We start from the raw sequence: 72,089 nt of genomic DNA on the forward strand, positions 1-72,089 counted from the left end.
CGAAGATCCACGGGCCTGTGAACATCTACCAGTTTGAGAGAGGCAGCCAGTCGAACAACCATCTCGTCCACCTCCTCCATACCATCAAAGTTAGGGTTTTTCAAAGTTAGGATTTTTTCTTCCCTCTCTCTTTCGCGTCAGCGGCGCTATTATAAATTATGCATAATCTATAGCAGTAGAATTGTTCCATAGTAAACTGGTATGTCATTGGCTGGAGCTGAATTATTGATCTATACAAATTTATAAATGCTTTTTATTATATAAAATTTCTTATGCCTAACAAAGAATACTTATTTGTTTTCTTCTTCTTCTTCTTTTATTAAAAGATGAATTTACTAGAATTGGAAAGAAAAACCCAGATGATTACAATTTACAAATACCTGACGACTCAGTGCTTGAATGTGGCCTCATATGAAGAAACTTTCAAACTTTGAGAAAGAATACTAAATACTCAGCATCTTTCTAATGAAATTGAAGGCTTGTTGTTCCAGCTCGTCTTTGAAGACAAAGGATCCCAGCCATTCATTGTTGCTCTCCTCCTTGCCACTGCAACGGTGAAGTGAGATTCAAAGCATGCTCTTCTGCATGGAGAGCCACACTATTGCCAATTCGAGCCCCCTCCCCCCCCCCCCCCCCCCCCCCCCCCACACACACACACACACACACATCAAAGTCGTTAATGATGACCAACTTGATTTCCTCCATACTTCAAGTCTTCCTCATTTGAATTCAAGGATTTGATAATACCCGACGGATCTCCCTCCACCTCTAGCTACCCGAGTGAACACCCAAAGCCTTGGAGAAATATAACCCAAATAATAAAGCTTGCGTTTCGACTGCTCGTGCCTCCAACCTACAGCCACAGATATCAAGTTATTAAAAAAGATTACGTCTTCAGCAATCAAAACAAATTAGTACAACTTTGAATACTTGTGAAAGAATTGGAGCTATATGATTTTTTTTTTTTTTGGGTGATAAAAGAGATAGAGTGATTCTAGTTTGACCTCCAAATTTAATATACGGACCTCGTTCAATTTTTGTACAAATTTAATCCTTGTTCTACCCCTCAAGCAAAAATGAAGAAAAAAAAATGATTATTGCAGCAAATGTCTGTGTTCCACCGGGACAAAAAAAAAGGCTTCTCTCATAGAACTTTGGACGTGGTTTCTCTCTCGAATGAAAGGCAATAGAATAGTTATCAAATAAATTTTTTGAATTAAAACTTAAAAGTAGTTATGAACAAAGGGGGTCTTCTTGGGTACCTTGATGTATGCCATACCCTTATTTTTTTTTTTTTTTTACTTTTAGTAAATTAATATAGTGGAAACCTACTGAACTGGTCAATAGGTTACCCAATTAAATATCGACATGTGTCATTTTAAAAAATAAAATTTACCATATTAACAACACACTCTTTCTTGATATGTAACATTGTTAAAAATCATGTAACAAGTATTATCAAAATAATAAATTACACATAGCTGAACTACAATTATGACTTATGACAACAGTTGTTGTGGTTCTTGTAATTGAGTGGTCAAAGATGTAAATATCATATTTGGACAACTTTTATCAAATTTAGAACCTTCATTATCAAGTGGAGAAGCTCCTTACAATACTGAGTTGTTACATATCTTTTGGTCTAATTTTAATTTTACCATGTTCATAATACAAATGTTGTCGGAATTGTAAAATGGTTGGTAATCTTGTAAATGGTATAGTTTTTGAAGTAATTACTACAATCAGAACCAAAGTTACCGCTTTTACACCAATAGTTGCGAGTTATGGTAAAATATGTAGTCATTGAGTAATTATTCCATTAATGATAAAAATATAACGATTTACCCCTTTGACAACAAATTTGTTGTTGCACTTGTTAAATTGTCCATAAATTAGGACATTAGTTTAGGTTGAGTAATTACTATAAATAGGACAAAAGTTACCGCTTTTACATCAATTGTTGTGATTGGGGTAAAATGTGTAGCCATTGTAGTAATCATTTCATTAATGATAAAAACATAAAGATTTACCACTCTGACAACAAATTTTTTGTCATACTTGTTAAATTGTCCATAAATTAGTACATTAGTTTAGGTGGAGTAATTACTATAATTAGAACAAAACTTTTCGTTTTTTCGTCAATTGTTGGAATTTGTGGTAAATTACGTCGATAAGAGTAATTACTAATTCGACGATGGACATTACATAATATATTACTTTCATTACGCAAGGGAGAACTTTATTACACAAATGAGGACTGGTAAAGCTATGGACATTAACATTTCTCATACATGTTTTATTTTATATAATATTTACCACTCTGAGGATTTATGTAACCACTTTGAGGACATATGTGGTAATTAGAAAAAAAAATCCTCATTAAAGTAAATAAGGTCTTCGGTAAAGTAAAGTAGGTTCTCATTTGAGTAATTAAGTTCTAAAAGTGGTAATTGTAATAGGTTCTCATTAGAGTAAAGTAGATTCTCATTTGAGTAAATAAGTCCTAAAGTAGGTTCTCATTTGACTACATTTAAAACAAATATTATTTATTTTTACACTAATTGTTGTGGCTGTCATAAAATGCATGTAAAAAGAATTATATTTGGTTAAGGAAACTACTAATGATATAATTAATTGGTAATAAAAACTACTTAACTAATACTAATTTTGCAAACTTAGGTTAGAAGGTTTTGTTTTTAATAAGGAAAAAACATAATTTTCAATTGTGTAATTGTCCATTAATAACAAGCATTAATCAAACATTAATTCACTAATAATAAAATTAAGAGTGCGGCTATTGCCACCCTACTATTTTCTTTGTTCACCTTACAAATATTTGAATTATTGAAAGACTATATTATCCAAATGCAAAATGACTCATATGTACACTAATTTTCTAAAATTTAAATCTTTAAGGAAAACTAAATACATAACTAATTAAATATAAAACTATTTAATTTCTCTTCTGATAACATTAATCTTCATCTTCTCCATCCAAATTTCAATTTATTACAATTTTCTTTTTTTCTTTTTGTTGCGTCCTCATCGTTAATTTGTTATTCAATTCACAAAACCATTAGTGTTAACTTCATCAAAATCTTTATAATACCTTTATAAACACTGAAAGTAAAAATTTTAAAAACGAAAAAAAATCAATCTTTTTCTCATTGCTCATAGTAGCACTCACTAATTTTTTAATATGGATTGAAATAAATGAACATTGAAACTGAATGGAAAAAATAAAAAAAATGGAAGTAAATCAAATTATGATTTTATTAGGAAACTTTAATATATTTTAGAACATCTTTTTAATTTATATAAATTAAATGAGAAATTTTCGTTAAACAAAATTTCTTTTTTAATTTGATATGTCATATGATAGAGGATATTTTTGGAAAGAGAAATGAGTTGGATAAGTAAATCTAATAATTGAAATTAAAATGTAGGGTGTAATGAGCAAGTAGGGTGAACAAAGAAAATTATAGGGTGACAATAGCCTCACCCTAAAATTAATTAGTAATATAGACTATTTAACTAATAGTAATTCGGTGAACTTAGGATAGAAGGTTCTTTTAATTTTTTTTGAAAAAGGAAAAATCATAATCGTCAATTGTCAATTGATAATTAAATATTAATTGGTTTTATTGTTTTCATTATCTTTATTGTTTTCAATTCAATTAGTAGTTTGTGTTAACATTTTTGCTTAGAGTTTTTCTATTGGAACCTCCAAATTTACTCACTTGACCTCTATGCTTTTTACACCTCTTATCAAATTTTCAAATATTAAATTTACTCACTAAACCTCACTAAATTTCCTCAAATAACCTCACTCATATAATTTGCAAACAAATTATTATCTTTAAAATAAAAAATTTAGTCATTTCAATGATTTAATCACTCTATAAATCTTAACTAAATATACATTTCTTAATCAAACTTGAGTTTCAAAAATTAATGTCTAATCAATAAGAAAATGCCATGAACTATTATGTTTTTTTCTTTCTATTTTAGCTGTGCAACAAAAAAATGAAAAAATTATTTGTTTTTATTCTAAAAAAAAATCATTTGTTTTTTATTTTTTTTTCTGTATTTTTGATTCCACATGATTAATTATTTAAATATTTTTAGTTTTTTTAATAGTTTTTGTTTTTTAATGGATTGATTTAGATTTAGGTCATAAATCATAAGAGGATTTTTTTTTTTTTCCCTCACCAATATGCGTTCAACATATATATCATACATTTTTATGTCTCATGATTTTAATCATATTTTTAATTCTTATTAAATATATATGAGTGAAATTGGAAAATGAAAATAGATAAGGAAAATACTAAGAAATACAATCTAATATTATTGAATTGGAAAGTCTGCATAAAATAATTATAATATTTTTTGGTATAATTATTGTCCTTAATAGTCATTTTATAGTAGGTTATATATGTCATTTAATAATTCATAATAGAGTGAGGTCAAGTGAGCAGATTTGGAGGTCCCAATAGAAACTCTCTTTTGCTTATTGGAAATGAGTAGCATAATTAGAAAGGCTAAGGGCTAAACAAGTTACCAATTTGTTAAATATTTTGAACTATTGGATATATTACTAATCCAATGGTCCAAAATATTTAACAACATGAGGGTATGGCAAACACCAAGATACCCAAAAATTCTCCATGAACAAAGTAATGAACACATCTCTGATAAAGTGAAACTTATGTATGAACAAAATCTGCAATGGGAGAGCGACATGGAGAAGATAAAATATATATATATACAGATCCTATCCAGAGCGGAGCTCCGCTTTGAAATTAATGTGTGAAGTTCGAGTTTTGAGTCACTTTTCGGTCGCATATCCACATCTCGACCGTTCAATTTTTAGGTACTAGTGTATAGATCATCTCTGCAAATTTTCAGCCAAATTGATGATTGTTAAGATATCTAACTCTCTTAAACCAATGGACGGACTGAATCTGTCAACCTGAACCGTACTAGCTTTAAGGCAGTAATCAATGCCTTAACGATCATCATTTTGGCTGAAAATTTGCAGAGATGATCTATACACTAGTACCTAAAAAATGAATGGTCGAGATGTGGATAAGCGACCTAAAAGTGACCCAAAACTCGAACTTCACACGTTAATTTTCAAAGCAGAGCTCCGCTCTAGATAGGATCTGTATATATATATATATATATATATATATATATATATATATGAGACTATCCATAATAGATCCCAAAGAAGATGACCTTGTATATTTTGATTATTGTAAATGTTTTATTTGGTTCTCTTGATCTTGATTATTGTAATTCATAAAAGTATCGTTTTAGATATGATCTTTGGTTTACTTTGATTTTGTTTTGACCTTTGAGGCTTTGATTCATGAGAATACTAAACCCCTCTCTCTTTCTCTGCAAACTCATTCTCCAATAACCTCACCTCCATTCCTTCATCCTTTCTGGAACCTTGCAGCTCAGATTGGATCTGGCCAACTGAAATTAGCAGTGTAGTGGCAACTAATTTGGGCAGCTTTCTTTTGACGTTTCTAATGTAGAGGGTCAAATAGGAAGTGTGATGGAATAAAATAAGACGGGAGGTCTAAAGAGTAAATTAAAAGATCTGAATAAAACTATTCAAAGAGATATTCATGAAATATGAACAAATTACAAGACTAAAGAGTAAAGAGTCATATCGTTGCTTTTTTTTTTTGGTCTTGAAACTGAATTTCATTAAAGCCACCAGGGCGAGAAAAGAAAACATCTGGAAAGGAAATACAAACTAAAGCAACTGGAAAAGGAAAAACAAACAACACGAAATAAACAGAACTAGTAACTATTTAGCAAAAGCTCAGGGAGGCCAGGGAGACCGTCATTCCTTAGGATTGAGATGAGGGAGGTTGGAGGCCAATATGTCCATTCCTAAGAGCACAACCTCACTTTGGCAAGCTTCGCCGCTGCATCCGCAACACGGTTAGCTTCACGCAAAATCCAATTCCAAATGATCCTTTCAAAGAGGGGTAACAAACATGTAATTTTGTTGAGCATCAAGGAAATCTTCCAATTCGGAGCAGTAGTGTACCATTTAGAGCCTTAATCACTTCATGACAGATGCTTTTACAAAGAAAAGTGCATCATCAGCAAAAAGCAGGTGAGAGAGACTCGGACAGTTGGTACTAAGTTTCAAATGTTGCAGCTGATTTGAAGAAATGGCAGTTGAAATATTCCTTGAGAGCACCTCCCCCACAATGAGGAAAAGATAAGGAGATAAGGGATCTCCCTGTCGGAGGCCCAGGTAGGAAGGAAGGGTTTTCCTTGCTTACCATTAATGAGGATAGCAAAGGAGACCGATGTAACCACCCTCATCACCAGAGCAACCCATCTTGGGCAGAAGCCAAATCTTAGAAGGGCCGCCTCCAAGAAATCACACTCAACTCTATCGTAAGCTTTATTCATATCCAACTTCAATTCAAGTTCATGATCATATTTGGATTTCTTTAGCTTCAGATAGTGGTAAGCTTCGTGGGCTAGTATGAGATTATCTTGAATCTGACGCCCTGGAATAGAAGCATTCTGGTGCTCCAAGATGATCAAAGGGAGAAGTGTTTTGAGTCTATTGGCTAGAAGCTTGGAGATGATTTTGATGGAGTTATTGTAGAGGCTTATGGGTCTGAATTGGCTAACTGTTTCTGGGTGGGGCACTTTTGGGATGAGAACAATGTTAGTTCTATTGAAAAGGTCAATTGAACACTCACCACTATAGAAACATGCCACTGCCTTGTTGATATTTTCATGCACAACAGCCCAGTAGTTCCTGTAGAAGGGCCCAGGGAACCCATCTGGCCCAGGGGCTTTGAAACTACTCAATTGCTTTGTGGCTTTAACAATTTCTTCCACGGTGAAGGGCTTAGTGAGAGACAGGTTTTGCTCCGTAAAAATTTGGCAGACGACATTGTCCAGAGTATGAGCCCACTATCTTGGACCAGATGAGGTGAATAAGGTGCCAAAAAAACTTGTGAAGGCATCCCGTATTTGGGTTTCCCCACTAATCCAAATATCCCTCCCCACACAGATGCTGCTTATTCGTTTTGTTGTCTGCGGTAAATGGTGGTGAGATGAAAGAATTTCATATTCCTCTCCCTCCAACAACCAGCTCACTCTTGAGCGTTGCTTCCAGTAAGACTTCCAGTTTCCAGACAATGTTGAGGTCATTGAGTAGCTCATGTTCCCTCCTCTTTGATTCAGCGGATAATGGGCCCTCTTGGATGACTCTAAGCTCCCCATTCAAGGCCTCAATCCTTGCTCTATTATTGGATATTTTGTCTTGCTCCAAGCTACTAGTCCCTTCCTGCAGGAGATAAGGTTCGATTCCCATAATTTGAACGGATCACAGTTGGGATCATTTTTTCAACAGGCAGCAATAACCTCTTCACAATCAGGATCACTTACCCAATGGGCATCAAATCGGAAGGCTCTGGGGCCCCTTGGAGCCCTAGGGTGAGAATGGATGATTAAAGGGCAGTGGTCGGAACCAACTCTTGGTTCGTGACGAACATGGGAGTTAGTACAAGCCTGAAACCATTCAGCATTACCCATAGCCCTATCCAGTCTCTCGCGTATCACTTCACCCACATCTTCTCTTCTGTTTTCCCAAGTAAACTTTGGGCCTGTGAAATGCAGATCAACAAGACCATTCTGGTCCACAGACTCTTTAAGAAACCTAGTTCCGTTCCAATGCCAAGGGATGCCACCCTCTTTCTCATCACTTGAGATTAGTTCATTGAAATCACCTACACAAACCCATGGCACACTAGAGGAAGGGGACAAGTTGACAATAGAGGACCAGAACATCTGCTTGTCCTCATGATACGGGGGACCGTAGAAGAAGGTGACTCTGATAGAGAAATTGAAGAGAAATTGATTACAGTATCAATTAAGTTATGACTTTTGGAGATTACCTCAACCTCAACATCAGGGTGCCACCACAGAGCAAGACCCCCAGCAGAAATACGAGAAGGATTGACAGATACCCCCTTGTAAAACTTCAATTGGCGCCTTAACCTGTTGACCCTGAAGCTTGATTGCTTCGTTTCACAAAGGAAAACCACGGACGGCGAGTGAGAGCGGATGAGCTCTCCTAGTTTCTGGATTTTCAGGACGCGTCCCAGACCCTGACAATTCCAGTATAGGATTTCACTCATGGTCTCCTTGTGGCTGTAGGCCAGCCACCACCGCCCTGAAGTGGGGAATGCCCTTCCAGCTCATCAACATATACTGCCTCATCAGTTTTGCTATTTGAGGGAGTGTTCAGGAATTCCACTCTGACCTCATGTAACTCCTCAAGAGGTCAAGGGATTGTTAGATGGGCTTTTTCCTTTTCTCAAGTCATATCGTTGCTTAGTTATAATCTTTTCTGCCAAAATATAGCTAATGTGACCCTCCTTAAACAAGGAAACGATACAAGGCTTTTACACTAAGCTACATCGATCAGTGCATACAGATCGAGTCTACTTGATCAATACATTTGCTGAGCCATTTCGAGCCATCTTCCATCCAAAATAGAGAGCCTATTTCCCAAAAAGTAGAGCGCACAAAAGTCGAAACATGATTGGATAGAGTATTTTCTGAACATAGGAAATTAGAAGTCAATATCTTTGTAGAAGACAATATTTGTATCATTTTCATGTCATCACCTTCATTAATCAATCAAATCGGCTTTTTTAATCAACATTTGAGTAATGTACGTCCTAATCCAGGTGCTTGAGATGGGATAAGATACTATTTATTTTCTAGCACGTCATTTGACATGTCACAAGTTTGATGAAGTAAGCTTTGTTGAAATATAATAACTCATCTTTTAAGTCTCAGATTGTAGAGAAATTATCACTAATGATCTCTGATGGATACTTGGAGATTTCTTTCTCCCTTAATTAAGTTATTAGATGAACATCAAACTGCTAATATCAATTGGAACGAGACAGTTCATGATTACATTGTGGACGATAATTATAGAGACAAATTACTTTCTTGTCTAAATGCTTTTACCACAATTTTTAGGTTCACCCCTAGGGTGAACAAGCATATTCACCCCCATTGTCGATTGACATATTTTTACTTAATAAATTTATAATCCAACGGTCTATATTTTAAATTATCCTTTAAAGATCATCTCTGTAAAAAATCAATCGAATCGTAGATCGTTTAATTATCTAATTGAATCAAACAAATGGATGGTTCTAACAACACTTACTGCTATTATGATGAACCGTCCATATATTTCATAGAAATAATAACTAAAAGGTCTTCAATTTGATTTATTTTTTACAGAGCTAATCTTTGTATTACATTATACAACATGAATGGTTGGATTAAAAATTTATAAAGTTATTATGCGTTAACCACAAAAGATGGTGAATATGCAAATTCACCCAAGAGGTGAACCTGAGAATTAGTTAACCAGATATGTGGTATCCTCATTCCTGTCAGTAACTGAAACAATGCTTTTATTTGGGGTCTAACCTCAGCTGGTCAGTCCTTTGTGAAAACAGATACTTTGCTTCAAAATCATACTATCAATAAACATGTTAAACTCCGCTCTTCTTAATAAAATGTGGAAGTTTTTATTATTTTTATTTAAGAAGAGAAACTTCATTTATAATGAACGATTATAATGAGTAGGGTGCAAAAGTTATTCTATCAACAGTTAACAAGAATGTGATAGAACCCAACTTTACCCATACTAGACTTCAAACAGATCGAAAGTCTATAATGAAGGTTTTTAGTTGGCTACTCCTTTGAGGTAGACTGAAAAGTGAAAACTAGAGATAGATTGTTGAGATTTGGTCTTATTAATGCAAATATGTATTCTCTTTGTGAGGCTGATGGACAGTCTATCAATCATCTTTTTTGTACTTGCCCCATAACTAAAAATGTTTGGAGCTTGGATAATTGTCAAGTTTTTAATTTTAATCATGCCTCTATTACTAAGCTTAATGATATGTTGGATAAGTTTCACACAAGTCAACACGAGCGAGATTTCCTCTCGAACCTAGCAACTTTCTCCCAAAACCCTAGCTCTCTAGTCAGCGACTTCTGCCGCCTTCGCTTCTCCTTCACTTCTCAATGGCTTCAATTGACACTGTCACTACCAGTCTTTCCGCCTCTCTGGCGCTCGCTGAAGGGGGTAAACCCCGATTTGGGAAAGATTGGAGGAGGTCTTGTTCGTCAATTTGCCCAATCTTTTCTTCTTAGAAAACCACTCACCCGTAAACCGGTTGACTTCAATGCTTTCAAATCTCAGTTCTTCCTAACTTGGATGGTGGAGAAGGATTTCCGGATTTAAGAAAAGGCTGACAATCGGTTCCTGTTCTCCTTTGACTTGGTCCGGTATCAGAACAAGGTGCTTAGGGGCGGGGTATGGTGCTTCTACTGGGCTTCGGTTTGTCTGGAGGAGTATGATGGAGTCATCCCCATTGCTGACGTCTCTATGAAGCATTTCAGGATGTGGGTTAGGGTTTCTGCCATCCCCCCTATCTACGAGAAATCTGATAATTTTATCCTCATTAGGAATCTTCTGGGCGGTTATCTGGACTACGATGAGAGAGAGTTTCGCAAGGGTACCGTCCATATATTTTTCTCTCATGACGTCTCCAAGACTGTTCTTCTAGAGCATAGGTTTTTCCTAGCCCCAGATGTAAAGCCTATACTACAGTTCCAGTTTGAACATCTCAAGGGTAGATGTCCTCAGTGATTACGCACTCTGGGGCGAAATGTGAGGAGGCCAATGTTGTTATCTCTGCTCCTAGGGTTTTGAAGTTTGGTGGAGGCCCCTCTACCTCTGGTGGTGCCTTTTCCTTCTCTGCCCAGACTACCCGAGATATACCTATGCCTTTTTCTTCCTTGCTAAAAGTAGGGGTGGGCATAAATGACCGAAAACCCGAGAAACCGGAAGGAACCGATCCGGACCGGCCGGTTTGAGTCGGGTTTTCGTCTGAAAATAAGGGCTTTCGGGATGGTTCGGTCCCTATAGTCAGTGTGTTGGTCCGGTCCCGGTTCTGAACTTTGAAATACATAAAACCCGTTGGGCTCGAATTATGCATCATTCTTTAACCTTTTTTATTTTTTTATCCATCATTCTCTCTCCTATGTCTCATTATTCCTCACGACTTCACTTTTCTTCTTTCTCTTTCATCTTCCTCTTCCATCAATCATTCTGTCTCCCATTTCATTTTGTCTCCTCTTTATCTTATTCTTCTCTTTTTCTTCTTTCTTTCTCATCTCCCTCTTCCCTCAGTTCGGCCGTTCCTCTCCCTCAATTCCTCTCCCTCGGTTCCTCCACACTTGGTTCATCTTCTCTGTTGGTGGAAGTGCAGTCTCCAAACCCAACCCGGATCTAAAACTAGTTGAGGTTTCGGATTTGAACGGTTAAGTCTCATCTCCTCTCAACTTCTCTTCATGTTCTTCCTTGTCCCTGTTCGTCAGTTCAGTTCTTCTTCTTATTCATCTCTTTTTCTTCTTCTTCTAGCTATGGTCTCTGTGGCCAAGCCTAGCTTTCAATTTGTCTCTTTATCGAGATCTCTTAAAGGCTCTGGCTAGAACCTGAAATTCGGAGCCTTCACATCTCAAAGTCTCTAGATCAAACCAAACCGACGACAACCATTGGCAACGTTCTGATCTTGATTAGTTGATTTTTAATTTTTAATTTTGTAGAAGTTAGATCTGTTGGTGATATTGTTCAGTTGATAACTATGTAAACATGGAACTTTTGGTGGTTTGATTGTTGTTTGCTGCATTTTTGCCCAAAAATGGAGCACTGCTGAAAAATCTGCCAGGAACCGAAAGCCTAGAGAAACCGGCCCGTTTGTCACGGTTCGGGTTGAAGCCGGTCTCTGTGTCCGTCATGTGCAAACCCGGCCCGAACTTAACTCTGCCGGTCCGGTCCCGATCCCTGTAAATGTGGTGCCGGTCTGGGACCTTGCCCAGCCCTAGTTGAAAGAGAAGAAGCCAGTCATTCGTCGTCTAGAGCATTCAACAATTGAACATACTGCTCCTAAGGATACTGTGCACACCACATCAGAGTTGGAAGGCATAGATCAAGAGGTCGTTTTGCAGGAAATGACCACTGAGTTGACCTCAGTGGAACCTTCTGAATCGGGGACAAAAGACCTAACCCAGGCCCCTGCCATGCAAGTTGTGTCGAAGCAAACCCTGACCTATAAGAAAAGAGGTCGACGAGAGGCGGCTGTTCCTTCCCTTACGAAATTCAAAACCATTCTAGGTGGCAAGCTTCTCACTCTGCATGCGGAAGCTCTTGGTTGACTGAAGCTGAGGATGATGTCGCGCTTGTGACAATGAAGAAGAAGTTGGGTAGATCGCTTGGAAGCAAGAACAAGGGCTCTCAATCTCATAAGATGGTTGGATTGACTCCTTTGTGACTCACCTATCCTTCTACGTACTACTACTACTCAGGAGGTTGGCCCTAAAACTAAGGGCAAGGGGAAACTCTAAGTTTCCTATTTATGTGCCTAGCATTTGTTTTAGAGTCTGGTGCTATGTAAGTTAGCTTCTCTAGTCATGCATACACCGATTGAGGTCTCTAGGTGAGTAGGGTTGCTATAGCAAGAACTTAAATAGTTTTGGGTTTTGATTATTTAGCTAGGCACTTTAATAAGTCGTATTTGTTTGCAATGAGGGTCACTTGTCATTTGTTTGGCGACTTATGCCATCTAGAACTGTTGGTATGAGACAGCTTGTGATGTATGTGCCTTCTGGCCATGGATAAGTTAATGAAGTTATATATTTCTCAAAAAGCTTAATGATATGTTCCTCAATGATCCGTTAATTAGATTAAGGTCTAAAAGCTAGACCCTATATTGATTAATTCTAATCCATATCAATTTTTCTTGTTAATTGCAGTCCAATGACTCAGCTGCCACCTCGAATTTATTTTCTTTTTCATCTTGCTGACTCAATCCTCATTAATTTTTCTTTTTTACATGACTTATATGCCCTTGTTGAATGTTTTTGAACATAAAAGGCGAGAATTAATAGAATTAAAATTAGCAATCTGATTAGTAATTTAATATCATATTTGATATATTTCTTTCTTAAATTATTCTTATTGATCCGGTATAAAATTATAGAATTGATATGACATTAAATAACATATTTAATGTAACTCATCCCTAAAATTATTCTAATTTAAAAGATGTCTTCTATAAGTTAAGAATCTTGCTAACACAATTTTTTAATATTGTTTTTCTTCAACACCAAAGCTTCTATGGTTATGGCTCTTGTATGTAATGTCAAGTTTTTTATGAATGTGGTTCTCCTTCTTTAACATTAAGCTTTCTATGGTCAAGGTATTTTCTTATCAGCCCAATACGATTGTGATCATTTTGTCATTCCATGGATGGTAGCTATTCTTCATCTTCTTCTACTTCATTTTTTTTTTTTTTAATTTCCTTCTTAACTTACCTTTAACCTAGAAAGGAACGTGTGTGTGTGTGTTGTTGGTTGACAAACCACTATTGTAACCTTAATCTAAGGTAAACATTACTCAATTTTTGTGGTAAATGTATTAAGAGCTAAAAAATTCAGCATTTCAGTATAACTCATATATAGGTAGATTTTCTCACCATATGCATCTCGATTGTTTATACCTACAATATAGAAGAAAACTAATCCGTAAACTTATATATCTTACTTAGGTACATATCTTAATTTATTTTTTATCAGTGAGCTGTGACCTGTTGGTAAATTATAATTTCAATATTATAAAGGTCATCGGCTTGATTTTTACTGACATATTTACGGGTGGGGTGGGCTAAATGTTTATTAAAAAATATATATATATTAATCTATAAACATATATCTCTTACTTAGGTACGTATCTTTTACTTATGGTATATCTACAATAGAAGAAAGTTAATCCGTATATCTCTCACCTTGTATGTATCTCGATTATTTATACCTACAATAGAAGAAATCTAATTTGTAAATTTATATCTCTTACTTAGGTACATATCTCGATTATAGTAATCAAAGAACATTAATCCGTAAAGGTATATCTCTTACTTAGGTATGTATCTCTTATTTATGGTATACCTACAATAGAGGAAATCCTTAAATCTATATCTCTTACTTAGGTTATACGTATCTTTTAGCTAGAAGGTTTTGATTAACTTTTTTTTTGTACCTTCCAATTAGGTTGATTCCCTATCTCTATTTGCTAATTAATACTAATTATATTTTGAATTATTGTAGGTTCATCATGGGTTCAAAATTCAAATTGAATAAATAAATAAATAAATGCTAAAAAGAAATTTATTTGTTTCTATATTTAACTCAAGGGCAAAATGGGCATAAAAATATAATGACAATAGTCAATAGACCTAGATTGATAATAAAATGCTACATCCATTATAATATAATGAAATGAAATTGGACTAATATTCAAAAACCTCTGCGATTTATTGGGAAAAAAAAAAAAAAAACAACAACAACAACAACAATAACAAAAACAACAATTTTCAATTCAAGTTATTTGCGAGATTACAATAAACGGTCTCTATACTAAATCAGCAAACAAATTTGATAACTACGTACCCATTTCATTTTGCTAAGCCAGTAGTCTTGTTCATGCATGACACACTGTTATCACTTTCTAAGGAATGCATTATGGCTATTGAGGAATTCAAAGTTTCAAACACATTCTAGAATAGTGAAGCACTTTCAAAGGCATACAAAATTGGACTCCCAGAAACCCATGGAGTTTAGGCACATTTCAAGTTTCAGCTACTCAGACTGATGATTGAACAAAACCCACCGGCAATCACCTAAGTTTAACAAGGACATGCCATGATACTGCCCTCGTAGCCACTTATCAGATGTAATCAAGGGTCCCTTGTAAGGAAAAAAAGATGGCACTATCTTTTAGATGCAAATTAAAGTTATTCCCACAAGAGAACATGAACTAGGGACCCAAGACAGTGGATTCTTTTTACTCCTTTTGAGGCCACAAATACTTCTCTATTGAATCCCTTGAAGAAATATGGAGAATGAGTTGTAATTAGTATTGCTATTCTTGGTGTGGGGTTAAAGGCTTTTTGATCTCCTGCGCTTAAATTTGTTAGGCTTTCTGGTGCAAGTCAACAGGAAAAGTTAGAAAGAGTACTGCTTTTCGATGAACATCTCTCTTATTATGTGGCTGATTAAGTAGCATAATGTATCCAAAAGATTCTGATAATTAAGAAACAGTGCTTCTAGCCAAATAACCAAGATAAAAGCGTTTGCTAGTCATGAGTCATTGGGTTCAAATTTGAAGACTTTTATCAAGATGGTGTAGGTTCCTCCTCTTTTCAGGCTGCGCTGCTGGCCTCCCTTCCTCTCTAGGTCTCTTCTCTGCAATTTCACTATTTGGGCCACCGAATAGCCACTGATCGTCTGCATGTTGTCGCTGCCCTTTCTCCTCTACAGGCCACCATTAGTCCATGCATGGGTTTATCTATACATGATTTTCTTTCAACATTTCTGATCAAATCTTGGACTAGAAGATCGACCGCCTATTCTAAATGTATTAGTCACAGAACAGTGCATCTAGATTCATTATATTTGTTAGGTGTTCATAGTCTTGTAATTGCTCAAGGTCTTTATATACTTCTTAACCTGTGGGTTTTAACTTCTAAAGTTGTATCTATCTAAACTCATTTCTAAGAGAGGAGTATACATACAGAAATCCTCCAATTTCTAGATTTGTTATCCAATATATTACTATGCTAAAATCATTCTAATGGCGCATCGTAGTAAACTTACTCTGTATGTTATGCTTCTAGATGTGCTCATAATTTCAAACGAATAATGTACACATTGCATGTTTGACCTATTAGAATAATATTCGGACGCAATATAGGATAACTAGCTAGTCAAATTCAGGACATCATCCAAGGACCATTATCCAATAATTTTCTTGTTCAACAAAGTTATAACAATGTGTGTTGTAAAGCAATTGGCTAAAACCCAAGCAAATACCAAGCCAAACAAAAGCCAAAAGAGTCAACAGAGCTAGCTAGCTTAGCTAGTTAGCAAGAAAGAAACTCAAGTTGGTTTGATAATTTCCCTTCATCACACGACTTATCACGAGAGACAATGGGAGATGGTTTTGGCTGGAATTGCGTTCTTGTTTGATTAACGTGCAGTTGAATCATAAGTGTGCACATGGTTCCATCTCTAATATATCCATTCTTACGTTTACTATTTAGATTAAGTGAATGTGACATTTCACTTCATTTAATTGGTTGGTCCCCTATTACAGCATTATACTGAAGAACATAGTGTGCCACACACACTTCTTTCTACTGAGATTGGTGGAAAGAGAGAGTAAGCGGTGACGGAGTTAGAAATTTATCATAAAAGATGTGAATTTTATATATATAAAGGAATTAAACGGTTATGTGATTTTAACCTTTTAAAAATGTAAATCATCTATGACCAAATTTTTTAACTTATAGCTTTGATAGTGAACTTGTTTTTTTTTTTTTTGATCGAATGATAGTGAACATGTTAAACATATAAAAATTTAAGATCCATTGAAAAAATGTTATGAGTTTTGAAGAAGCAACAATTCGCCAATTTTTCATATAAAAAAGATGTCGATTATTTCTTGAGTTCTAACTTCTAACATATATTGGGTGGTTCTTGTCAAAAAAAAAAAACATATATTGGGTGGTTGGACTACTGTATTCGTCAGATGGCCCCGAAGGAGGACTTTTTTGTATGGTTTAACAGCGCATGGGATCTAATAGTGAATTGACACAATTTTTGCACAAATCCAGTTTATATATATTACCAAGTTTCTAAATTTCTAAAACACGATGGGACTTGGCAGCGTATGGTTTTTTTTCCCTCCTATTTATTTGGAACTTTTGACCATTGCATTGAGGGTTTTGTTACCTCAATAGTATAAAATTAAAATAAATTAGTGTGTAAAGTGATATTTAAGATGTGTTAATAGCATTCTTTTTTTCCTTCCGGAGAAGAACAACTTCTGTTTTTTGATGCATGAATTCTAAATTTCTGATACAAAGTGGCAGTATTATTTAGGTAGTGTTTTGACATATGGTTTTGCGGACATGTCAACCCCACTCGAGTGAAAGGAATGTATAACAAAATTGTAGTATCAGAGAAGTCGGTGATTGTGAGTAGTTGTGCGGTCATCATATTTGAGTGCAACAAACAGCCAAGTCCTCGATCGATCCCCATGGCTCCCAACAGCAAAGTCCTCCATTTCCATGGCTCCATTATTATTGACAATGACCTATATCTAATCTTGGGCTCCCAACTAATTTCAAAGGCATGACAAAATCTTAGTGGAATTTGTCTAAAATCCATTAATTCATTAAGGGTTTAGATCCTTTATTTCGGCTCATGGAATCTTTAACCGTTTTTATTGAGTTTGAGTTTTGGTCTTTGTGTGCTCCCCACAATTTCAATGTATATATTTTGATAATGAAAATTTATCTTTTCCTCTCAGTAGAAAAAATAAAAATAAAATTTTATTATACAGTCATACGATTTCTTTGTGACCTTCCGAGTTACAATTGAGTTTTTCATCAATTTTGTAGTCATATGATTTCTTTTCTCTTTTTTTTCCCTTTTTTGAGAGGAATAGTCGACTAATATTGAAGTTCAACGAAATTACACATAAGTTGTCAGATAGAGCCATTATCTAAGCAATTCAACCTTTTTAAGATAACAAACTTAAGCACCTCCAGCAATACACCATACATTATCTAAGAAGGAATAAAATAACAAAGATACTATAGGCGACCCTTGCACCATTCCTCAACTCTGGGAACTGACCAACTCCTTCACAAAAAGATGTAACAAAACAAAAATAAAAGTAAAAATAAAACTTAAAATTTCAGCCCAATCCTTTTCTCTCTTGTTTAACTATTGTGTGATTTGCTACTGTTGTAGTTTCATTTCTTCAAAGTCAATTATTCTTTTTTACTTAACTATGGCCATATCTAACTGCCTTATTTTGGCAACAAAATCCTCTATTTCTCTGGCAAAATTCTTTCTTTCTCCATTTATATTTGCATCTCTCTTTCTCTTTTTTCAGCCATTTTCTGTCATGGCTATGAAAATAGATCAAAAGGAGAAAGAAGTTAACTAACTCATAAGGTCACAAAGTATGAAATAAAGGAAGAAGGAAATCATAATCACAAAGAAGCCAACCAACCATGGATGATCATGCATGCTGCTAAAACTCGATCTAATCTGTAGGAAATAACTCAATCAAGATCAATTATGAGTACTGCTTATATCTCAAGATAAAAGATTCAATATTAGATCCAAATAGTTCTAATATCTGGTGATGAAGAATATTGCAGCAAATTAGGTTTTCCAATTCAACTTGAAGAGTGACAGATATGCTCCTAATTGAGTGGTTGAGAGAAGAACTCTAACTGTAGAGATAAAACTTGTGCAGAGGAGAGAGACCAAATAACCTGCTATCCTTATCTAAAGCTAAGAGGGGAATTATTATGTGGTTCTGGAGTATCACGTGGCACTGCCATGTGGTTGTCCCAACCAATAATATCACTAGAATGTGGTGGGGTCCATACAGTAGGTGAAAAAAGAAAAGAAAATTTAATTTAAGAGACCAATCAAAAATCACTACGAGTCACATGGGCCAATAATATCATTATGGATCACCACGTGTACTATAGTCCAAGACCATGTAATAATTTCCCAAAGCTAAGAAACCTACATCTTCTCTCTCTCTTTTGTTCATTTATAAAAAATATATCTTTGATAAATATTTATGGTATATATTTTTTGGGTTTACCAGCATATTAAATAGAGTAATTTTATTCACACACCTCTTGAATTTTTGGGTCATTTTCCCCCAATGTCTCCTCAATTACCCTGCATTTTTCTTCCTTAACTCTCTCTCTCTCTCTCTCTCTCTCTCTCTCTCTCTCTCTCTCTCTCTCTCTCTCTCTCTCTCTCTCTCTCTCTCTCTCTCCCCAACAAGAACAGTTGTCTCTCTTTTGCATCTCTTCTCTCATTCTCATGAAGCAGTACTAGACTAGTGAGACTAAAATATCATTTATATATTCTATATTTATAGAGAATTAAACAACAAACAAAGAACATAATTGTTTTTATGAATTTATGATTATTGAAAGATATATTCATTCTTGATAAGTTGGTAGTAGTAATTCCATAATTGCTCGAGTTGGAAGTCTTTTACAGTAAACTCCAAGTTAAAGCTACCCAATTGGATTGTCATTACTCAAGTTAAAATGGTCATTACATACTCTTCCGCTACTATTGACCAGACGAACAAGAGATTATGGGAGTACCACGGTGGTACATAGGTATTGACCACTCATTATACATCTCGTGCTCACTTAATAAAGCGAGCCTATAAGCTAAAATAGCAAATGGGCAAAGTAAATCTATACTCATTAACGCTCATTAAGAACTAAAACTAAATAGGAAATTATTAAATAAAAAACTAAAACTAAATAGAGGCCACAACACAAGGGCCCAGAGTTTGTCCACCCGAGCCCAACAACCTCCAGCCCAAAACCAAGCCGGCGCTGTGTGCAAATCTGCCTACAGCAACACCCCTCAATGTCAGCGCCGCCATGAAGATCACCACCAGTATCAAATCATCAGTGAACTCATGTAGAAGAAGACTCGAACCAAAGGACCCAGATCACTACCCAAAACCAAAGGATATAATTCCCCAGCACAACATGCCACATGCCACTACTTGGATGTCCCTCAAATTGATGCCGCCATTGCCGTAACGCCACCATCGATCTCCATGCCTCGGCACAGCAACTAACCTGAATCCAGCGCCATTGCCGTCAAACTCCAAGCCAAAACCAAACCCGAAAGGCCACAAGTGAGTCGCTAGAAGAACATCCTCGTCAAGCAGTAGCAATGGCAAAGATGTCGTCTACAGTCGGATAAGCAATGCTTGGAAGCCAGCTAAGGTTCAAAGATGGCTTGGAACTCAGAGAGAGAGAGAGAGAGAGTTAGGGTTTTCAAAACTAGAAAAGGTATAGAATGTGCATTTAGAAAAGCGGGATGTGTATATAAAATCACTCAATTAAATATGGTTCTATTTACAAAAAAAAAAAAAACATATTAGATAAAAATTTAAGTATTGATACGGATTTCAGTGGGAGAAATTAAAAGCCACGACTATAATAATAGTTTGCAAACAAAACGTACGGATAAGAGTGTGTGATCTATCAATTTTACATATTTTTATTTAATTTAATTTTATCTTGTCTTAGATACATACTGATATTGATATATTTTTTTAGTAAAACATCATAGAGATTTCATTAATGTAGGGGTAAGGCAGAATGACCATTACATATTATTCTGCTACCATCTACAAACAGACAAGAAGTTGTGATGAACATCGGTGATACATAGGTAGGTGTATAGGATAGAACCATTCATTTGACATGTCATGCTTGCTTATTCAAAGTAAGCCTATTTAACTATGAACCAGTATGCATGGTAATAGGCTAGTTTAAACAAAAACTAACTAAATGGTGGGTATAAAAACCCAACAGTCATTCCAGATCCAAGAAAGCCAGGCCCAAAATCTATCTTCACTTCTCCAAGCCCAACCAGCAGCTCAAGAAGCCCATCAAGATCAAGAGACCCACTAGGCATTTTGGACCTCAACAAACCAAGTCTAAAGACTATCCAGGCTCCAAATCCAAATAGAGGCCCAATAAGCCTGTTAAGGCCCATATGCAGCTGTCCTTCTGACCACCACCATGACAATGGTGCCGCCAGCAAATTTAGTCGATCAGACAGCCACCAGCATGAGAGGACTTTTGCAGTTGAAGTCACCCAGAACTGGGTTTGACCTTGGGTCCACACACAACCCAAATACGGAGCCAACCATATTGATATGGATATCCAGAGCCAAATCAACAGATCCCTTGAGTAGCTGCTTCAAATCACCGCCCTCCCAATCACGGTGAAGCTTGCATCTCCCAGTACCATCTCCATCAGAAGCAAAACAGTCCAAGTTAGATTCATAATGGGCCCAATTAAACAGGCACCACTGCACTTCACCGTCATCATCAACAGCAGAAGACCCAATCGCAAACGGCTACGAGTAGTCCTTTTCCAAACCCCCGATTGGATCCACCAACCAAGTCGCAGTTGGTCTTGAGTACGATCGACATTTTCAGACTCAACATCTCCGAATGTTGAAGGAAATTGGAGGTTAAAAACCCAAAAGAAAGTCGCCTAGAGTTCTAGATGTTGAAATCCGACAAAGTTGATCCCGATCAGTGATAATTTCGATGCCTCATAGCATCACCGGATACCCAAGAAAAGGCGGCTAGGGTTTATGGGCGGAAGAGCTCTCACTGCCATCTTCCACCAATTTTTATTTAACTCAGCGGTACTGATATTGATATCTAATAAGTCCTTATATTCTTATAAACCAATTTTACCTTCTTATTTTGTTAAAACATGATGCAACAACAAACATCAATACATCAAGATCAATTCATATAACATAATCAAGAACCATAAACCTGCTGCACAATAAGCACAAACATATGCAGAATAGTTTTCCTAGAGTAGCTAGGACTCCACCTGGATCAATGGCACTTTGGATACCAAGGTTAGCCAACTTGACCAAGGTTAGACATCTTAAGCAGTAGCAACAAGGATCAATAGCAACACAACTTCAGTAGGAGCAAGGGATGAACAACAACCTTCTTCGATGATAAGTTTTTACACCTCAACGCCGACTTGCTTTCAAATGGGGCTGAACAAATGCAATATGGTGGTGAATATAGGGACTTGCTCCTCCTTATATATTGGCCAAAAGTCATATTGGACTCATCCCATAAGGAGTCCAATACCTACTTTATGTTTATCAGTTAAGGAGAGACTTATGCTTATCACAACACTTTAAGTTGATCAGGTTATAAACATATGAGACTCCTACTTCTATTAAGAGATGTACTTCTTAATAGATTACTGGAATTAGAATTAGAATTACATATTTCTTGTTATTTACTAAACCAATTGTTACATTTACTTAATACAATTATATAATGTAAAGTCCATATTTTCTAACACATTTGTCATGGTTATGTGTATCTGTTAAACAAATGCAAGGTTCGAAAAATCACTAGGCGCTAGTCGGGCGGTGACCGAGAGACTAGTGCCTAGACGCCTAGTCGGATGCCTAGGCGGTTTTAATTTTTTTAATTTTTAATTTTTTTATAACATAAAATATATTATATAAATAAAAATATGAAAAATAATAAATTTGATTGAGGTTTCATGATCTTGGTGGTGGGAATTTGAGCCAATAGCAAGAGTGTAGTGAGGTTTCACGATCCTAGTGACAAATAGAAAATGTCAAATCCTAACCATTAATTAAGAGTAAGAAACACAAGAGCCAAACATCATGACCTTAGAATTGAGAACGGAGAGGCCACGACCTTTTCACTCACGCCACATATAAACAAACTTATCAATTCCCTCTCTCTCTCTCTCTCTCTCTCTCTCTCTCTCTCATCAGACTGCTCAAGATAAATTTCACATATTGTTCGCATGCCTACCAGAGGGAGCATCTCCAACGGTAATACTTATATTCATAGCTAAAAATAGATAAAAGTGAAATATAACTAGTTAGCTATTGAGTTATGCTCCAGCAAAATACCTAAATCTCAAGTTAAATTTTCTCTCATCCTAGCTAAATAAAGCTAGAAAATTTAGCAAAAGTTAAATTTAACTTTTGTTTAGATATTCTGCTGGAGTAAAATTTTAACATAAAATTAGCTAAATGTTAAATTTATTTTAAAATAAGTAGTCTGTTGGAGATGCAATTGTTTGCAGCTGCCAGTGATTGGTTGAGGACAAAACTCTTGATTTTGGGAATCAAAACGTCGTCATCGAAGCGGTGAGATGTAGAAGAGGAAGAGGAAGTAGAGTTCGGATGGGCAGAGGTCGACGACGAGAACGGAATTGAGGTGGAGATTGGTGGTCAACGATGGCTATATGAGTGATTGGGGAGAAACATATAGAAACCTAGGCGAATATATAGCAAACCCGCCTACTCCGCCCAGAAGATTATGGCCGACTAGGCCGACTAATCACCTGCCTAGGCTGACTAATCGGCCGCCCAAATCTATGTCCACCTACCTCACCGAATAGGTGTTACTCGCGGTGGTCAGCCACCTCCCAGCGCCTAAACAGCGCCCTGGGAGGCCGAGTTTTAGAACACTGAACAAATGAAACATAAAACGAGTTTTAGAACACTGAACAAATGAAACATAAAATAACAAATGGTGTCATTTATTCTATCAAATGATACTGTTACAAAAATGTGTTTAATAGGGGTGGCTAGTAACCAATTTTCTAGTCGTGTTTGGTATTGCATCCCGTCATTTTCTACGTCCCTATAAAAACTAGAGACGTGTGATGACTTAAGATCGAAGAATGAGTGGGCTAGCTAAGGTTCTGTTTTATGTGCATGCATGCCGGCAACACTAGGTAAAGATCCAACTATTAGGGATCCATGCAAAGACAAATTGTTCATTTCTCATGCCGGCAGCTACCCATCTATAGCTTCTGGTTTTTGACCTAAACCACCAACTAGTGTGAGTACGTGTATATATAAATAATGCTGCAACCATACTTAGCTGTCTAGATATAAGTACTTTTGAAGTCAGTACTTGTCGTCGGTCTACATCTCTTGCTTATATCAGAAAATACAAGATCGAAAATGAGGAATATCCCCCAGTAAGCCAGTATACATTGATTCTAGTCAAAGTATCAAACAATTGATTAGCGTATCAAAATAATAAATAAATAATTATAAAAAAAAACTTTGTAAGATAAAGCATTACATTAAAAATTTTCTATAATTATCGTTAAGTGATTATTGAAATTTTCAAAAAACAACTATTTATATTATATTTCGAAGAATATAATCACAGCAGTCAATTATTCCTGTTTTGAAAGCCTATTTATAAATATTGAAAATTAGGGTTTACAACTTCTCCATTGTGGCATGGTCCATGCAGAAAAAGTAATATGATGACACTTCCAATGTAATCCCATTCGAGAAAGAGAGAGCCGGTGATTTTAGTGTATAGTTTATATAATTTTCAAACAAGAATGAATACATTTAAGTAACACACATCATCCACGATGAGCATTCAATTCCCATGATATCATCAACTAGGTGGTCATGGATAAAGTAGACAATAATTTGATTTGACTAATCAGATTGAGAAGAGGAAATTTAAGCAAAACCAACGTGGAGGGAACCAATTGATTTCTGACCAATGACCAAAGACTAATTTAAGATTCATTTTTGGAGTAGCAATAAGGACAATGCAGTATTCTCTGTCTCCAGTAAAATTGAAAGTCATATATACCTGCACGCAAGGGCGTTCGTTTGTTGAATGGTGTTAAAACTCTTGACAATGACCAGGAGTTGGTTCTTCTCTACTCTTTCTTGTGGCAAATTCTGAAACCCTAGACTCCAAGCCTTTTGTTTTTCATGAAGCAAGTTGCAGATGCTTTGACGATATTTGGGGCTGATCATGATGTGGACCATTGGATGTTATCTCAATGCTCGAGTTATTTGGGCTAAGGAACAAACATTGGTTGTCCATGGTTAATTAGGTGTTCTTTTCATTTGCTTGTTTTGAAAAGAATTGGGGCAATGGCTATGGTATGCGACTTGGGATTGTTGCCACTAGCTCAGTTTATTAAGGCGCCTCCAATTTGAATTTTTCTGTCTTCTGAAGTAAATTTCAGCACCTGAGAGCAACTCCAACAGCTTCCCTATAATTTTTGTATTATAGAGAAGCAAAAGTCAAACCTTTAGTCTATTTTTCTTCTCCAACTCCAACAGATTCCCTAGTTTACAGTAATCTATAAAATCTCCATATTCTTCTTTAAAATTTTGGAGTTTGCTGTAAATATAGGGAATTTGGTTTTCTCTCTCCTCACTTTCCCTAAAATAGAGATAGTTATAGGGAATCTGTTGGAGCAAAAGAGGCTTATTTTTCCCTAAAGTAGAGAAAAATAAAAATATAGGGAATCTGTTGGAGTTGCTCTGAGAGAATGAAAAGTACGAGAAATCAAGGATACCCTCACTCTCAATAGACATTTTGGACGAAACTACCAAAATTTTACTGTAATGGGCAAAATTACCAGGTAATTAATTATGAAAGTCAATATGGCAATTAACATCTATATATAATATAAGTTGGGGCAATTCAACTATCTTTTTCAAAAGAAGAAAAAAGAATTATCTAAATACTAAATTTTAATATCATATTAGGCAAATGCTTTGTTTGTATTTATCTCTAACTAAAAATATCTCGAAAATGACTTAAGGTTGTTTTAACTTAACCACTATAAGTCTCGTTTGGTTCATGGAATTGAAGTTTTGGGAAAGGAAACTTAATCCTTTTAAGTGTTTGAGTCTTTGAGATGCAAAAGAAAAGAAAACACTGTCTTGAAGGAACGGAAAATGTGGGGGGAATGGTAATTCCCTCCATAGACGGTATAGACCAAAGGATTCATTTTTTCCCTTTATTTCCTTACATTTATTGCTCACTTTTCTATTATTTTATTGTGTTAATTACAAAAATTTTAACAATTTTTCTAATATATATATATATTTTTTGAAGAAGGACGTCAGATTATATTGAGATAATAGAACTATTGTGTACATAGAGTGGCTAAGAAGCCACTGATCTCCATGGGAACAAACCCACTCCAATAGAAGTTAAAATCCAAAACTAGTGCAAATACCAAAAATGAAAGTTTGTAGGAAAGACAAGGATAATACTTTGATTTCTGCGAAACCGAGGTCTAAGTTTATCAAAATAGAAAAAGCAACACAATAGAAGTTCAAAAACTATGTTAACACTACGCGACAGTCATATTTTAGAAAGAGGGAGGAGGATTCAGTGCACTGACGTGCACTTGCACCGACATAAATAAATGGTTAGATTATATTAAATACACTCTTAGGTTATTAATAAAAATATTAATTATAAATATCAAGGGTTGAGATCATCTTATAAGTATTGAGTTATTTATACCGTCGGTGCATAAAATAATTTCCATGTAAAGAGGGCTAGTAGTTTTCAAAGATTTCTCACTCTATAAATAATAGGCTTTGGTGTTATGAAGTGCTTTGACTAATGGAACACTAATGCTTTCATGAGGTCACTATAAGTATTTTTCCTTTTCTTCTTGTTTTTCTTTTTTCTTTTCTTTTTTGTGTCAAATTGAAGTGGATTTAGTTGCCTGTAGTTTTCACAAAACTAAAAGCTCCTCATATACACCATCATGCACATCTAATCCGCAAGTGAATTGTTATTGTATATGTAGTGTATAGATTCTATGGAGTAAGCATCCAAAAAAACAGAAAGAAAAAAGAATTGCTATACAAGTTATGAGACCCTGGGCTGGTTGAGTATGTACTACGTAGTCATAAAATCAAGAGAAAAATAGCATTAATATGATGGTTGGAACAATATGTGGCCTTTTATAGTTCGTTGGCCGATAAGAAGTTAATGTTATTTTAAGTAAATAGTGACTATTCAAATGCAGCTCTGTTAACCATTGAGTTCCTCAAAAAACTCTTAACCATTGAAGATAAATGAGTTTGATTGGCATTAATTTCAACATAAATTTTTTTGTATACCAAAAACATGTTGAATGATCAACTCGACAATAGAATTAATCAATTCGTATTCTACAACTTATTTCAAATTAAAATCTATGATGTCCTGTAAACAGAACAGTTTTGGTCCAACATTTCATCTCAAAGAGGTTGATTGGATTTGTCAAGTAGAATGTTCTTCTTCTTCTTTTGGCAAAAGACAATTGAATTAATCTATATTAGCCGACGGCTTATAAAATAAGAAAGATGAGAGCATTGTCTATATATTTTTTTTTTCTTGAAACCATTTTACAGAAGTATTATCTGCATTAGCCTAAGCATTTTACCTTTGACTGTCTTTTTTTTTTAGAAGAACCTTTGACTGTCTGAATTATTTAATCCCACAAGCAAAAGAGAAAGTCCTTACTAATTTTCTAAAAAGAATAAAAAGAAGAAAAAAAATATATAATTATGTATGTATCTATGTACAAATTTAGTTTTGTCACCTTCTCTCTCTCTCTCTCTCTCTGTAAGCGCTTATGAATCATAAAAAAAGGCTGCTGTCACTGTGGAACCTCTCTGACCACTCCAATCTCACCCTCTCCTCCACCCACCCAACCCAACCCAACCCAACCCATTACTATCCATTCCATTAACACCCATTTCTCTCCCTTTCAATTCCAATTCCAATTCCATTTTCATTTCCAAAAAAGCGCCAATCACTTATTGCCTCTTTTTCCCATTACTCCAACTTGTTCATTTCTTGTTGTTGTTGTTGAGCTCCTAATCAAACCCACCACCACCACCCCCTCTACATAACTTCACTCACAATCCACACCTAACATTAGTGTGCTCATGACTCTCTCACCTTCAAGATCTGAGATTTCCTAGATCTCAAAGACAGGCAGTTAGAAAAGAGAAAAGGACCAGAACCGAACAAATGGGGAGCAAATGGAGGAAAGCCAAGCTTGCTCTTGGCTTGAACACTTGTCTTTATGTTCCTCAAACTGCAGAGGAATCATCATCACCGTCTCCAAACGGCATCGTTGAGTCTAGACACTCCGACGCCGTTTCTTCCTCCTCTCTGCTTTCTCCGACTGGTATTGGCTCCGACCGGCGACCCACCACGCCCACTCCGTCCTCCTCGGGGCTCCTGTTGCCCAAAAGTGGACTCAAGTCCTCCAAGGTTTGATCTTTCCTTGTTTTGCAGAAAACCCATTTGAGATATTGAGATTTTTTGCAAACTGGTTTGGTTCTTGTTTCTGGGTTGATTTAGATATGAGCCGTTTTGATGTGTGTGTGGTGGATATCCATGGTAGATTCTTAGTGAAACCAGTGAATGAAAATGTCCTTTTTCATTGAACAGAATTTTGGTTATTTGATTAATGATGTTTAAAGCAGCAATCTTGTTGTCATTTTATAATAATTTACTGGTGTACCAACTCTTATCCCATGGCTAGTCTTTTTCTTCACTCTGTGTTAACGTGGGGTAGAATGTGTTGGTGGGGTGTTGTGATAATGTGATGGATGTGAATATGGGGTGTGTTGTATTTTATATTGGTTGTCAGGTTGTTTTCATCTCTATGTGAAGTTGTGAAGGGAAGAGAAAGTGGACTACGCCCCTTTAAGGACCATTCTCCTCTTTGGCTTATTAGAAAAGGAATACTCTTCACTGTACCCTTCCTTTCTTCCAAGGGACAGTGCTTTGTCTGGTCAGCACAAGTGCACTGTCGCATATTTACAAACCCCCATGCCTCTCTCTCTCTAGACCCTTGATTGTGAGCTTTCCTGCAATGAGCATCAACAAAAGAAAAAGAAGAGGAAATTAGTAATGGCAAGTCCTAGAGCAATTCATCATGCTTTTGATATGTTAAAAGAAAAAAAAGAAAAAAAATCGTTGTTCTTTTGATGAGAATTGCATAAAAGAATTTCTTACTGTCTTGAAAGGTTCGTCCTTAGGCTGCGAGTTGCTTTTTTATTCTTACTTTCAAAAAGTCATCCCCTTGATTGATCTTAATTTCCCATTGTGTCCTCCGCAATGTCTTTGACCATTTTTCATTGACTTCTTTTTCTTGTTGGCTAGCTGATTTACAAGAGACGGCTTTAATCACACTAGTTAATTGAATAAAAGAATCTTGAAAGAGGCAACTGTACTGTACTGTACTGTGCTGTGCTGTTGATACGGTGCAATCTAGTTCATTTTTTTATGCTGTAGTTATAACTGTATGGGTAAAAAGTATCGGCTTAAGATCCAATTGTGTCGTGGTGACCCTTTGAAATTTTCTCATGTATCAAAGAAACTTGAATATTATAAACCAGTCACCAGATTCTCTAAATTAAAGGGTTTGATTTAGCTACAAGTCCCCAAATGCAGAATTCTTGGAAGACTTTCAAAAGCTGGTTAACTAAAGGGGGGTAGTCAAACAATCCATAGACCAGAAACTAAGAAATTATATAACTCACATCCCAAAATGAAATCTGAGGTTAAAATGCCTGCTCAATTGTAAACTTGATTCATTGATTACAATTTTTCTTCCTGTTATAATTTTATTTTCACAAGTATTTTTGCAAATTGCATATGAGATGATAATATAGAAATTAACTATTAACATTAATATATTTTTCCTCTGCATAATTTGGAATTTGTATTTCTGAATGCAACCAGTCTGATACATTGTTTTAACCAGCTTGTCCTTAATTGCAGAGAACTTGTGCAATATGCTTAAATACCATGAAACCTGGACACGGGCATGCCATTTTTACTGCAGAGTGCTCTCACTCTTTTCACTTCCACTGCATTACTTCTAATGTAAAACACGGGAACCAAATTTGCCCAGTTTGCAGGGCAAAGTGGAAAGAAGTCCCCTTTCAGAACCCTGCTTCTGATCTTTCACAGGGTATTCCAAGAATTAACCCAGTGAATTGGCCCCGAGATGATGCATGGATGACTGTTTTACGCCAAATTCCTCCACCACGCGTTGACGTGAGCCGGCCTATTACGTCACTCTTGCACACTCCTGAACCAGTTATTTTTGACGATGATGAAAGCTTAGATAACCAACCTGACATTTCTAAGAATACGACATCTGTTGAAGAACAGAGTTCTAACAACAATTGTATTGGAATCGTAGAGGTCAAAACATATCCCGAAGTTCCAGCTGTTGAAAGATCAAGCTCTCATGATAACTTCAGTGTTTTAATTCATCTCAAGGCTCCTCTCACAAGTGCAAGACAGAATGGCAGCAGAAACCCAGTGTCTCAAAATTCTCGGGCCCCAGTAGACCTTATTACAGTGCTTGACGTTAGTGGCAGCATGGCAGGTACAAAGCTTGCTTTGCTAAAACGAGCCATGGGGTTTGTGGTGCAGAACCTTGGTCCCTCTGATCGGCTTTCTGTTATTGCCTTCTCCTCTACAGCCCGCCGGCTCTTTCCCCTTCGTCGCATGACTGACACTGGAAGGCAGCAAGCATTGCAGGCCGTAAACTCTCTTGTTTCAAATGGTGGGACAAACATTGCCGAGGCTCTTAGAAAAGGTACCAAGGTTTTAGTAGACCGCAAGTCAAAAAATCCTGTTTGCAGTATCATACTATTATCTGATGGGCAGGATACATATACTGTTACTAGTCCATGTGGGATCCATCCTCGTACAGATTACCAATCACTTCTCCCAATCTCTATCCGTCGCAATAATGCAGCAGGCTTGCATATTCCAGTTCACACATTTGGATTTGGTGCAGACCATGATGCTGCCTCGATGCATTCAATCTCTGAGATTTCTGGGGGAACATTTTCTTTCATAGAAGCTGAAAGTGTGATTCAGGATGCATTCGCACAGTGCATTGGGGGCCTTCTGAGTGTAGTGGTGCAAGAACTGCATGTCAGAATTGAGTGTGTTCACCCAAGCCTGCAATTGGGTTCAATAAAAGCTGGGAGTTATAGAACCAGCATGATGGCTGATGCAAGAATGGGATCTATTGATGCTGGAGACCTGTATGCTGAAGAAGAGAGGGATTTTTTGGTGACAATGAATATTCCTGTCGACAAGTCTAGTAATGAGATGTCACTGGTAAAGGTTAGATGTCTTTACAGAGACCCAATTACGAAAGAAATGGTCAATTTGAATGAAGCTGGTGAAGTCACAATCGAAAGACCCGAAGTAGCCGGACAACTAGTAGTGTCAATGGAAGTGGACAGGCAACGCAACAGGCTTCGTGCAGCAGAAGCAATGGCCGAGGCCAGAGTAGCAGCTGAGAATGCTGATTTGGCTGGTGCAGTTTCCCTCCTGGAGAGCTGTCGTCAGGCATTGGCTGAAACTACTTCTGCACGAGCCGGTGACCGCTTGTGTGTTGCACTTGCAGCTGAGTTAAAGGAGATGCAAGAAAGAATGGGAAACCGTCGTGCATATGAAGAAACAGGTAGGGCTTACGTTTTATCAGGATTGAGTTCACACTCATGGCAGAGGGCAACTGCTCGAGGTGATTCCACAGATAGCACAAGCCTTCTGCAATCTTACCAAACCCCATCAATGGTAGACATGGTGACACGGTCTCAGACTATGCTACTAGGGAACCCATCACCTCGACGAACCCTCAGCAGTGTTAAGTCATTTCCAGCCAAATCACAGCCACGTTAACTGACAGTGGTGGAAGTACTACACACTACGTATATCCATCATTAATGGACCTTTTCTATTCCTTTAATTTTTCTTCCTGTGGTTTGGGATAACTGGGAAACAAAGGAGTTTTGGGTGTTTTAACTGGGTGGTGGTATATTTCTTTGTTTGTCATGTATATGAATAAGAATCGGCGAAAGGTGAGTAAACGGGGTCTTTAGAACAACTGTGAAAAGGAAAAGGCGTGGGGGGTTAGGATCTGTAAGTGTGATTTTGGGTGATGTACATGTAGAGGGTTTTTCTTTTTCTCTTTCTGGTTATTTGCTACTGTATCTGAGAAGAGAATGAGGTATAGCCTTGTAATTGTGGGGATACTTGGAGTGAATTCTTCACTTGAATATATGAAATGGTATTATTACTCCTGATTCGTTTCACCAGCTATAGAATTTTATGTTAATTCATTCACTTGATCAAGATTGCAGTTACACATATGCATTTGCATCCTGTTTTGGATATTTGATTGCAGATAGTTCATAGAGAAACAAGGACTAGAAGAAAAGAACGAACAAAAATATACATAAATGTTGGAAGAATCAGATATATCAACTATATGCATAGAAATACATCCCAGTTTTAACCATTGTCTACCATCATTCATCAGAACCATTAGAAACCCAAACTCATGTGCCACCATCATCACCATTGTCTACCGTCATTCATCAGAACCATTAGAAACCCTAAACTCATGTGCCACCATCATCATCTGTGTCAAGATTTCAGAGTATCAACACTTCGTTACCAGTATTCATCAGCAGGCATGCGAAATTTGCACAAATGCGCAAACCCCACTCTTCTGCAGCCACTATACAACGCAGCCCCCATTATAAAGATGTGAACAAGGCATGAGAGTAGCTTGTCGATGGCACTTCGGCTCTGGTCCTCCCGAGTTTCTCAATGGGCAGTGCACTTGCCGGCACAAACCTAGCCACACCATAATCATCAATAGTACCACCGTCACCATCTGTGTCATCATCAATAACATAGAGATCAACCTCTACCCTCATTCGCAAAATCTTGCGGCTAGCTTGATATTTCCATTCAGTGTCAGAGGCCTTGAACATTATGGTATCCACCAAGGAGCTACGAGCCTCAATCGGAACTTGCAGCTCTTGAAGCTTCTTGGATAGAGCAACACCTTGCAAGTCTCGAAGGAACTTTTCATTGGGGTTATACTGGAGTTCAATGGAGTCCTGGTTCTCGCTAATCCGGACGTTGTCTGCTATGATTTCTTCCTCGTGAACATCACCAGAGTGGAGGCGTCTGATTGTGGACTTCAAATCCATCAAGAACATAGTCCGTAGCAACTGGTTTTCAGGTTCGATAATGCCCTCAAGATATGTATAGCAGCAAGTGTCGCCCACCACTTTCCAATAGTCACTGGCCAAGGCCATTTGTTTGTAAGAGGAAATAAGAAAGGTTGAAGATCGATGCTCTCTCAGAAACCCACTCCTGAAATAATGGGATTGCTCGAGTTGCCTGAATGAAATAAATTGGGGATCGATGGGGTAATATATAAAGCAGATGACTGTGGGGTTTTCATAACCTAAGTTAGTAGATATATATATATATATCTTTATTCTTTTTGGCAATGGATTCCTAGTTACTTGGGGACATAGCTTTACTAGCATTAAAATCTTTCCCCCTTTTCGTAGTTACTTGCGGAGAAAACCGGGGTCCTTATTTACGCGGAATAAAATTTCTTTCGGAATTTTTTTTTTCATTATATTTCCAAAAAAAAATAAAAATAATCCTTTTATTTAGAAAGAGTGTAAATTTTGCACCATCATTCGTTAAAAAAAAAAATTAAAAAAAAAAAAAAACACTATCTTACACGGCAAAATCATAAATTACAATTATCCCGCCTCAACACTCAATTGCTTGTGGTATGACGAAAATAGATACTTCTTGTTGAAGCTCATAAAAGAGATTCCAACATAACAGACTCGTAAAAACAGACTAAAAGAAATTAAGAGTTGGGTCATGATTGAGCGTAATTAAACAATCAAATATGCGTGCAATGTACATATGAATGATGTGCCATACTCCCAAGTATAGGAGATCAAGTTTTAGTAAAGGGAAAGTGAGAGTATCGTACCAAGGGATTGAGTAACTTTACCCTAACCTAGATTACCGCAAAAATAAAATCTAGAAAACGCATGTACCTTTTTATAAAATTAATAGGCTTGGCCATTTGGAAGCCAAAACTACCAAGAATGATATTAACAATGAGAAAGTGGTATGACAGTTTGTTGGTTAATTTTAATTTGGATAAAGGAAACTAAATTGCACAAAAATTAAATTAAACTAATATAATGTAGAGACTAGATCAATGAGAAGAGTAGAGACTTAAGCATTACATCTAACCTTACTTATGCACAATGCACAAAATGTAACCCATATTTGATGTTATAACTTGTTTTGATAAATTTATCCTTAGTGCTTTGGTGAAGCTACCAATAAACCAACTAATCATGCAATTCAACAAATTTTGGTAAAACTAGGTTAAATTACACAACTTTAGTCCCATTTATATTCCATTAAAACACAAAGTGGGCTATTAACCGCAAGCCTAACACCCCCTTAGAGCAATTAAACTCACGACTTATGCATTAAGTCTAGAGTAAGAAATTCAAGCAACTTAACATTTCCTGTAGAAACCATTAAGCCACCACCTAAACGCTACTCATGCTCACGGATTCAAGAAGTGGTCAAGTTCAAGTTTCCGATTCATTAGTTTCCTAAATATGTTTTCTAGATGATTAAGCTAGCAAACACATTTAGTATGCATTAAAGTTTAGAAGCTTATAGATTCAAAACATGGATAAACATCAAAACACATGAAAACTTACATTATTTGCACATAAGTTTGCCCTAGCCTCAAATCCAACTACTCACAACACATGTTATTACAAATACAAGCCATGAACATCAAACTAAAGAGAGAAGGAAGATAAAATGGAAGAACTACCTATGGGTTTGACTCTTGGTAGAGTCAAACCGAGATCTCAAAGCTCCTACCTAGCTCTCAAAGATGTCAAATGATGAGAGAATTGCTTCAAGCTAGGTATGGGATTTTCGGTCTTTACGACCCAAAATATCATACACATCCACAAAACTCAAGAACAAGAAAGAACTAAGGGTTGGATGTGTGAAAACAAGTGTTATGATTGATCTAGAGTGTGTAATAACTTCAGTTTTGGTGAAACCAAAGTGCCTACACACCTATTTCTCACACAAACTCAAAGAAATATGTACAAGCTATGAAAAACTAAGCAAAAACTAGAGAAAAAAATAGCCTTTTATGTTTCTAAATGAGAGAGCCAAGGGTTTAAATGGTTTTGGGGGAGAGAATAGGCTATTTAAAGGCAAAAGCAAAGGAAATGAATGGTGGAGATCAAAGGAAATGAATGGTTAGATGTAATTGACAAAAGTGTAAGCATAAAATGTGGATCTAGTATTTAATTTCACATAAAAATTACTTAAAAGCCCATAGATATTTTGGTAGAGGAGATAAAGTAAGGGTAGGAGGATCATTGTGCAAAGAAACAAGGCAAATGTGTAAGATGTAAGAGGGGGGACTACTTTTTTTTTTCCTTCAAATTTTGAATCTCAAAATAGGGTAAAATTCCTTTTATGGTACCTGAGGTATAGCCAATTGGACACTTTGGTACCTAGTCTTCAAAAGAGGACAATTTGATACCTGAACTTATACTCCGTTTGATACTTTGGTACTTCTGTTAATTTTTCAGTTAAATGTGAGGGTAAAATTGACATTTAGAATATATGTACAAAAATAAAATAAAAAATATGAGTTTTGTGGGTTGATGGCCGTTCTTCATCATTTTATAGGTATGAATTAATGCTTATGGGTTATGTTGAAGCTGAAATAATTGAATTTTATGTTCAAGAAATATAGTAATCGTGATTTGAACACCCACGAGACAACTCCACTGAACTATGTCTAATCCACTGAAAGTAGTCTCTTGAGTAGTCAAATCATGATGACTAAATTGTTTCAACATAAAATTCAATTATTTCATCTTTAACATAACCCAAAAGCATTAATTCATGTTCATTTTCTCCCAAATGACCCAAAAATGATGAAAACCCCAGAGTTGATGGTCATCAACCCACAAAACTCATGTTTTTTTTTTTTTTTTTATAATTTATGTATGTGTGTGTGTCTATATATATATAAGGGTATGTGTGTGTGTCAATTGGACACTTTGGTACCTAGTCTTCAAAAGATGACAATTTGATACCTGAACTTATACTCCGTTTGACACTTTGGTACTTCTGTTAATTTTTCAGTTAAATATAAGGGTAAAATTGACATTTAGAATATATATATATATATATATATATATATTTAACTGAAAAATTATGGACCAAAGTGTCAATTTTACCCTTATATTTAACTGAAAAATTAACAGAAGTACCAAAGTGTCAAACGGAGTATAAGTTCAGGTATCAAATTGTCATCTTTTGAAGACTAGGTACCAAAGTGTCCAATTGACCATACCTCAGGTACTATAGAAGGAATTTACCCTTCAAAATAATCTACACCACACTTCCCACATAAAGTCCCTAAGCCTAGTTAACAACTCTTTCTTATCCTCCACACATGTGCTTGGCCAGTCAACTTGGTCGAAAATGGTCAGAATCCGGCATTGGCCTGCATTGACCCCTTTTTTGTCCGTTTGTGCATTTTCTTCTCCTTTATTTCTTTAATTAAATCTCCACCAAGACTTTAGAATTGGCATTTGATTTCTTCATACTAAATGTTTCTCCATAAGTGCAGATCATTTTGGTAAAATTTCAGTGCTTAGTTCACCATGGTTTGGTCTAAAATTCTGCCTGAATCAATACAGGTCTGGTTTTCCAGTTTTCATCTTCTAGTGCAGAAACTTGCACAGACCTTTTGAAGACCTTCCATTCCGAACTAACTCTTGTACTCTTCATAAGAAATGATTTTCCTGATGTCTATAATGCCTCTGTAAAATTTAAGCTCATTTGAAGATTATTTGGTCATGCTTCCTCTTCTCCTCCCTTGCCTAACTCGGATTCTCCTAGCCAGAGTAGGAAAATGTGCTAAAGTTGACTTTTTGGGGCATTTCCAAGCTTATCCATCATTTCCTAGCATGATAAAAAAAAACATAATAAATATATATAAATAACATAAAGGATTAAATAAAAGCTCAAAGTTAGGGGCATAATTATTGGGTAATTATGGACCTAACATTAAGCTAGGGCTAACTCCTTCTGAGTAGGGTTGGAGTTAGCGGTGTTTTCAAAAAAAAAAAAAATTAGGCATACCAACATTAACAACCTTCTTAGAATTTTTTCCATGGCTTGGTTCCTACCGGACCTTGCTAAGGAGATTTTGAGTTCTTCTTTGGCTCCATATATAGTAGCAGTTAGCTTAGAGCATCTCTAATGGAGTAGTCAAAATGCTTGTGTCAAATTTGAATTTGAAGGTTGATGTGTCAATTGTCATTTTTGATAAATTTCTACTCCAGTGGATAGGTTTCTTTTTTTTTTAATTTTTTTTTTATTAAAGAGGATCAAAAGATTTCACTTCTACCCCCATGGTGACTCGAACCCAGAACTTGGATCCTAGATAGTGGGAGCAAATTGATAGGTTAAATTTAAATATTATTATATTATTTTTTTAGGATATTTTATAAAAAAAATAAACCATCTTTTCCCAACATCTCCCATTTTTTCCTCTCTGTTTTTCTTGCTGCACAACTCCACTTCATCTCTCTATGGTAGTACACTGGTTTTGACAAAACACCAATTCCTTCTTCTACATGTTTCGAATCCCAATTTCCAGATTTGCCACAATTCTCATAAACTCAAATTCCATTAAATTTTTATTCACAAACCCAATTCCCATAATCACAAAAAAAAAGCTCAAATCTTTGGTGCCAAACAAAAGCTCATCAAAATGCCATCCTAGCAAATCCTACCTACAACATACCACTCACCATCTTCAAATCCCGCCACCACTGAGACAAACATCTATCATGAAGGTTTTTCATGAGTTAATTTGGTCTGGGTAAGATGAAAGAGAAAAAGTTTTAGTCTGTTATTCTCTTATGATTTTATTTTAATTCTAGTCGAAATCGAACTCATCCATGGTGAGGAGCTACTCGTGGTGAGGTTGGGGGCATAGAGGTTTCGGTCTATTCATGTTGAGAATGAGCTATGCGTGGTGAGGAGATCTGGGTAGGAATCTGAAGGGTTTGGTCTGGATAGGAAGAACGGTGGAGAAGAGAAGAAAAGAGAGAGAGGGAGAGAGGGAGAGAGAAACAATAAAAAATAAAAGACAGATGCCTATGGCTCTGTTAAATTTGACAGCCCTAGTCGAAATGTCAATTACACGTCAGGTATGACTTTTTACATGTCTTTTATTACCGTTAGAGCTCTTCATGTGGATTTGACCACTCCGTTAGGGATGCTCTTATAAGCAGGAGAGACCTTATACTTCTTTCTAAGCCTTCCAGCCCTCCGCTTCATAGTAACAATTCCATTAATCTCGATAGTAAAACTAAGCAGGAGCTTATTCGGCGATGAAAAAACCTCACCCTCATGTTTACATTGCTGACCAGAAATAGCAACTTCATCCTAAACTCTAAAGTGTTTTTCAAAACACTCCATACATATGTACTAACTGGTCAGCCCCACCAACATATGGTTCGTCTGCCCTACATAAGTATCTCTCACTATATCTAACCATCAAATTAGACGCTAACTGATTCGATGACGCGGTAGTTGTCTTCCCTAAAACCAAATGTATTAATTTGAAGCGGCATTGCAGGGTCATATTATTTTGGGAATTAAGTGCAGACAAATCCCTTTATCTTTAATGTTCTGTAATATAGCTTATTTGTCAACGCACAATAAGGTTTTGACATGGACCACCAATCTTTCCCTCATCTTTTATATAATTTGCATATGAGTCTGTTGAATTAATTTATCATATCTCCTCTACAAATATATGGGAGAAGTGACACGTTAATAGTAATTAGTAAACATGATTAGACTAAAAAATGTTGACACAGAACAAAACATATACATTAAAATGTTGGGATAAAAATTACATCTATCCAATTTGATCAATTAGCTAGAATGCATGATGAAATGAAATTATCATTTATCAAAAGGCATGCAGAATTTACACAATGGGCAAACCCCACTTTTCTGCAGCTACTCTACTATGCAACTTTCATGGTATAGATGTGAACAAGGCATACGAGTTGCTTCGATCTGCACCAACCAAGATCTCCTCCATACAAATGGAGCACATTGTTGACACTTCGGCTCTCGTCCTCTCCAGTTTCTCAAGGGACAAGTTACTTGCCGGCTCAAACCTAGGCTCGTAATAACCAATACCATCATCATTATCATCCTCAGTCTCATCATCGTCCTCCGTATCGTCGTCATCATCATTATCAACAAAACAAATACTGACCGCCACTGCCACACGCAAAATTTTGTGACTGGCTCACTGGCATAAGGAATATGTGCCACTGCCATCTGAAAAGCTTGGCTCAGTATCTTGTCCACCATGGAGCTTCGAGCATCCATGGGGACTTGCAAGTGTTGAAGCTCGTCGAATATGGCACCACGCATGTAGTATCCGTAAGCTGCAAGTTCGATCGAGGCCTTATTCACGATCGAGGGGCTGTTGCGTTCCATGAGTTCTTCATATTCCAATTCACAAGAGCGTACGTGTTTAATCATGGCCTCGAAATCCATCAAAAATTTAGTCGATGGCAACTTCTCTTTCACCAAGAAAGTGTACATCACAGTAAGGGTCGCCTGGTACTTTCAAGTGTTCACTGGCCATGGCCATGTTCTTGAATATACTTGAAAGGTAAGTAATTAATAATTTCGAGCTCCATCTTCAAAACGCACTTCTACAGTGACGAAACTAATTAATGGGGCTGTATTATATAATGTCTGATGGTTTTCAAATTGAAGTCGGATTACCATTACTTGTGGAGTGAGGTGGTGACCAAGTTGTTGGCTTGCAAATTTATCTTTCGTAAGTTGGAAAACTTGGTAGATATAAAGAAAATAACTTGGTTTAGAGTATTAATTCTAACCTGAACTGTGTTAACTTTAGGTGTATTTTTTCTTTTTTTTCTTTCTTTTCAAAAAGAAAAATCATATTGTTAGATCTTAATCACCACAAAGGATTCGACTCTTAAGTATATAGTAATTCTGGGAGTTTATCGTAGCAGTACTTTGATGTGTACAAATTGACACGGACAATATGAATGGGAGTACATAGTATTATTTTTTTAGATCGGAGTACGAGAGACGTGACACTTAAGTTCATACTGAACAAATACAATATAGTCGGAATCACAAACTTACAAATCTGATAAATTTCATTCAAATCACTAGTATTATCATTCATCATCATCAGTGGGCATGCGGAACTTACAGGATGGGCAAACCCCACTTTTCTGCAGCCACTCTACAATGCAACTCTCATGGTAAAGATGGGAACAAGGCATACGAGTCGCTTCCGAGCCAACCATCATCTCCTCCATACAAACCGTGCACATTGTCGACGACACTTCGGCTCTTGTCTTCCCCAGTTTCTTAATGGACGCTTCACTTGCCGGCACAAACGCAGGCTCATATTCACTAATACCATCAAAAACGCCAACACGAAAATCGATAGCCACCTCCATATGCAGATACTTGCGAGCGTCATAAGAGCTATCGGCTCGTGCGACTCTGGTTCCCTTGAGTATTGGATCTTCAATGGCTGCACGAACTTGGATTGGAACTTGCAGGTCTTGAAGCTCTTTATTTATGGCAACCCACATGCTATGTGGATTGTACTCAAGTTCGACTGACCGCAGATTCTTCTCTTCTACAATTTCTTCATCATCCTCCAATACAGTAGACTGCGCGCGCCTCATCTTGACATTGAAATCCATCAAGAATTTGGTGTTAGGCAGCTCCTTTTCAGGTTGAACAAGACCTAGGTATTTTGGGTTGCAGGTGATGTCACCCACCACTTGCCAATTTTCAGTAGCCATGGACATGTAAAGCGAGAAAAGATTGATGAAAAAAAGATCGAGCGAGCTCTTTTAGTACAGAGGAAGAGTATGCTCGAGCGAGTTGCTATAAAACTGAATGAAAGTAAATGGCCATAGATTGGGGGTATATAAAATATAATGGATGATAGTTTCCTAATTGTAGTCGGAGTGTACGTTCCATAACCCACCGACATTGGGATTCCTAATTACTTCCGGATCGGACATGCTATATTCAGTTACTTGTGGAGGAGTTTTAGCCTTTTAGGTGGTTTCCAAATCTTTCCCGTTATTTTTGGCTAATAGAAAATGGAATCGCGGCAGATCAAAAAGAAGAAACAAAAAACATTTTTTGAAAGGGAAGTTCTATTCATACCTCCTAAAATGTTATTTAGATCTCCAATAATTTTTGGAAGTTTTTAAATCCAATTTTGCCCTTCTAAAAAATGAACAAAATGAAAGATAAAAAAAAATTTAATAAAATATGCACCTTCTCTTCTCCCCCCTTCTCCCTCCCTCATTCTCTCACAGCCATACATGAGGATTATTGGGCAACTTTGATTAAGATAGAATGTTAAAGATTGCAAAATTGAATAAAGGACAAAAAATATAGAGAAGAACAATTGAGAAAATAATGATCAAAAAGCAATTTCTATTTCATATTATTTTTGTTTCTTTCTAGTTTGGCTTAATTGCTTCACTTCATGGAGTTGATCGTTAATTGTTATCTTGGTCTCTTTTTATGGTTTTTTTTTTTTTTTGGCTAGAGTAGACTATGTTGCTAGCCTGATTTGGGTTTAGGGAAATTGATTTTGATAATAGTTCTCTTGTGGTATTGTAAATTGCACGATTTTTTAAGAAATAAAAGGAGGTTCATAAGAGTATCCAAGCTTACAAGGTGAATGGTGTTAAGTCATGGCTATGAACTGAGTTTTAAGTGATGAAAAAAATATATTACTAGTAGATTTGTATTGGAAAAAATTATGTGGATCCAAAAAAAAGGGCAAGATTGGAAGTTTTGTGTAAATTAGGTCCAAATACCAATTTAGAAGGTATGAATAGAAGCTCCCTTTTTGAAATACAAAAAACATTTGTTTATCTTAACTAGTCTTTATTGACACATGCGATTCATGCGTGAAATAATTTTTTTATTTATTTGGGTGCTTCTAGTTGGACCTCTAAATTTGCTATATGGACCTCCATTTTTTTTCAATAGTTATTAGACTTTGTCAACTCATATGAAAAGACAGATAAGGATACAGAGAGAAAGAGGAAAAGAAAAAAAAAAGTCTTCTTACCTCTCACAACAAACTAACGACGTTTTTCTTTTTACTTTCAAAGTATGTTCTCCCTTCAATCTCCCATGCTTGGATGCGAGACGATACATTTGTAGAAATTTTTAAATTGTTATTGTTTTCAATTAAAGTCCCATGTTTTGAAGATGGAATTAGATAAGCTTGGCCTTTATACTTGTAAGCAAAACTACTCCTTCTTTGTTTCAACTTTAGGAAGGGGTAGATGAATGCAACAATAAGAAAAAATACTTGTAATTTCTCAGTTTCTTATGCTGCTTCCCTTAACTTTTTCTTCAAAGCTTATATCTTCAATTCTTCATGGATTATGACACTCCAAAATGTTGGATTGATTCATAGAACTGGGGAGGGGGGAACCAACATCAAAGAATCTCGCTTTTAGGAAAAGCTCTTCTTCGAGTTCGAGCGTTAATACCCTGAAGACTCACGAGCAGCGTTAGTACCTGAAACTTGACTTACTTGACCAGTCCAAATATGCAACTTGGTCAATTCATTCTACTTCTTCTTCTCTTAGTTGAATTAATAGAGATAAAAAAAAAATAGAACAAAAGATTGTTGAAGAATAAATTTAATTGTTCAAGGATAGTTTGGTAAAATTAAGGAGGTGCATTTAGCTATCTAAGTATATAAAAAAGTGAATTAGAGTCCAATAAGTAGGAGATGTCCAAATAGAAAATTTGGAGGTCCAACTAGAATCTCCCTTTTTATTTTTTGAAGTAAAAAAGGAAAGGAAGTACGTGGTGGGAGATATTTATTCAAAAAAAAAAAAACGTGGTGGGAAGTTATATTTGTAGATAATGAGATTGAGATTTTTTTTTTTTTTTTTTTTTTTTTAATAAAGGGCTAGTGCTGCTGCTCTCAAGCCTTGATTAATGAAACTGTCGAATACAGGGGGGACATTAAGCCTAACCCCCTGATTACAATAAACATCTAGAGGACATTCCGAAATGATATCAAGAGTCTCTACAAAATACATGTATTCTAAAATGCACTAACTAGCAAAGAGTGCTCTACTGGCTACTCCATTTGTTTTGACAAAGCGGCCACATAACGGAAAGATAATCATATTACAACGAAGCATAATTACCAATTTCATAGTTTTCCTATTATGCTGTTGTCGATAAGTAAATCCGACGACACTTAGTTTCATCCTACCACTAGGAGACTGCGACTATTTAACCATGGATCGTCGCCTCGCTAGATCAGACAAGACACTTAGAGTGTATACACAGGCATTTAGCCCAATTAGCATTACAAAATACATGCAGGGACTTATTACACACCAAAGGCGTGACATACCTAAACAACTAATTAAAATAAAACGGAAAATAAAATATGCAATAGGATACATGTCGTTGTTCCCATTGATACCAACAGCTGTTAGTAATATCCCTTTATTCATTGTCTTCAAATGACATCCATCAACTCCTAGAATTGATCTACAACCTTCCATCCATCCCTTTTTCAATGCTCCAAAACAAAAATAAATTCTTTTGAACCTTCTTACATTATCTCCTACTAGATCTCCTTCGATTCATGCTGAAGTATTAGGATTTGTTTTCTTTAAGACTGCTGCATAGGACTCCAAGAGGTTGTATTGGTCCTCAATTGTACCTTCTGCAATAATTGCGGCTCTCGTTTTGGCCTTGTAACACATTTGGTACCCAACATGCAATCCAAAATCTTCCCTTGACCAATTCTTATCAGCAATGAAAGCATCAAGGTATCCCATAGCTATGAATGGAGCATTACAATGATATATTTTCCCTTCAACCACACTGCACTCATGTTCTAGTATAAGTGTCTTAATGGAAAATATATTTGATTGTTTATCCTTTACAAAAGCCCATATCCGAAATGGACAGTCTGGACTTGTTTTGCATACAACTTGGACCCTTTTTGAATCATTGATCATAAATCGGATTAGTTTTCTAGTCTTCACTGAAAATACCCTAACTACATCTCTGAAGGTATCTGCATTCGGAAATTCCATACCAAGCTCAAATACTGAGTTTTTCAGATCATTTTTCGTGAACTGTCTCCACTTGGACCACCTCTTCTTTTTCTTCCTCTCCCCTTTTTGAATTCTCTCTTCTTCATCCTCACTTGACGTAGAATCAGTCCCACTATCAAACCTTTCAGAATCTTCATCTTCTCCAATAGATATATCACCTGCAAATCCCATGTCATTATACTCATTTACATTTTCAAATCCACCATCAATATATCATTTGATTCAAATAGTACCTCATCATTAAGTTCCCAATCACTATCTATAATGTCTTCAAAATCTGGATCATTGCTGTCAGATTCTTCACTCTTTCTTCTGCAACTCCTTCTTCAGTATAACTCCTCTCCCCCATAAATCTAGTGTCATATATCCTTGGTTTCTTTTTCACCTTACATGCTCTTGCCTCTGGTCTAACTCTCTTACCATTTATATCCACTCCCATTCCAACTTCAGTTGCTTCACTACATTCTACATTTACAAACCAACTTGTAAATTCCATGTTCTTCTTAGGTTTAGTGTCATGCCCCAATTTTCAAGCACAAATAATAAATAAATACATAGGGCGTGATGGTTCAGACATCAACACTAAATACTTGTAAAAATTTCAACTTAAAACAAGTACATGATAATGTCTAAAACCTACAATGTCAATACAAACTTATTCTATAAAGTCATATATTGTATTACACAAAGTTTACGAATTAAGTTGCGTTAACAAAAAAAATAAGTAAACGCTCCCTCTACTACAAAATAGAAGTCTAAAGAAAGTTAAGCAATAAAATTATCTTTCGAACACCTACAGTTACAACTGCACGAACCCTACTTCAGCCACAATTACCTGACCTACAGGATCAACCTCTACACTATTGAATAGTGTACCGAGTTGCAACAACAAATCTGGTAAGCTTTTGATAGCTTCTATGAGTAAACTCCAATCCACAAAATAGAAGACTAGAATAATATAGTCAAACAATTCAAACAATAAGATAATCCCTGCATATGGTATTAATTCAGGTGATTACGTGAAAGAAAAACAATACATAAAATTAGTAATCCTTGCATACAACTTAGTTCAGGAGATTACATGTACAAAAATAAAAAGATAATTTCCTGCTTATGATTTAGTTCAGGAGATTATATGCAATTAAAGAAAAACATACAATGGTAATTTACTTAACAATAAAGAAAGTAATATCACACAATAATAACCTCCTTTCACCTAGATGACACATTATTCACTGAAACACCAGACAAGATCATTGTAAACAATAACAGACCCAACACCTCTACTCAAAATCGCCACACTGGTTCTGACACGTAGGTCCTACTACACACACTCTACTGACTTAATCACACACACCAACACAACTCGACATGAAAACAGGAACAGAGGAAAATTCGTCAAAATATCTAATTCCACCATCACAACACAACATATTATTTCCACCCCAAACTCAAGTATTCCCAGAACTATATGTATATCACGTAAATATATGTATACGTAGTCATCCACTCAGGAACGCCATTAATACCAACTATAGTTTCACAAATTTCACTAATCGAAAATCATTTTATAACAAAACATCGTTTTAACTTACCCATGAACTGTTGACGATTTCATATATTTCAAAACAAATATTACTTGTGGTAACTATGATTTCGCAACCAAACAACTTAATCTAATAACAAGAACATAACTAATTTATCACTTAAAACAACTTGAGATTTACTCACCTAAAATCCAGTTGCATCTTCAAGAAAAACAATATGAATTACCGAACACCTACAGTCAAGCGCTTAAGAAAATAAGGTCACAGCTCTGCACACAAAACACAAAGCGATTAAAGTTCGAAACCCCTGTTTGAATTAAATTCCTGAAAGTAACCCCAATCGAGGGGAGATCTCATCCGAGACCACTCAAAGTCTTCGGAATACTCCTACGATCAATATATCAAAACTATAAGTCGATCGGCCGGCACGATCCTCACAGATCGAAAATCGAGTCGAAACAATGAAAATCCTAACATATTCATATGATCTCCAAAAATTATGTATTATCTATCAAAATGCTAGTATCGACGAGTAGATGATAGATAAAAATAGAAACTACCACTGACATGGCCGGAACACCACCAAGCACCTCCACAGACGGTTGCACATGCACCGCCAGACCAAACTCAAAACCACCTTAATCCAACCGTCCAAAATGTCCAGAATACCAAGTAGAGTAACTTTAATACCTGGAGTTCAAGCCAACTCAGCCTAGATCGTTGTCACAAGCCAAAAAAATACTGTTCACCTCGAGTTGCAACTCCACACTGAGAATCGCTCGAAACCACCACAAAGGATCGAACGAGGAGGCCGCTACGAGCTCAATAAAGTTGGTTTGAAGCCATGCCATAGTCGGAATAGCGAGAAACGATCGGGTCTGATTGCTCTCATTTTAGCCGCCTTGCTGCACTGCCGTGGGTGAGAATCGGTGCTAGAGACTGCAGTAGGGATGACCAGACGAAGAAGAGGAAGAGTTTTGTGCAAGTGCCGTCGCTTGGGTTCGCCGGAGATCGGAGAAAAGGCCGGGTCTTCAATCCAGGTATGAGTCTGGTTTACCAGAAAAGTGAGAGAAAATAAAAAATTGGAATTTTTGGAATTTGACCCAAAAGGAAGGTTTCGGATTTTGTGAAGATATTTCCGAAAATTCCCTATTTATACTAAAATTTTCAAAAATGGAAATAACTTCCTGACCATAACTTTCACATACTACCTCCAATTTTCGCGTGCTGTGTATTCACGAACTCGTATCAACGCGCTCTATGACTTTTGTGAAGGAAGTTTTTGGAGAAACCCAACGAATAAAAAGTCAACAATTTGACCCCTTGAAATAATCCGAGCATTTATTCGTTTGAAATACTTTCACTCCACCCCCAGAGCACGTAATTGTACTAACAACCCACTTAATAATTTCTGAAAAAATCATCATAAACTAATAATGAATTTTTGGGTATTACATGTAGGCCTACCCCCTTTGTTTTTCATCACATTTGCTTGACTTCCCTGTTCCGATCCATTTGTAATCCCTGGCCCATTTGATGTACCAACACCACTGGCATTGAATTCTAATGGTTCCACTTCTTCTAAGTCCTCTACAACATTTCCCATGTACTGTAGGTGATCAACATCTTTAATAGGCAGAATTCCAGCATCATCTAGCTCTGCCTCCTCCTTTCTTCTCACACCACCGTCAACAATGTAAAGCTCTAAGACCCTACTACTTGGCATAAATTGGATACCGAAATAGAGTAGCAAAAGCAACATCGTGTATCAGATATGAAGGCCAATCTGTCAAGATATCTAGGGCTCCAATATTTGATTAGTTATTATTTCCAACATTATGCCTAGTTGAGTAGATGAGAAACGGGTCTTAATTAATTAATGAACTTACCACAAAGCATTATTGAAAGAGTGAACACCACTAAAGCTTACACAAAGGTTCTGCTACTGTATGTTTTCTTTATTCTTCAAGAACAGAGGAACTTAATTTGTGGGCTTTCTGATATGATTTCATGGAAGTTCTAATATTAATATCAAAAGATGCACTCAATCTCAATTGAATTAAATTAGAGAAAATTATACAAACTGTACCCAAACTAAGGCCAACTCCTAACATCAGTACCTAACTATGCAAAACTATCACTTTGGTACCCTAATTTTGAACCCAACCTAAGAACGATACACGCCGTTATTAACAGTGTTAAGTCTTGTGCCACGGTGCTACCTAGCACATTTTGAGGGATATTTTGGTCATTCCGTGTTTTAACCTAGATTTTTTTAATACATTGCAACTTCTTTCTCTCTCTCAAACTGATAAGAAAGAAATCGAAATTGGAAATCCATTTCAATTTCAATTTTTAAGATTTGGATTTTAGGGTCTTTTGGGTTTGTGGACTGAAGAGAAATGATGTCGCCGATGACCACCACAAAGCCAGACCGGTGCCGGCCTAACAAGCCCTGCAAAGAAATCCGAAGCCGGTGTTCATCAAGGTCAGCAATCTCAGGCCAGGATCGGTGTCTCAACACCTCTGCCATACCCGAATCTCCGAGTCCCTCACTGTTCACCTCTCTCTCTCTCTCTCTCTCTCTCTCTCTCTCTCTCTCTCTCTCTTTCCCGAGTGTAGAGTCCTTGCACTCGTCAATCTCCTCCATTTTCTGAGAAGAGTTTTCATCAATTTCCAAGAAAACAACAAATCGTGACTTCAAAATTCACATCGGAATCAAAATCAAACAGTTTCTTCAGCGCCTAATTCAAATTGACTTGATCAACTTGAGCATGTCCTCCATTTCTGCTTGAACTTGTTGCGAAAACTCTACAGGAATCGCGAGTGCATCAATTTCGGATCTGATTGTTTATAATCAAAAATGATAGTAGAGGTAAGAGAGAAGTGGAACTTGCCGTAACTGAGAGTCGGATTCTAGTGGAGGAGGAGGGAGGAGAGTCAAATGAGCTTCGAACTGAGGCGGTGAGGCAGCCATTTGGTCACTGATGTGTGTTTGTGTGATACGAAGCTTTACCAGAATAAAAAAGAACTCTCTCTCTCTCTGTGCAACAGGGTTTACGAATTTCAGAGAGAAATTGATAAAGCCATGAAGGATTTGGTTGTGTATTGTGTTGTGAATTGCAATTTCATGGATGTTGGGATTTCTTGGGTTACGATTTGGGTTTGTGGTGGTGGAGGAGGCGGAGGAAGTGGAGGAGTTGGTACCGGTGCTGTGATTTGGGTGGAATTCTTGAATTTGGGTTGAAATGATCTAATTACCCTTTAGGTTTTGCCACGTGGCTGGGCTCTTAACGCTGTTATGGACGGCGTGTACTGTTCTTGGATCGGGCTTCAAAGTTGAGGTACCAAAGTGATAGTTTTGCATAGTCAGGTACTGATGTTAGGAGTCGGCCTTAGTTCAGGTACTGTTTGTATTATTTCCATACTAAGATTTCATTAAACAAATCCCTTAAATGTTTGCACTAATAAACTTACCAATAGTTGGAATAAACAAAACCCTATATATAGACATATCCCAAGTTCAATAAACCCAATCCCAATTACAATAAACAAAACCTCCCCCTTCCCCCTAATTTCCATAAACAAAACAACAAACCACAAGTTATACTAAATCTTAACTCAAAATCGTTGTTTCAGTCCCAATTTCAATTTCCATAATTTAAAAACCCTTACCCCATTTTTGGATCACTTTTATGGATTAAAAAATAAAATCGATAACCCAACCTATCATCAGCATAAATGCCCCACAAAAGTACAAAGTGATATCACTTATTGAAGGGGAAGAGTCAATTACCATGAGGTGTTGGTGGCTCTCCATCAAGTATGAAATATCTCCATTTATTCGAAATCACTGACATCTCTGCTCATTTAAATTCTCAATGAAAACTCTTGATTTTGTGTCTTCGTCCCTTCCTCTCTCTCTTTCTCTCTCTAGAACTGAATTGATGGCCTGTGTAGTCAAGGTTATAAAGCAATGGTGAGAGAGAAGGGTCGAATAAAAAACAGCGTTCTAAGTCGTTGTCTCATAGTGTTGATATGCAAAAACCCTATTTTCATAGCTGATTGAACCAAAATGACCTTGGAAATAACGTCCTTTAACTATAGAATAGACGTCGTTAGCGTCGAGTGAGTTAAGTGATAAAAAGTACATAAGTAAGTGAGTTGAAGTAATTTTTGGAAATGCCAGTGAGTTAAATATCAAATGAGTAAAACTTAGTAGCCATTTGTGAATTTTTATCTTCTTTCATTCTTGTTTAATCTCTTGAAAATTGGACTTTAACGGTTACTATCATTTCTTTTTCTGTTTTTGTTTTTTTCTTTCTTGAATCTTCTCCTAGACAAACGAAATCATCAACATCTACAAGCTGGACAGACGTGGGACTGCTGCCACGTAAGACGCTCTTTGTTTAATCATGACAATGAAATATATAAAAGAAGTAGGGTCCTGCTGCACACCTTGGGAAGCGGGAGGTTGCCACCTCTGCTCCAGTGCATGAGTACCTCTCAATCTCATCATATTCCCCCTCCATCACTTTCACTCTGACTCTCTCGCTTTCACTCCCCCCATTCAAACCTCTCTTCTCTCTTACTCTCCCAGTCTCCCCACTCCACCGTCTCCACACCCCACCCCACAACAAGCGTCCATACCTTCTTAATTTATTCACTCAAAAATGTTGACAATAAACACTTTCCTTCGCTCATTCTGGACTCTCTGAAAATGGCTCATCACTTTCTTTCTCGTATTCGATTGTGAGAAGCTGTCGTAGATCAGATCGCAATCCTCTTCGGACTTCAATGCCAGCTCGAAAAACTGGTTGTTCGAACTTCGAACGGTCGTCACTCTTGATTGATCACAGAAGCTAAATTCCTCGATCACTTTTATTCAAAGGTAAGCTCCGGAATTCCAGTTCCTGAAGTTGATTGATTTTCTATGTCCTTGTTTTGCGTGTTTGTAAATTTGAATACCGGATCTGGCGGACCGTGTTCCACCTTCTGGACACGATTGTCTTTAAAGGGATTCTCATGGGTGGTTTAGTAATTAACTGAGTAATTAAAAGCTACTTAATTATCATTTAAAAGCTACTTCTTTTGATGCTTCGGAATCCAAAGCTGTAATCTTTTGTTTCTTTCTTTGTTTTGAATGGCCAAAGCTCTGATCTTTTTGTAAAAAGAATTCATCACATGTTAAGTAAAGAATTTCTTAATCTAGCTTTAATAAATTTGGGAAAATTGTTGTTGACTGTTTGGCCAAGTTTCATTCTTTATGTTCAATTATGGTGAATTTGGTGATTCAATTCAACCTGTATTTTAGAGTTTCAGACCAAAAGAAAGAAAAAGAAGCTTCAATTGTAACAGGCAATCACGTTGTCTGATATACTGGGGGCCCATTTGATGTAATAGTGGGCCCATTTTCCCTCGGCCGACAGATAGGTAGGGCCCGCCCAGTTTGTGCTTCGGCCATTCGGTCGCTTTGTACAACAGTATGTACATGTAGGTCTCTGATTGTTTGTCTTCGAAGGAAAGTCTTATATAACCGTTATTTCCCTTTGAAGAAAAAGGGCAAAAAAAAAAAAAAAAAGATTAAAGTTTTCAACCGTTGGTGTCTTAATTTTGGAAAGTTTTAGAGAATTCAATAATTGGGTAATTGACCAAGATTTCTATTTTTCTACGACAATTGCTGTGGTAAAGGACAACAGTTTTTCGTGTTTTCAATCTATAATGTGGATTAGATAATGCTACAGCTGAGGGGTCTCTTTCTGATTTGCAAAAGGGTAGCTTTCAGAGAGGTGGTTGATGGGTTTGTTTTTAGACCAGTTCCTATTTTGTCAGGTTTATATTTGCTGTCATATGTGTCCTTTCTGCAGTCCATTTTTAAGATTCACTCCATTATTTCTGATGGATTTGCTCATCTATCCTTCATAGTCGTGTTTAAGCTCTGAAAAAATAGTGGTTAGTGTGGGTTTTGATCGTTTCGAGCACCTGGAGCTGGTTTGATATAAGCTTTTCACACTTTTTTGTTTGTTTGTCAGTGAGGTCAAGCACAAGTTTGTGTTTTGCTGTTCCTGCTGTGGTTCTGTACTTTCTCAGGTAATGTGATTTCCTGAACTGTGGAGAAAGTGTAAATTTGTTTGTAGTGAGGTTGCTTTTTATAGTTTTACATCTTGTAGAGCTCTTGTAGTATCATAGTGCTCTTCTTACTTAAGATGGGACATCTACGACAGCTAGAAGAAGTAATGCATTGATCATAGAAGAGGCCAGTTGGTCTACATGTCCTCTTGCACCAAACCCAAGGCCTGCACTTTCCATTTGTATTATTTCTGATGTAACCATATTGCAGCTACAGCTTTTAATGGCTAAAGCAATTTGGTTGTTGTAGTAGTTAGCTCTGCATTCAGGGATTTAGGTGTGTGTTATTGTCGGTAGCTATCAATAATCTTGTGGGGTTATTTTAGCAAAGTTTTGTTTTGACTTTACCATGACCTAGTGTTGTCGAACTTAATGTTGTACTGTCTTGCTTGAGTACATGGTACAGTGGCTTGCACTCAATTGATAGCTTCAAATTTGTTGGCCAACCATTTATTAGTCACTCCAACCTATCATATTGCTTGTGGGCCTGACTTTCTATCGTTTCTCTTTCGTAGTTAAATGCGTCTTCAGATTTACGAGAAAATCACGTGTAATCTCTGGCCTGAGTTTAGTTTACTTTCTCGCCTTAGATCTTTTAAAAAATTGTAAATGATTTGAATCAAATTGCTTGAAAGTGGTTTGGTGGTTTTCAGCTTTAAGTTTGATCAGCTTCAGGTTTGGATGGTGTCATCTTCAGGTTTAATTTTTTAGCATTACTTGCAATTTGTTTGAAGGTCTATAGTTTTTTTCATGCCTGAATTGCTATAAGGTAATATTTATTATGCTAATTTCACCTAATAACTCAGTGTTTCTATGTATTTTTAAAATCTAAGGTGCTGACAGTTTCACATCACCTCTGTATTACCAAGAATTGAAAATGTTTCCAAGTTTTTATGACAATTTTTACTTCTGTAAATCACTCTGTACCAGAAAGGCTCAGGTGAATTGAATCGAAATTCTTTTCATTTTGTATGCTATACAGGTTACAGTAAATGAAGTTCCAAGTGGGAGTTTCCCTTGCTTGTTTTATAAGTTTGATTTCGATTCAGCAAAGTCTCAGTGGTTAGTATCGATATTCTTATTTAATGACCACTTTGCTGTAATTATTGATACTTCCTTGCCTTAAAAGTTGAATATTAATCAAGCATGTTTATTTGTTATATGTGACATCCAAAATGCGTGTAAAACTGTAAATTAAGCAACAGTTAGTATAAGTAGCTCTTAAATGATAGTTTTATCTTATTTTCATAAAATATTTTGGCAGATGGTGTATCCAATACTTCTGGTGTAACAGATTGGACATGTAGATGTTCTGTTTCGTTTCAAGGAAACCGGAGCTACACTCTAGAATCTAACTGTTCAGCATCCTGTAATTGCAGTCAGGGTATGCTGCTAGTCTTTATGGTATATTACCCAAAAGCTTTTACACTGCTTTTGTTATAAATTTGTTGCTGATAGACTTCGAACGTATAGTTCCTTTTTTGGTCTCTACATGTCTGTGTTTATATCTCAATCCTATAAAAAGAAGGGGGAAGATAAGAAAATTACTGGTCATAAACTCATAACACATTAACATATTATGCAAAGTTTTCATATTACAATTATATCAAGTAAAGCTTCTTCTTGGAAGAATGCGCTTTCAAAATGTAGAGGCATATATAAGACATTCTTCATGTATTGTTCAATTGAAAGGAATAAGGGCTTTGGAGGGGACCTATACGGTTTTCACAAACGTTTAAGTATGCATCTTCAGCAAATTCTTCAGTTTTATCTTTGCATGCCGTAAGTTCATTATGCTGATTAAGATATCCTTCTCTTTTGACAGTGGCGTTCTTTTGTACTTTTTTTTTTCTGGCATATACTTACTGCAGTTCTACTGAGATGAATTTTCATGCAGACTAGATGCTAAGTTGCCTTTTATTCTATTATAGATGATGGAAGTAATAGCAAATGGACATGTATATGTGATGCCAATGGCCTTCCTAAAGTGGCAGCTGATGGTCATGATACTAGTTGCTTTACAGCCTGCAACTGCACTTCTGGTACTCTCTCTTTCTCTCTCACAATTGGGCACACGTTTCTCTAATAGCTTTTTGAGTTGTTTCTGTGGTTGAAAGTGGAATTTGATTTTTTGGTGGACAGACGTTTTGTGCAACCGGGCAGTTGATGATGCTTTAACCTGAAGTTTGCATCATACATGTGGTCAAAGCAACCCACTTCAAAAAGAATAATGATAACATTAGTTATATATAAGTTGAAAAAACAGAGTGATTTTTGTGGGTTGTGACCACTGATTCTGTTTTACTGTGATAATTTTGTATGAGTCCCTTGCCTTTTTTTTTTTTTTTTTTTTGACTTGGAAGTATTGCCATATATCCACTTCCACATTGAAATTATGTTTATATAAGAAGTCATTTGATTATGACTTGTTCTGTTTGTTACAGGATCTCTTGATGTAGCACAATCTTCGAAAAAGCGCTCTTCAAGCAAAGTTGTTGTGATTGTTCTTTTACTATGTGTCATACTTACAACTTTCGCTTTTCTTGCCTCGGTGGCATGCTACTTCTATCGAAGGGACAAGTGCACTGTTCACCCACCAATATTTTCATCAGATAAGGAAACGAGTTGCAACAGTGGTACCGACTTAATTAGCCATAGGAGTTCCTCAATGGTTGAGACCAAAATTTATATAAATTCCCCCATCAATCAAGGCATAGGTAATTACTCTAAGGGGCTTCAGCCAAATGTGTTTTCTAAGTGTTTTCTAAACCTTATATTGCATGCTTAGTGCTTGGTACTTACCTGTAGGCCTGATTTGTTTTCTTCTCTTATCTTTCTGTTGAAACTTTTCCAAAGTTATACTAACCTGTAATAATCTTTTGTTCACAGGGTGCTTTACCTCTTGCTTATTTGGAAGCAAAACAGGACCTTCACCTGGAGCAATTATTCAATTTTCATATTTGGAGCTGGAAAATGCAACCAATAAGTTTTCGGATTCCAATCTAATAGGACTTGGAGGAAGTAGTTATGTTTATCGCGGTCAACTCAAAGATGGAAGTATTCTGGCGGTTAAGCGCCTCAAGACTCAGAAAGGGCCTGATATGGATTCTGTCTTTTTAACTGAGGTAATACCTTCTCGCAGTTCTTTTTATTGTATCTTAATATAAGAAAATAAAAATTAATTTCTATCTGTTATTTTCCTTAGATTGAACTGTTATCCAGACTTCATCATTGTCATGTGGTACCTTTGCTTGGCTACTGCTTCGAAACCCATGGAAAACATACTGAGAGGTTATTGGTATTTGAGTACATGAATAATGGTAATCTGAGAGATTGTTTGGATGGGTCTGAAGGGAAAAACATGGATTGGAATACTCGAGTACAAATTGCCATTGGAGCTGCAAGGGGTCTGGAATATCTCCATGATGCAGCTGCTCCAAGAATACTGCATAGAGATGTCAAATCCACAAACATTCTTCTGGATGAAAATTGGCAAGCAAAAGTAAGATTTGAGTGTTAGAGAGTAATTCTTCAAAGGAAGGAAAAAGAAACTATAACATATATTGACAATGGATAGCTAAGAACATCGTTGTTTATCATGGTAGAAAAGTATGCTTAGATTTTAGTGGACATCAATAGAAATTTTAGTGAGTTTACATGCATATTTCTTAGATTTGAAATATTTCATATACATGTGCAGATAACTGATCTTGGTATGGCGAAACGCTTAAAAGCTGATGGTCTCCCTAGTGCATCTAGTTCTCCGGCAAGAATGCAAGGTACATTTGGTTATTTTGCACCGGAGTATGCAATTGTTGGAAAAGCATCTCTCAAGTCAGACGTTTTCAGTTTTGGGGTAGTTCTTCTTGAGCTTATCACTGGCAGGAAGCCCATTCACAGATCAACCAACAAGCTAGAAGAAAGCCTTGTCATATGGGTAAGAAAATTATAAACTTTATTACTACAAATATGTATATTCTTTAACTTGTAGCATGTACTTCTTCTTCCCTATGTTAAGTTTGACATTTTTACTTGGTAGTTAAGTTTCCATTATGCACTTGTACAATTTGAGGCTGTGGACAAAATCTGTGAATGCATCCCTTTTTTAATAACTGCTACAGATGCAGTGATTCTCTAACTATTTTTATCAATTGTTTTTAACAGATCATTTTTAACAAATGTTATATCTAATCCATTAAATCTTTCTTGCAACATTATGGATGATAGGTACAATTTTATTAGTTTAAATTTTGGAAAGCCAATCTCTCTCCCAGTCCCTATGTTGCCTGGGGGCTTTGCTTTATTTTTAAAGTCCATCAGGTCCTGCATTCAACTGGCATCCAATAATAACAACAAAAACTACAATCTAATGAAATTTAATTTCCATCATAAGCATTTGTTAAGATGCAGGCTTCATGAGTCGGGTTTGATTATACTACATTTCTAGTCATTCAATTATGTATCTTTCATAGCAAAAACATAGATCTCATATAGTCAAATACTGATGTGGCATTTGCAATTTTTGTCTTTGTTTTAGGCTACCCCTCGTTTACAGGATAGTAAGCGAGTAATAGCAGAGTTGCCTGATCCTGATTTGAATGGGAACTACCCAGAAGAAGATATGCACATAATGGCTTACTTAGCAAAGGAATGCCTACTCTTAGACCCTGATTCTAGACCAACTATGAGTGAGGTTGTCCAAATCCTTTCTACTATTGCACCAGAGAGATCTAAAAGGAGAGGCATGCCTGTAAATTTGTTTCAGGTAATTACTTTACGTCAACTATGTCCTGATTATGTCACTGCTTGCTTTTCTGCACCTGGTTGACATGTCATTATTGGTCTTCTTCTTTAGTCTTGTAAGGACCATGGAAAAACAACTATTGTTAACTTGGTAATTTATTTCCATCACAATAAAATGGAATCTAAATTTATTAATGCAAGTGCAGCAAATTTTTAATTTTTCATGTGTCATGGGGAGGTTATCTTCTTAAATTCAACATGTGAGCAATACATGCACTTTTCAATCTTCTTAATCTGAACATTCTTTCTTGGGCAGCACATGGGTCTTAAAGAAGCTGTGGAGCTAAGGCAAGACAAATCCGGAAAATGTTCACTTCGGTGTTCACTGCCACTAGATATTGACCGCAACCTCGGTGTTGAAAGAAGTGAAGATACCGCTTCAGATAAATATATGGAAAGATTGATCCTCTTGACTTCAAACGCTAGGAGTTGGCGTGCCTCTGATGATGAAACAGTGGACTTGACTGAGCCCAGGTTCGAGTCATTTTCCATAGCAAATACTAAACCTCTATGACACCAAGAAAAATGGAAGAGAACTAAAAGATGGGTGAAGCAATAGGTTTGTTTCTGATGACACCAAAAATGGAAGAGAACTAAAAGATGGGTGAAGCAATAGGTTTGTTTCTGATGCTTTGCAGTAGGTTTGTCAAAGAAATGAGGAATAAAGATATTTCCGAAGACTTGTTCCTCTATATATCTTTCGTTCTTTGGAAAAGAAAAGGGAAGAAAATGATAGGCTACTGTGTCAGTTCATTATATAGTTACCTTTGTTGTTTGATATTCTTTAGATAATATGCTGATGAGTTGGGCATATTCTTTTCTTGTACAGAAGAAGTCATAGAAAAACTCAAAATACGTTAGGAGATGAACCGATGGTTGTAACTCAGTCATGAGCAAAAAAAAAAGACAGAAAAAATAGCATTGAAAGGATAATTATTGAGTTTTGTGCTTCATTGTAATCAGCAGTTGAGTATACTTGGTATAAGAAAACTTTGTTCAGATGAGTTGAGCTGCAGCTGTTTGAAATTCCATGAGAACTGGTGAAATACTACCTGTTTTTTTAGCAGAGCTCCTTACATATGATGTTCATGGTCATATCACGGAATACTAACTCCAAAATTCACTTCACATGTGCTATAGGGCTTATTGCCCATTTTAACCCGGAACATGTCGAAAATTGAGACGGTATCAGCTTAACATGACAGTCAGGTGGTCATTGTTCCATGGTTCACTTCTCAGATCAATAGGTCAAGCGAAATTCTTAGGTCTTGCAGAATGGTAGGCATTTCATATATTTTCAAAGGCTAACTACATGTCCAAATTAATTTGAACTTAAGCATCATGATAAATAGTCTCTACATATTAAGACATAAACTTCTAAATTCAAAAATGATAAGCGCGCGCTCAAAATATTGGAGTTTGAAATCAATTAAAATCTCATGTTTTTCTAGCTCTGCTCTTCCTCCACCCTCCCTCAAGGCAGCAAGTCAGAAATTAGTTTGAGAAATATTGGTGTAGACTAATGTAAGAATCAAGGAATAATAATATTGAAGTATTATGATAATCTCAGCAGGGTACACCAAAGGAAAGAGGTGAAACGGGCTCGCCCAGCGGTGCGGTGGCAACACCCATCAGGATGTCTTAAAGTTAATGTTGATGGGGCTTTCAATGAAAGTGACCAGCACGGTGACGACTTTAACCAGCACGGTGGCGAATTTAAGTATTGGGCTTAAGTTTTGTCTCCTCTTCATTACACTTGGAAACCTTGCATTAAGTGCATGTGTGTAATTCGTTTACCCTTCTATGCTCCATTCCTTATCTAATTCATTATCCATAACAAGATAGACCACTCTAAAATTTTAATGGCAATAAAACTGAACCTATAATTTCCATTATGTAACATTAGTTTCTTCCGACATCTCAATTTCTTGCAGTAGAGTTATAAATAAAATGAACGATTATTGCTAACTCTTAAATTGATTGAAACTATTGACCATATATCGACTAATGTCCCAAATTTTTTTTGTTTTTTTTTAATGAGTATTGAATGATTTCTCCTGAAGTTAGATAAAACAATTGCTTATTCGAAGTGTTTTATGTATTTAACAGTAAATACTTCTGAGATCTTTAATCCGATTTTCATGCTAAAGATGCATGCGCTGATCAATACTCATCCCATTCCTCGCTGTAGATTAGCCCTGATATAAACGTGATCACAAATCATGAAAGGTTGTTTCATCCTCACAACTTTCATATGAAAATACGTTTCTGTACGTGATAATCTATAAGCTTTAATTTAGGCTATCATTTGTTTTTCTTTTTTACTCTAATTCCGTTGTCATGTATGTCTTCAGATTTTAGTTTTTTATTTTTTATTTTATTTTATTATTATTAAAGGATAATAAATTGTGGTTAGTTATTCTTTCAAGTTCGGTACGTAATTAATCGATTAGAAAATATATAGTTGCCCTGTGCACATCCATTTCCATACTTTGAGCTTAGCATGTGTTTTGTTTGTTGAGAACTTAGGTAAGCTAACATGATGCGAAGACTTTGAAGTTTGAAGTAGTTGGTTTGAATGGTAGATGGGGCGATGGGGGGGGTAGAATTGAAGATATATGCACGATCCATGTAATTACTAACCATATATCTACAATCTCATTACCTTGGTTAGATCACTAGTTCCCTCACCAGACATTACTGATGCCGGAGCTGGATCCACCGCCTCCTGGCACACCGCTGCTGGCCCCGGCTCCTCCCTACCATCGAGGAGGATGCTTGGAACTATGGTAAGACTTCTTCACTTCAATTATTCAGTCTTGTTTCTGAGTTTACATGAAACCATGAAAAACTAGATTATGTACTGAACTTGGATTATTTTGCTTCAAATTAAATTTCTGCAGCTTGTGGCTTCTGTGCTGCTGTGGTCTATTTAGTTGCTGCTGCCCTCCACTCTTTGAGTCTGGGCCGCCCCCACCTTAGCTATGCTGCTGCATTTTCTATTTAGCTCACTTTTGTATGGGTTAAACATTGTGTGAGTGATGAGAGGTAGCTAGAAATGATCCAATATAAATCTCTGATCTCAGTATTCCAGGTTTTTTTTTTTTTTGGCAACTCAGTATTCCAGTTTGGTTAATTGGTCTCTGATGTTAACCCATTTATAGGCGTTTGTTCTTCAGCTCTACTTTTTTATCTATTTTGGTTGGTACTTTGTACATTGATTTATAGTTCTTTCTCAATTATGTTGTCGTTATATTGTAATGCCCATGGAATTGCAGACAGTTTCTGTGATTTTCTTTCTTTTCTTCCCTTTTTCTATACAGAAATGACATGTTGAATGGGAACATCAGCACACTTCTAGAGATGGCTAATTTAGTGTATAAAGTCTTTTGTTGTATAAGTCGAAGGATCTTGTCGTTTTGGACAATTGATTGATATGGGTGGCAATATTTTTTGGGACAATTGGTAGCATTTGGTTGGATGGAAGGCAATGGACATTAGTATTGCTATTTCATTATTTGGTTTGCATGTAGTTTCGGGGTTACGAAGTTTACATAGATTTTAAGTTTTTTTTTGTTAATATGGTGGTGAGTTATGGCCAGTTGGTTATTTGAAATTACTAAAGTCATGAAGGTCACGAGTTCTATAATGAACAAGGTGGAAATATTTATTCCAAACCTTATTCGTATCTCCTTCAAAAGCTTAACGGATAACTGGAGGTACTAAAATTATGTTAACTAAATTAAGTATGTCTTTGCCTCATGTCCTAAGCTTTTTCATCAAAAGCTACACACAAAAAAGAAAATTCATGTTGATTTCTCCTCCGAAAACTCACATATCACGTGAATTATATACCGAACAAGTTTAGCAAAGAGTGACTAACCACGGACGGGTAGTAAATATGATGAGGTCCAAAGAATGCTCGTATGGGTCTGGTTTTGAAACTCCGTCATATTATACTATCTATCTGTTAGTGTCTACTAGCCATCTCCTAAATATCGCAAGGTTCTTCAAGAGGCCCAAGTTTTGAGCTCGAGTTTGAGAAGGGACTTAGCTAGTTTTTGGGTACAACCTTGACTAGTACATTCTCACAAATAAAACGTTTTTTTTTAATTTTCAAAAGCATTTTTAGGCCGCTCTCAGAAGTAATCTAAAAAATAATCTTAGTTTATCATAGTGAAGCAGTTCACTTCATGGGGTTTGAGGGCTTGAGAGATTCCGACAATTGTTGAATTTGTAATTCAAGTACATTACTACATCGGGGTTAGAGTACTATATTCCAAGAACAATTCTTAGGTTCACCCTTATGATGAACGAGCATATTCACCCTCATTGTCGATTAACATACTTTTACTTAATAAATTTATAATCCAACAGTCCATATCTTAAATAACCTTTAAAGATCATCTCTGTAAAAAATCAATCACATCAGAAATCGTTTAATTATCTAATTGAATCAAACAAATGGATGGTTCTAACAACACTGACTACTATTATGATGAACCGTCCATGTATTTCATAGAAATGAATAACTAAAATGTCTTCAATTTGATTGGTTTTTTTACAGAGCTAATCTTTGTATTACGTTATACAACATGAATTGTCAGATTAGAAAATTATAAGAGAAAATGTTACAAACAGTACCCGAACTAAGACTCATTCTTAACTTCAGTACCCGACTATGCAAAACTATCACTTTGGTACCCAAGTTTGAAGTCCGACCCAAGAATGGTACACGTCGTCCATCACGGCATTAACTAACTAACCACGTGGCATATTTTGAGGGCCCTCAAGGTTCGCCACGTAGCAAAGACTTAACGCTGTAATGGACGACGTGTACCATTCTTGGGTCGAGCTTCAAACTTGGAGTACCAAAGTGATAGTTTTGCATAGTCGGATACTGAAGTTAGGAGTCGGCCTTAGTTCGGGTACTGTTTGAAATATTTTATCAAATTATAAAGTTATTATGTCTTAATCGCAAGAGAGGGTGAATATGTTCATTCATCCAAGGGTGAACCTAAGAATTGTTCATATGCCAACTTCTTTTGTCATTTTTGTCAAGTGATTAGCTGAAATTTTGAGAAATAATGTATAATAATGTAAAACAGTTGAAAATACATTACCAACCATAAAATTACCATTTATATTTTCCATTCACACGGGCCTTCACTTATCATCTAGTTTTCTGACTCATGCCTTTATTGGTTTAACCCTTCATAATGGTCCAAATACACTAATTGAGGGATTTTATACAAGGAAAAAAAAAATAGAAACAGCAAGAATCACTTTATCATTAAGTTTATTCTCACCTTCTCAGCTGTCACCGACATTCGCAGATACAACAACCATAAGTTGTAGGATTTGGATTAGGACTAGAAGTCTGAAATAGGATTTGGATTAGGACTAGAAGTCTCAGTCATCTCTGCATCATACAAAAGAATAATTTTGTTTTTTAGTATGCTATGAAGCATGTAAGAACCACCCATCTTGCATTTTTAAAGTGTAAAAAATCTCTTATCAATTTGCAAAACTTAGCACTTAGCTTAACGTATATTTGTCTGCTACTAGTTTTACAACTTTATATACATGCGATGGTTCACAAAAGAAAGAGAGGGTTTACCGATGCATTGAGCAAAGAGAACAAGGGAAAGAAAAGAGACAATGGGAATAGATAACTTAGATATTGCCATGATTCTATTTGTCTACTAATCCAACAAGACAATGATAAAAGTTTGACAAAAGTGACTAAGAATATGCATATTGACGGTGATGATGGTATTAAAGATCAATAATAATGAAGGTAATATAGACCAACAATTATATCTGACAAAACAGTTTTTCTTATTAGATTCATTAATTTTGTTTATTTAACATGTTGACTTGACTGTTAAAATTGAAGTATTTGTTTTCTCAGTCGGATGGAAAATTTAATTAAAGGATAACTGTTAAAATTCATTAGAATCATCTAAGAAATGAATAATGCTAGGTGAATTAGCTTTTTTAGCATTACAATAATGAAGGTAAAAAGACCAACAATCATACTTGACAAAACAGTTCTTCGTATCAAATTCATTTGTTTATTTGTCATATTGACTTGATTATTTTATTCAATTTCGTGTTAACTGTTAAAATCTATTACAATCATTTAAGAAAGGAATAATCCATGAGGCGGTAGAGTGGCTGATGCCGGCATTTGAGGATCGGCAGAGGTGTTATTATGTTAACCGCGATCGAGATAGATGCATGAGATGGGGTGCCCATATCAATTTGGAGACTCAACTCCAATTAGGGGCCAAATCCAGCTTGGGTGCAAAAATTGATTGGGCTATGGGTGTCTATAGAGTGATTTGTGGACTTGCGCTCTTTTGTGGGCCACGCCAATGACCTCATGTTCTTTAGGATTTTGCATTTGAGATCCAGTAGGATTGATCCAGCCAATCTTCCTTCTGTTCTTTATGTTTGTAGTGAGTTTATGTATTCTGTTTATGTTTCAAAAATTACCAGAGTTGCTTGCAATTAGTGAGCGATCAAGGTTAATGAGTGGACATGTCCTACGTATCACCACAACTTCTTGATCTGTCTATAGATGACAGCGAAAATATATATGATGGCCACTTTGGCTTCAGTATCAATGAAATATGTGATTATTCCTTTAAAAAAAAAAAAATGCAAACCATGTCTAACCTTTGATCCGTTAGTAATTTCGGTATGTTAGGTTTAAAAAATATCACATAGGTACCTGATGTTCTTATCCCGACCCAACATAAGTACATGAAATCATTAACTCTGATGCAACATCAAACAGGTGGCATATAGTGAAGGGTAATTTCATCTTTTCATATTTATTTCTTTCTTTTTTTCTTTCTAAATTTTAAGCTTGCTGAATTTTTTTTTTTTTTTTTTTTTTCTTTTGCTGCCTTTTATACTCTGCTCAACTGAGCTCAAAATCAGACGTTCTATCAGGGAATTCAAGCTTTGAATTTGGTGGTCTAACTGAGGATTATGAAGCTTGTTGACATGTTTGTGCTAAAGTCACAAGATCACAAACAAATTCCTCTAGGCTTCGAATGCTCTTTGGAGCTTCATCTAAGTTTCTAGATGCTTGCTCTAATGCAGCAATGACACCTGCCATGCTTGAAATTATGTGTTGCAGAAGAAATGACTTGCAAAGCATCCATTACTAAAAGCATTATCTACAATGTTGGACAAGTATTTGTGACCAATTCAATACACATTCTCATAAAAGTATTCAAATTGGTCTTTGGGATATTGACTTCAGTCCCAATGGACCACTGAAATGGGATATTGGCATATATCAGAGAAACACCATATTGGATTCATCAAATGGAACGTTGTCATTCTGAACATCAGCGAGCTATTATGTGGAGCTATACCCATGGCCAATCGAGGGTTCATGGCCATTGGCCATGGGAGGTGGTGTTTGTTCTCCAATTTCACAGCCTTGGTGCGCCTGCGAGGTATCGAACCCTTACCAACCTCACTACAAACTCAAGTCACTTACCACAAAACCGCAGGCTAACTTGCGATAAGTTATGCAAAACTGTATATCTATACTTAATTGAGAATCATAAAAATTAAAAAGTCTTTCACGCTTCTACTTCTCCTAGAAGCAACTGTCTCTCAGTCTCTATCTTCTTCCTCCTCCGTTTTCTGCTATTTCTTTCTCCCTTTCTGTTCATTTCTGACTTCTATTCTTCTTCCATTCTTTAGCTTCTTCATCCATTTTCTTATTGTTTTCCTTACTCATTCTTCTACTTCTCCTTTTACCCCCTAGATTTATTAAAAGTCAAATCTACAACTAAATTTATAGATCTAGAAGAGAAAAGCCGTCGTTGCAAAAAATTTTGATCGACAAACCGAAACCAAGCAACAACATTGGTGTACCGATTTATCGGTATTGGCAACGGTTGCAAAAATCTCAATACCCATGAGTTTCTGTTCGGTAGCGATATTGTCTCCCAAAAGCTTGGTTATTGTAACTGAGCTAACCCTAGCGCATGTGGTATGGAACTTGGTGCCTTAGTTTGGGCCATGACTATAGGTCCACAAACTCTTGGGCCCATATTTGGGATCCAAGAGGTTTCCTACATCAAAAGTTGGGTTTTTTTGGTTCGCCTACAATTTTGGAGAAAGATTGGTTTTTGAGTTGGTTTCAGAGTATTCTCTAGTAACGTCATGTTATTGGTTGCTTTAAGCTTAAAACTCATGGTAAAGTTACGTTAGATTATTTAAGGTTTTTTAGTCATGGCTCACTCTTGTAAAGTTGCCAAATGTGTGGTGTGTGGAGGTACTGTTGCTGAAGACCAAGGACGGTCAGGCACAGCTAGCACACTGGATGAGTTGTGGGCTAGTGACAAAAGGTAAGCCAATGAAAATCAAAAACGTCGAATCAGGATGTCGTTTGCGTTTGATATGCAGAAGTGGCAAAAAGGCGTTTGCCCCTTCCCTGTAAACCCTCTGCAGCTAGCTTTAATCATTTTACTGGCTTCATTTACTGCAGCTCTCCTTCTCTCCTTCTTTTTCCCACCTACATTTGTCTGTCTTTTTCAATTTTACCTTTTTATTTACAGGACTCTCCGTTGAAAAGTTGACTGTAAAGGTCTGTGGTTATGTTGTATTCTTGGACTAGACTTTGACATAATATTATGATTCATGTCTAAACGTCGAATTTTTGAACAGTCAGAAAACAATTTACTACAAAAACTTGAATAATTCAACAACGTATTCTTTTTTTTTTCCCCAAACAGTGGTGTTCACTTGGTCAGTTGCTGACCAAAGAATTTATGTTCAACAACCCTTAGATTTACATCCAAGGGTGGAAAACAAAACACCTCAACTTAATAATAATTCTCTCTGCATCCAAGGGTGGTTGAGCATTATTTTCTTGGTCAATAACTGACCAGGTGAACATTTTCGCCTAAACATACTATATTTTCATATTTGTTTGGGACTTGGGTTTTACTCTCTTTGGTTTTCAATGGAACGTATATTCAATATAAGACTGTTAGATTGAGACCCGTTACAATAAGCTGGTTAGTCATATATATATATTTCACAGGCAAGTACTTCCAGATCGAGTTGTAGATGAGCAAAATGGAAAAAACAGCCAGACTAGAAGAATCTATATGAATAATTAATTGCTGAGTTGCAATAATTACGTTTAAATGAAGAGTGGTAGCATTTTTCTCATGTTGAAGGTCCTTATTGGAGATTTAATTAGTACAGGTTAACACTAACATACCAGTAAAGTGATCTCTTAACTAAGGGTAGATCTGGAAAAAATATATGAAGAGCTGACCTCTTTAGATTAAAAAAAAGGAATCAAAAAAGCTTTGACCTTTTTCCATATTCCCCAATATATCTATATAAATTCTATTACCAGCTTGGTGGTATTTGGTAAGAACACTATGAACCGGTTGCACATATATTGTACGTACTCAGTACTCTAAACCCCAAAGGTCTATGTCCTGTCCTACAGTCCTACACACAGCCCTAGCTCACTATATAATACTAGAGTGTGATTACAAATTTTCCGTATATCACCCCAAATAATGAAAGATTTTTTGTTTTTTTTTTAGGAGTTTTTTTTTGTTACGATGCTAAAAAGTAAAATGAAAAGAAAAGAAACATATAATATTTTTATTTTGAATGCAAAGAAACATATAATATTATGAAAGTTGGAAGTAGGCACATCCCCACTATAATATTATTTTATAGGGAAAATTTTGGTAAGTGTACCTCAAGTTTGGCTCATTATGAACTTTTGTACATGAAGTTTCAAAATATAAACTTTAGTATATCAAATTGTAAACCCGACCCAGTATATGTATACGACGACAATGATGTCGTAGTTTGTATGACATGTGTCATATTTTGAGGGGTAAAATAGTCTCTCTCTTTCTCTGCCTCACTTCACTTCGTTGATTTTGCCTCTTAAATCCCATGCTCTTTTGCTCATAACCACCACCACCCCTGTCGACGCCTCCACCCCCAACCTCATCACCTGTCTTTACCACTCCGACTTCGCCCTCTTCTTCTTGACCTAGTCACGCTCCTTCCTCGGCAGCTGCTCTCTCCAACTCAACCTCTTCTACCACGCCTTCGACTCTCCCCCACTTTCTTCTTCCTCCCCTTCTTTCTAACTCAACATCACGTTTTCTGTATGGGCGCGAGAGATTGAGCTAACCTCGATTGCCAGAGAAGTGGAGGAAGAGTGGAAGGTTTGAATAAGGGCGAGAGGGAGCTAGACGTTGCAGTTCTCTATGAGTTTTGAATCGGATTACCGCGGGGGAAAAAACCCTATCGGTTGGGCTGTAGCGGAGGACGCTGAGGTCGCCCCCAGTGTAGTAAGAAACAACCTATTCCAAATACTCGTCGCATTCGAAGGACCAGAGGAGGGACGACAAAACTAGGTGCAGATTTTGGGTCGTGGACCAATAGTGATTGGTGGTGAGGATGGGGTTAGGATTAGAATTGGGTTGAGTTTGGTGGGTGTGGATTTGGAAGGTGGAGGTCGTGACCATGGAAGAGAGAAAGGGATGGGTTTGGAAGTTGGATGAGATGTGGTGGTCGTGGCCATGGAGGAGAGAAAGGGGATGGGTCTGTGTACATAGAGAGAGAGAGAGAGAGTGAGAGAGTTTGAGGAAACTGAAAGTAATAAATTACACTTTGACAAATGAATAATGACATAAGGGTTAACACTGTTATTGACGTCATGTACATATATTGGGTCGGGTTTGCAATTTGATGTACAAAAGTTTATGTTTTGGAACTTAATGTACCGAAATTCATAGTGAGCCTAACTTCATGCACTATTCCCTATTCTATATAATTCTTTTTGATTGTAGGATCTCAAATGATCCTTTGCACATATGCGTGATGACTTGTAGAGAGCAGAATAGGTCAGGTGGTTAATGTGAATTTGTTTTACGTACGTACACTTTGGTACGTATAAGGAAAGATTTGGAGAGTAGTATATGAACTATTGACCATTAAGAATTAAGGTACTTAAAGTTTACAAACTGTCACATTAGTACATGACTTTACAAACCCGACACACTTTTGGTACATGCCGTCTTAACATCGTTAATTCTATATTTTATTTATTTTTTAAAGGGTTATTTAGGTAATTTAGCTCTCTCTCTCTCTCTCTCTCTCTCTCTCTCTCTCTCTCTCTCTCTCTCTCTCTCTCTCTCTCTCTCTCTCTCTCTCTCTCTCTCTCTCTCTCTCTCTCTCTCTCTCTCTCTCTCTCTCTCTCTCGGCTTAGCACATTGCATTGCATCTCCTAAGCTTGAATTGAACCAAAAACCCATCTCCTCAACATTTTCATCTTCCTGCTTATCCAAGGAACTAGAAGTGGTAACCAAACAAGCATCCTTATCACTTGGCTTCTGGGATTCAAAAGAATCACTTGTACTAAGACTCAACCCATCATTTCCTTCAGCATTGCTATTTCCTAGGCCAAGAATCAACTCCCAGGGCCAATTCGGGTATTGGAGGAATCGAGGCCTCGGAGAAAGGTAATTTGTAACTGGGTTATAAGGCCTTGAAGACAAATTATCTAAAACAACATTGTTTTAATGACAAAGGGATTTAGAAACCTGAGGGGGTATTGGAAAAATCCTCTTAAAGAAATTACCTTAAAAGATGCGGATATAGTTGGGGATATGTAGTGTTTTTCATCTATTTCTTAGGGTAAGAGAAATTGGGGCTTCCCAATTGCTGATAGTAGTGTTCGTTTTCATCTGCATAATCCACAAAAACAGTTGAGAATCATAAAAATTAAAAAGTATTTCTCATCTTCTACTTCTCTCAGAAGAAACTCTCTCTTCTGACTTCTATTCTTCTTCCATTCTTTTGCTTCTTCATCCATTTTCTCATTGTTTTGCTTATTAATTCTTCTACTTCTCTTTTTACCCCTAGATATGAATTAAAAATCGAATCTACAACTAAATTTATAGATCTGGAAGAGAAAGGCCGCCGTTCTTCCTCGTTGCCGCCAATGTTGAAATTTTTGCTCGACAAACTGAAACAGAGCCTCAACGTTGGTGTACCGATTTACTAGTATCGACAACGGTTGCAAAAATCTCAATACCGATGAGTTTCAGTTAGGTAGCGGTATTGTCCTCAAAAGCTTGGTTTCTGTAACCGAGTCAGCCCTAGTGCATGTGGTAAGGAACTTGGTGCCTTGGTCTGGGCCATGACTATATGTCCACACACTCTCAGGCCCATGATTGGGATTTGAGAGGTTTCTACATCAAAAGGTTTGTTTTCTGGTTCGTCTAGATTGATTTTTGAGTTGGTTTCAGAGTCTTCCCTAATAGCGTCAGGTTACTAGTTACTTTAAGCTTAAACTCATGGTAAAGTTATGTTAGATTACTTTAATATTTTCTAGTCACGGCTCAATCGCGAAACGTAGAACATAAGGTTGAGAATCAAGTAGATTTTGATTGATCTGCGTTTTGGTTGATTAATAATTTGAAAAGAATAGTTGGGCATCACTTGATTACATAAACAAAGAGAAGGGTAAAGAATATCGTAGTTGGGTAGTTGGCTGCCACTTGATTACAGAAAGAAAGAAAAGAAGGAAGATACTGAAAGAAAAAGAAGAAGCAGAGATAGAAAGAGATGAGGAAGCCATCTGTTCGCTATTTTATTTTGATAAAAATTAATTATACAAGCTAAAATAAAATAAGCAAAAACAAAATAAATAGAATGCAATATATTAAAATAACATACAATTATGAAATATTAGTTAGAGTAAGATTAGCAACAAAAATGAATATTGTCTCGTCACATGTCAAAACATGTCAAATTTGAATTCATCCCCATCGGACTCTAAAGCTGCCGAATATAACTTCGCTGTGTGTGGAGGTACTGTTAGTGAAGACCAAGGGCGGTCAGGCACAGCTAGCACAGTGGATGAGTTGTCGGTTAGTGACAAAAGGTAGGCCAATGAAAATCATAAACGTCCAATCAAGACGTCGTTTTCGTTTGATACGCAGAAATGGCTAAAAGGAGTTTCCCCAGGGCCCCGTAAATCCTCTGCAGAAATGGCCTAAAATAGAAAATCTGCTTTTTCCCTTCAGCTAGCTTTAATCGTTTTACTGGCTTCATTTACTGCAGCTCTGCTGCTCTCCTTTTTCCTACCTACATTTGTTTTCCTTTTTCAATTTTACTTTTTTATTTACAGGACTCTCCGTTGAAAAGTTGACTGCAAAGGTCTGTGGTTATGTTGTATACTTGTATTCTTGGACTGCGACTTTGACATAATATTATGATTCATGTCTAAACGTCGAACTTTTCCCTATTGTAAAAGATTCATTTATTTATTTAAAAAATAAGTACAGGAATTACACTTTCTGATCATGTAATCTTAGCTTTTGATTAAAACTTGAATAATTCATCTTCATATTCTTTATTTTTTCCCAAAGCATACTATATTTTCATATTTGTTTGAGACTTGAGTTTTACTCTCTTTGGTTCTCGATGGAACATATATTCAATATAAGACTGTTAGCTTGGGACCCGTTACAATAAACTGGTCATTAGTCATATATATATATATATATATAAGTACTTCCAAATCGAGTTGTAGATGAGCAAAATGGAAAACACAGCCAGACTAGAAGAATATATATGAATAATTAATTGCTGAGTTGCAATAATTACGTTTAAATGAAGAGTGGTAGCATTTTTCTCATGTTGAAGGTCCTCATTGGAGATTTAGTGCAGGTTAACAGTAACATACCGGTAAAGTGATCTCTTAACTAAGGGTATGCATCTCTGGGAAAAATATAGCACATGAAGAGCTGTCCTCTTTAGATAAAAAAAAAAGATGAAAGAAAAAAGCTTTGGCCTTTTTCCATATTCATTCTATTGCCAGCTTGGTAGTATTTGGTAAGAACACTATGAACAGGTTGCACATTCATGGCTGCAGGTAGCGCTTCTTGTGATATTAAGAAGCACATAGCCACAAACTATGATGCTGCCTTGCGCGCTTTAAAATAGAAACACTGAAAAGTAGTAGTTGGTCTAAAGCCAAGAATTTACGAAACTTTTTTAATGCTGCTGCTTAGATCAAACCGAACGAGTCGTCATCGAGTTCAGCTCCGAAACATGGCGAGTACAAACCCATTTGACTCAATTGAGGATAAGAGCCTGACATCGTCACGCCTTGGACTCTCACCCGGAGCCAAATTTGAGGTGTGACCGTGTGAGTGATACGTACAAAAGCAGTATAAAGCTTTTCTTTCTAGCCTTGTCTAATCCCTTTCCGACTCAATAAATTCCTATTACTTCTTTGCAAGAGATATCAGAGATGAATGTGTGAGTAAAACCACGCACTAAATCAGTAGACTTTGTAATTTGCTAGTGAAACCATAAGATGTTTCACTACAAATAAATCTTATAATCTCATAGAATTTTAAAGATTAAAAAACCCACTAATCTCGATCGACAATATCGATCATAAAACTAGCCTTCTAATATCAACTTTCTAAAAATAACATTTCTATCTAACTCAAACCTTAATAAATAGAAAGATAGCATCAAAACATATCCGCGACCTTTCACAAATCCTAAATTAGTGCTATAAATCCAAAATTATAATCCGCCGAAAATTTTAAACACAGAGATGCTACTTGTAAAACGTAGGGAGAAAAGCTCTCTCGGAAAATGGTACGGAAATATGGATATATGGCCGGGTTGGCTGAGTTCATATTTACATGGAGAAATCTGCCACATGTCAATCAAGGGGTGGTGGCTTTGGTGTCCCATGTACGTCCACTTCTTAATCAATCACTAACATGTTCATGCTACTTGGTCTCCAAGCTAAGTCAACTAACCAATAATAAGACTCTACGTCGCTATAAATTAAATTCCCTCTTGCCTCCAAAAAAAATCACATAACTCGGATTAAATTTACCAAATAATACGCGTCCTGCGACCTATACTTTCTAATTCCTTCATAAAAAAAATAAATAAAATTTGAGCAATATAAAAATTTAGGATCTCACAGACACACAAAAAATATAAATTTAACTTTATTGAGGCTGAGACGAGTCTGATCATAATCGTCTATCTCGACAGCAACCATGACCTCATGGCTCAAACGAAGCGGGCTGACATTCGTCTATCTCGACTAAACTATGGGCTCTGATCATGAATGTTTAGGACATGAGAATGGTTAACCTGTTCTGGATATAGAAAGTTTTCTAATATTGTAAAGTAAAGCTCATAATTGTAATCCTTTTTTTTTCTTTGTACAAATAAATAACATCTTGTTTTAAGTACTTCAGTGTCTCTTTCTTGCTGCTCAAGTTGAAGACTGCTAGTGCAATGCAGAATTTGGATCGTAGGCTTTTCTAGAAATCTATGGGTTATGTGTTAGAACAGTCTCGCTCAACAAAAAGAAAAAAGAAACTATCTATAACACACAAGAATTTGTTGGCTATGTATATGTTACCTCAAATTCAACTAAAAGAAATCCTGGCATCACATTATGTGCCACAATCTTATAGTAGAATATTGTACATCAAATTTTGAGTTTAAGAAAAATAACGTACGTCTACCTCCTCTGCTATCAATTTCTACGAAATTAATTCTCCTAACCAGAACTGATCCAGTCTTCCTATTGTGGTTTGATTTAACCGTGGGCAGCATATTCGACTTCGGTACATCAGTCAAAATAAATACCAGATTGGTTTTCTCCTCTACCATCTCTTGGAATTTTTGAAAAAGCTTTGCAACCTTGGATTGAGAATAAATATTCAATATTTGTAAAACAGCAATTGCCATACAAATGATACAATAATGAATAGAGGGAGGGTAAA

General features: G+C 36.4%; 3 protein-coding genes and 1 long non-coding RNA gene across 11 annotated transcripts; 3 read left to right on the top strand and 1 right to left on the bottom strand.

Moving 5' to 3' along the window:
* The first annotated feature begins 27,314 nt into the window (after positions 1-27,314).
* Positions 27,315-31,741, top strand: LOC112168241 (E3 ubiquitin-protein ligase WAV3). The gene is made up of 2 exons (XM_024305362.2): positions 27,315-27,881; positions 29,400-31,741. The coding sequence occupies exons 1-2, from the start codon at positions 27,636-27,638 to the stop codon at positions 31,326-31,328; spliced, it is 2,175 nt and encodes a 724-aa protein (XP_024161130.1). The 5' UTR covers positions 27,315-27,635; the 3' UTR covers positions 31,329-31,741.
* An 8,049-nt stretch (positions 31,742-39,790) lies between these two features.
* Positions 39,791-40,432, bottom strand: LOC112163817 (E3 ubiquitin-protein ligase Praja-1). The gene has a single exon (XM_024300074.1). It carries the CDS (start codon positions 40,430-40,432, stop codon positions 39,791-39,793), a length of 642 nt encoding a protein of 213 aa, XP_024155842.1.
* Positions 40,433-49,849: 9,417 nt separating this feature from the next.
* On the top strand, positions 49,850-57,244 carry LOC112167646 (receptor-like serine/threonine-protein kinase NCRK). Of its 8 annotated transcripts, none has more exons than XM_024304692.2 (11): positions 49,850-50,194; positions 51,336-51,393; positions 52,415-52,494; positions 52,697-52,816; positions 53,364-53,474; positions 53,877-54,149; positions 54,322-54,557; positions 54,638-54,934; positions 55,133-55,369; positions 55,970-56,197; positions 56,492-57,244. In XM_024304692.2, the coding sequence occupies exons 3-11, from the start codon at positions 52,425-52,427 to the stop codon at positions 56,747-56,749; spliced, it is 1,830 nt and encodes a 609-aa protein (XP_024160460.1). In that variant the 5' UTR covers positions 49,850-50,194; positions 51,336-51,393; positions 52,415-52,424; the 3' UTR covers positions 56,750-57,244. The 8 variants fall into 8 exon arrangements, with proteins under 8 accessions (XP_024160460.1, XP_024160464.1, XP_024160463.1 ...); XM_024304695.2 differs by lacking the exon at positions 49,850-50,194 and having other exon boundaries at positions 51,177-51,393; positions 56,492-56,794; positions 56,852-57,244; XM_040507431.1 differs by lacking the exon at positions 49,850-50,194 and having other exon boundaries at positions 51,177-51,393; positions 56,492-56,794; positions 57,065-57,244.
* A 1,599-nt stretch (positions 57,245-58,843) lies between these two features.
* On the top strand, positions 58,844-59,543 carry LOC112166418. Its single transcript, XR_002923262.2, has 2 exons — positions 58,844-59,024; positions 59,139-59,543. It is a non-coding gene; the product is annotated as an uncharacterized LOC112166418 (long non-coding RNA).
* Positions 59,544-72,089: the final 12,546 nt, after the last annotated feature.

The sequence above is a fragment of the Rosa chinensis genome, chromosome 5 (genome assembly GCF_002994745.2).
Source record: "Rosa chinensis cultivar Old Blush chromosome 5, RchiOBHm-V2, whole genome shotgun sequence".
In the NCBI taxonomy this organism is placed as follows: Eukaryota; Viridiplantae; Streptophyta; class Magnoliopsida; order Rosales; family Rosaceae; genus Rosa; species Rosa chinensis.

Excerpts from the sequence above, each read along its gene's own strand:
- LOC112168241 (XM_024305362.2), top strand. The coding sequence starts at position 27,636 with ATGGGGAGCAAATGGAGGAAAGCCAAGCTTGCTCTTGGCTTGAACACT. Across the intron at positions 27,882-29,399 it reads GTGGACTCAAGTCCTCCAAG|AGAACTTGTGCAATATGCTT; the intron begins GTTTGATCTTTC and ends CCTTAATTGCAG.
- LOC112163817 (XM_024300074.1), bottom strand. The coding sequence starts at position 40,432 with ATGGCTACTGAAAATTGGCAAGTGGTGGGTGACATCACCTGCAACCCA.
- LOC112167646 (XM_024304692.2), top strand. The coding sequence starts at position 52,425 with ATGAAGTTCCAAGTGGGAGTTTCCCTTGCTTGTTTTATAAGTTTGATT. Across the intron at positions 52,495-52,696 it reads GATTCAGCAAAGTCTCAGTG|ATGGTGTATCCAATACTTCT; the intron begins GTTAGTATCGAT and ends ATATTTTGGCAG. Across the intron at positions 54,558-54,637 it reads ATTCTGTCTTTTTAACTGAG|ATTGAACTGTTATCCAGACT; the intron begins GTAATACCTTCT and ends TATTTTCCTTAG.